General features: G+C 38.3%; 1 protein-coding gene across 3 annotated transcripts; it reads right to left on the bottom strand.

The window, feature by feature from the left end:
* Positions 1–13,849: 13,849 nt before the first annotated feature.
* On the bottom strand, positions 13,850–50,399 carry LOC131677771 (glutamate dehydrogenase, mitochondrial). Of its 3 annotated transcripts, none has more exons than XM_058957802.1 (7): positions 50,243–50,399; positions 49,411–49,845; positions 27,392–27,984; positions 27,168–27,329; positions 26,905–27,109; positions 15,975–16,016; positions 13,850–15,001 (listed from the first exon to the last, which is right to left on the bottom strand). In XM_058957802.1, the coding sequence occupies exons 2-7, from the start codon at positions 49,832–49,834 to the stop codon at positions 14,730–14,732; spliced, it is 1,698 nt and encodes a 565-aa protein (XP_058813785.1). In that variant the 5' UTR covers positions 49,835–49,845; positions 50,243–50,399; the 3' UTR covers positions 13,850–14,729. The 3 variants fall into 3 exon arrangements, with proteins under 3 accessions (XP_058813785.1, XP_058813784.1, XP_058813787.1); XM_058957801.1 differs by having other exon boundaries at positions 50,128–50,398; XM_058957804.1 differs by lacking the exon at positions 15,975–16,016 and having other exon boundaries at positions 50,128–50,397.
* Between the last annotated feature and the right edge of the window lie 256 nt (positions 50,400–50,655).

Here is a 50,655-nt window from a genome sequence, read left to right as displayed (position 1 = left end):
CATATGCGATTATGGTATCACAGACCCAGGGATACCAAGTATTTTTTGACATTGAAAATGTATTACTGCACTATCTGGGGCAGGGTGTCATTCTAAAATCTAAAATCAAGCGATGTCACGTTTTTTGCGTCACTATTTTGACCGTTATAACTTTATTTATGAACGGATTTCCGTCTTGTTATAACCAAACAATTCGGAATTAACTGAAATTATGTTTTATTGCTATAGTGCTTTTGTATTTCAATAGCAAACTATTGAAAACCAAGCAAAAATGAAATAATCTCGGAACACGTGAAAACTCTCATATATCAGAGCCGTCAATAGGGAGAACCTTAGTGACTCAAACGAACACGAAAAGTTATAAATAAATGTGCCGCGTGCCTGTTTGAATCAGTTGTTGCTCTTTTGCCAGACAAGTAACATCGTGCCTACAGCGTCTCGTACGATAGATTTGCGCACACTACGTATATATGAATGACGTCATCCTCGACTATTTAAAGAACATCATTCCTCGAGCGAACGTCGGGTCGTAAAGAACAGCAGTAGTAATCAGGCATTTTGACAATGCGCTGCGATAAGTACTGCATTTGATCACTGCGACCGCTGGGGGTGGGGACAACGACAGGTCTAGGCATCCAGTGGCTAAGCGCTCGTGATGTCTCCTTTCCATGGCTCTGATTGGTTGTATTGATTTTGCCAATGACGTCATCCTCGGATATGTAACTTTCAGCGTTGCTCGTGCGAGCTCATTCTCTGGTCGAACGTCGGAGCAGAGTCGATAGCAGTAGCCGACAGATATATGTAATGTATTTACACCGGCACACTCTCTTGCTCATTTCGATTTATTTAGGTACTCGTTCCGCATAAAAGATTGAAATTTGTGCGTATCGAATATGTTGAGCCTTAGTTAGCTCGACCTATATCGTAACCCTACCCATTGGGGTCGTACACAAATGACGTAGCTTTTTTTTCGGCAAATTCGACCCCTCCCTCCCCCTTGTAGCATTTTGTCACAATATTCGCCCCCGTCACACATCGCCACAAATTTGCTACACCCCTCTACCCCCTGAAGTGCTACGTCATTTATACATGACCCCTGGCACCGTACTGGCTGTTGTTCAAAACGGTATGCATTGATCGAAATGGTAAAGCGAAAATCGAAGCGTGACTAAAATATTCGCTAGTTTAAACAAAACTAAAGAAATATAGTGTAATTTAACTCGAACTTGAACCTTATTCACTCAACAAAAGTAGGTTTCAAAGCAATTGTTTAAATACGCAATAATTTTTTTTAAATTAATGCATATCATATGCATGGTTTCGCACTGTCTAAGTAGTTCTTTTTAGCTTTCATATATGTGCGGAAAAACTGTATATACTTTTAATATGATGACAAACGCTGTAAATTGCTTGAAGTATTCGTAAAATATGTCGCTGTTTTTTTACATTTCATTTAGATTAATCCACGTATGATTATTGTATATATCCTAACACATAAAATATGTGCACGTTTCGTTGGCATCAAATACCTCAATTGATGTCTGACAAAACGGTCAACGACTACTCGACAAAATGAATCAGTGGCGTAGCCAAGGGGGGGTTTTGGGGGTTAAAACCCCCTCCAAACCAAAATATTTGAATTGAAGAAAAAAAGTTTGATGCTGACTAGTTTATTAAATATTCAAATAATAATTTTGGAAGTTTATTATCTGTTCATTACATTGAGAAGCTAATGTTTTAAACGTTATGGGGACTTCTTGTAAATAGTGAGAATGGGATCTTGTAACTAATATTTTAGTGAGGATCCTATAGTTGATAAATCATGTAAATATCAAGCAAAATAGCTCAATGAAAACGCCTACATAGAAACTGATGCAAAATGGCGTTTTACGCTTGTCTCTAACAGGTCAGAATCGGTTTTTATATGCATTTATATAAAGTGCCACCAGCTGAGATCGGTGATAAAAAAAATTGAACGATTTTCGCTATTTATGATGTACATTTTGGTATCGAATTGAATGGCGCCAAGATTCCATAATTTGGAAACCATCAGCTTTAGTATTTAGCAGCATAATTTTGATTAGGACTGGTGGTATCCAACGGGGAAAAACGATCGGAAATGGTGAGTGAAGCTAAGCAATCATATGAAAAAAATTCCCCCCAGAGGCGAGACTCGAACTCGCAACCTTAGAGACTCCGGCCCAATGCACTAACCCTTATGCTATCCCTGGGTATGGCGACATCCCAGAAAGAACATATGATTATCCCACTGGCGACGGTGATCGTACCCTGCCTGCAAAGCGAGAATCACACACAACGGCAGCTGATCACCCCAACACATTTGATCTATTTAATTTCCCCGCTAGATACCAAGGCCCGGGTTTTTATTATCGTGTGATGTCTAATTTTAGTTCATTACCCATCGTACTTCGGTGGGTGACAGAGCTAATGAAGACTGTCGATTTCTGGTCCCTTGCCCAGTGAACAGAGGTAATCATATGTTCTTTCTGGGATGTCGCCATACCCAGGGATAGCATAAGGGTTAGTGCATTGGGCCGGAGTCTCAAAGGTTGCGAGTTCGAGTCTCGCCTCTGGGGGGAATTTTTTTCACATGATTGCTTAGCTTCACTCACCATTTCCGATCGTTTTTCCCCATTGGATACCACCAGTCCTAAATAAGGTATTGGCACTTAAGTCAAAAGACAAAAAAATTTGAATTATTAGTATAATTTTGTTGATTAATTTTTCCAGTTGGATGCATTACTAATTCCAATCAAATTTAGTATCTTCAGCAAAGTTTTTAAGAATGTTATTGCAAATAGCTTGGTTGAAGATATGAATGCAACCCGTATTTGTGCATTATAGGCCATATTGCACTACGAATTCCCTCACTAACGGCTATAGGCGGCAACAAAGAATTTGGGAGAACACCTTGTAGATGACGTTTACTATCCTAGTATGCAAAAGTGACTTCAACGCCACTTTGGTCAAATTTAACTTTTTCGTATTTTTATGTTCACTACGAAAATTCGCATCTTTCAGTGTAAACGACTTCAAATGAAAATAAAAAATTACCTGTTGAAATGCGAAACGCAAAGTGGCGAAAGCATGCTTTTACCCGCACCATGCAAGATTTGAAAATTGATTTCCTGAAAAATATGCTGGATGGCGTTTACGTCACCTTTGCATTCATGGGCAGTTCAGTAATGTGATTAATCGGTAATCAGTTGCAAAAATCCCGCTTAACACCATTTTTATAGATGGGACATACTACTCCCTACTTCCTATACTTCGGTGAAATCTCCTCCTTCCAGATCTTCAAAAGCACCCAGTGGAGTGCTCTAGCCAATTCCTCTATTCTGTGTTTGAATAGCTCACATGACAGTTGATCATTGCCAGCGGTTCAACCGTCCTATTTTTTCATGAATCTTTTAGGGGGATGCCAGAGTGAACGCGATTCGCGACGCGACGCGATGCGAAGCGATTTTTGACAGATCGCGCGACGACGCGCGACCGAGCTCCGTTCATTTGTTTCCTGCAAAATAATACAGTACATGCCAGAGTGGAAGCGACGCGATGCGATGCGCTAAGCGATTTTTTTGCGCGACGCGCGACCAACCAGTACGTGCACAGGTTTTTCGCGCGAAAAGATGATGACAAATTCAAAATTTGATGTTACTTTGGTGGCAGAGGATGTTTATGTCGATGTCGAAGCACACATTGGAGCAGTCCTCCAAAGGTGTGCACTGTGGGACCAACAACCCCGCCATTAACGGCATCGGATTCTTGTGAAGCAATGTTGGAAATATGTTTTGGATTAATGGGGAATACTTGGTAAGTAAAATCGATGGACAATTTTTAAATTGTTTTTTATTAATGGGTACTGTGAGTGACCGACATTTTCTCAAATGCTATACTTGCTCTAAAATCTATTTTTTTTTTTAAATTTCAGACGATGTTGCAAAGAAAAGGTGTAAAAAGTTGCGTGACGCTTTTGGTCGCGAACTGTGCAAGCTGCCGGTGTTCAGATCCGAGGATGCTGGCGACCAAAGCGTTTGCTCTAGCTGACCGCATTTCAAAAGTCTACTTTTTACGGCAACAAATGTAGTCCAGGCAAGCAATTGGCAATCTCAAGCCTCAATTTTCCAACAGCGAGGTATTTGAGGACGTCAAAGCATTGGAAGGATTTTTTGAAATCCTACCAAGTCAACTAGAAACAATGGAGGTAGCTGATACCTTCACTGGGCGATCATCAAGTGCTCCTGTCTCGCTTCCCACCAAACGATATAAAAAGAATAACGAAAAGAACGCTCAAGCAGAATATCTTTTAGAGCTTGAGCAAAGGAAGCTAGAACTGCTTGATATAAAACTTTCTTTGATAGCCCGCTACCCCATGTAAAGAAATCCCCTAGAGAAGCTTCGGCTTCGAATTGTGCTGCAACAGACAGGATTATGTGTGGACTTTTGAACGTTTTGTAAGAAATCTTCACTCTTTCTAATAATATCTATACATCCTTCCCTATCAATGATAACATTGTGACAAATACAGAAAGCTTTGGTAGTATCTTAGGCCGTTCCTTTCCATTGGTTTCCATAGCAGTCTCCATTTAGCATTTATTGCCCCGTCAGCACACTCGATCGATTTCCTTGCTTTTGAAAGACTAGAGATAAAATATTCTTCTGAAACAGTGATATCTCGTTGAGCATATAGTCGCAAAACATGTTTTAACAACGGGTGAGCTTCATCATGGATATGTTTGATTCCGGGGAGATTACTCTCTGATGGAATGCCTAGTTGTCCCGATTCCATCAAGTACAACCAAAAAAACTTTTTGTAGATGTAGAACATTGTCCTAGAGTGTGGCGGATATTGCACTCGAATGTGCTTTCCATCAATGCTGCCACAACAATGGGGGAAGCTCCACAAAGTCCAGTAATCTTGTGCACTTTGTATAAATAAATGTTGGGTTATAGCTGTGGCATATGAATTGGCTGAAGCTTTATCCATAATGCAAGACAGGTCTCCTTAATGATTTTAGCGGCCGTAGATCTTCCAATACGAAACGTGTAGGATGGTGCTTTGAACGACAAACCCGTTGCCAGAAGCCTAGAAATATTGCACTGTAGGGCAGCTGACCCAATAGTTGCGATAGCAGGTATAGTTGTGATGAAAATTGGTTGTTTTTGATCATTTAAATAACGTTAAGGGAAAAATATCAGTTTATAAATTTCATATTTCTAATATTACTTAGAATACTATAAGAATTTGTGCTGTAATAGTATCAAATATCTGCATAAAATGCTTTTTCTTTGCGGACTACATAACGACGGTAGCGCGCTAACCATTTCGCTAGCAGAAGTAGTTTTTTTCTATGCGTATAACTAAGAGAAAACTAAACCGATCGTGCATATTTTTACATATACTTTCTACTAAGAAGTTAAACCGTACTTTCCAATATCAAACGATATTGTTTTGACTATTCTTTCGCATAAAAATGTGTATTACAACTATTGGGCCCGGGTAACCTAACATGTCGGTATAGTTGTAATAGTAGAGCCAGTTGTTTTTCTAAGTCCATAACTAAGTGAAAACATAGCCCACCATGCATATTTTACATATGCATTATAATACTAAGTTAAACTGTACTTTTCAATATCAAAAGGTATAGTTTTGGCTATTTTTTCGCATAACACGTGTATTACAAGTATTGGGCCAATACGGTCCGCCATGTCGGTATAGTTGTAATAGTAATAGCTCTATTTTTCTAACTGCAAAGCTAAGTAAAAACAAAACGCAACATGAATATTTATACATATGCATAAATATAAGTTAAACTGCAGTTTCCAGTATCAAAAAATAGCTTTGGCTATTTTTTCCCATAAAAACATATAGCACGACTATTGGGTCAAATTAGCCTGTCATGTTGGTATAGTTGTGTTACCTGTTGCATTAGTTGTACTACCATTTTCGTTCATCCCAAACTGGTACGGATAGATGTTACTACTTTTTAATCGCCTACTTTCTCAGTCCAGCTACCACTGATATGAGAGTTGTGTTTCTTTCTATTCTCTACATACATAGTTTGGAAATATGTAACATTTTTATTCCATTCAATAGATTGGGGTCGTTTTAACGAGGTTGACAACTTCAAAGTGACAATAAATTACGAAAATTACGTTCAATGGAAAAATAGAAATAAGTACGCAAGTAACCAGTTGTTAAATTGATTATTCGTAATTGTCCTCGTTTATTATTTTTACTCTTTATGATTTTTAACCAACAACACAAAAACACCTTCAACCTTTAAAAACCAAAAATCAAATTTGTTACAATTGTTTCAGTTTGTTCTGTTATTCATCGTTACGGGACCATATGATACTTTGACATCCAAACGGCAACCCACGGCCCCACGAAAACCTGTTCAGAAATGTCCGTTTTGGGGTCAGTTATGAGCATTTCAGTTTTTGGGTACCCGGGTGCTCTTGTCGGCTGTTACGGGGTAAAAAAATCAGGAAGCCCTTGCTCAGGCCCCCGTTTTCCACATCATCATTTTTATTCCCCAAAACGCTAAGCTTGGTGATGTTTTAAGATGTCACTAAATGCCAATCCCACGGTTGGAGAAGAACACTGGAATTTCATGGATTGAAATATGAAAAGATACCCGGGTATCCTGTCGAAAACATTACTGTAAAACCAAAAAACTGAAAATACATTAATAATTGTTTATACTATTATACTATTAGAATTCGATCATGTTTAATGTTCTAATCATTATATTCGTTAAAATGGTACGAAATAACCCATGTGGATGAGCGAAAACAACTATTACAACTATAGGAACATAGACTTCCAACAATAGGAACACTATCGCAACTATTGGGTCTTACACAGCGCTTCCTTTTTTTAAACATTTTGCAAAAAGTAGAGGTTTAACTTACATGTATGGATTTTTTTTAGCTGTAGAATTGAAAAATCTTTCAAATAAATGCAAAAACATAGCATATATAAGTAAATTTGAGTTAGTTTACTTTTAAAATTGCTTAGGCGTTGGCATAGTTCATCCACTATTGGGTCATCTCCCCGATTGGTTCTTAAATAAAACTATTTAATAATTCAATCTAAAAACAGTTTATAATTTTGCTAATATGCCACGATATATCGTAGGGATTGTAGAATTAATTTGTGGTATTCTACTAATTCAACATTATTTTTAAGGGGTGATTGCTTTGCAATTCGTGAAGACATACTACGACGGGGAAGGGAGAGGTCTAGCATTACCTTAGCGTGATTATAAGTTTCTCTCGTGGTTCTATGGGAGTTTTAATAACGTTGGTCCACTCTTTAGTGAGAACAACTTCAATATGGCTTAAAATGTAATCAAATCTTGGTGCAGGTGGAGATACGTCTTCTCTTTTCCTATTGATCGGATGAATTCCAAAATCTTTATGGTTTCTGAAAAAGAAATCGCGTACGCATTCGGACATGAAATATTTTTCTTCTGAGCTCATTTTCACAGAAACTTTTCAGCTCGCAATCCGTTCGACACTTCAACGCAATTTTTGTTTACGTATAACGCATATGACCATCGCTTCCAGTCGTGTTCACTCTGGCTATCATGTCGTGTTGGAAATCGCACGCAGTTCGCATCGCATCGCGTCGCGTTACGCATCGCGCCCACTCTGGCTTCACCCTTAGGTAGATCCGGAATCTGCCGTCGACTGCGCGCGTCTCCAAGCTGATTCTTGCAATACTCTTGTCGTCTACTGTTTCGCTATTTAGGTGTTCGTCATAATATACTTATCAATCGTGAGAATTTCTGCACATTATTTATAACGTGTACAGACTATCCTGTGCGATAACGGGTTTATACAATGCCCCCGGCGGATGTTTATGTCACCGATGACAAGCTTAACATTCCGCCATAGGCAGCTATCATAGACATGCTCCAGCTGCGCATAAAATGCATCTTTCTCGGCTTCGTGAGGTCAGTGCACATTGATAATGGCCTTTGATCCACACTACACACATCCTTTCGCTGATCGTCTGCCACTTGATCACGCGTTGGCGCATTTTGCCCAGCTTTTGTGCCGTCGCTCGATCCCCGCATTTCCACACCTTCTGCCCCGTCTATCAAAGCTCCTTAAATGCTACGGTTTCGAAATTGCGAGTTTTCAGCTAATGCTTTTGTTAGTAAAGTGGTGTTTTTGGCCACTCGTTGAACTTGACCTAACCTGTCTCGTATTCCGCCACCCAACATAACTGACACCTGCCACAGGTGTTTAGTTCTGCCTACGGTATGGTTATAGCGCCCATGCCCGCTCACACCATCCCATTTCGCTATTACTGCAGATCACGGTAGTACCCAGTCGATCGCGGCCTACAGATTAAATGTCATAAATAGACCCGCCAACATTTTTGAAAAATCTAAGAATGAATATTTTGTCCGACTATATCCGTGAAGAGAGTAAACGTGCGATATTTCGATTATTGTATCGATTTAGTGGGCTGTTTTCGGCAAATTTAAGGCTAAGAGAAACGAAAGCAATGACATTGAAAGATAGGTATTTTAGGGCGAATCAGTTATAAACATAACACGGAAAACTAGAACTAGGCAGGCCATGGTCGAAAGGAAATATGAAGAATCCATTGCCGTCTGCTGGTAGGAGTTGGGCTTTCCACCCAAGTTTACCGCATGGTCGTTGATAGAACATAACTCATCATCATGGTTTACCGCCGACGCCGCGAATTATATTGCACACTACATTTTCAATGTCGCCGTGGTCGTGTCCTGCACAGAACCCTTTAATTTTTTTACTTCAAAAATAAATTGAATTAATTGAATAAATGATTAAAAACGATTTTATAATACTAATTGTTACTTACGTAGTAAAACAACCAGTATTTAAGCTCGTATTGTCACGAGTCACATTTCCACTGACAGCACGAAACCTGACGAAACGCTAACGGTAACCGTACATTGGGGTACAAATGTACCCCACGCCAACTTTGACATCTGCTTCCACGGAGGACATGAGCAACAGCAGGTTAACAGCACAAAGTTTTGAAAATCACCAGTTTTTGTCGCACATTTTATCTACTCTCCATATCATTATTTGTGTGTTAGTTTGAGTATTTCAATACTGTTAAAAGTGCACTATTGGGGTAAGACCGACAGTTTTTTTGGTGCGGTAGGGTTCATTTTTGATTCGATTTAAACGACTGGGAATGATTGTTGTGTTCAATTTTACTATAATTACGTCATGTTAATAATTGAAATGCGCGGAAACCCTGATTTTTTATTTTTTTTCTTGTCAGTATTGTCTCAAACCGACCAAAAAAAAAATTAAATAATGCGTGATTCATAGTTATATTACAAAACGAAACGAAAACTATAATCTAATATGAGATTCTGAAATGATATTGAAGAACAATTTTCATCGACCGTCGGATTGTTGATCAACTGAGTTCCAAAAAATCAAAATAGGAACCGGATAGCTTCCTTCGAAGCTTTACTTTACTTCAAAGCGAATGAGTCCTACTAACAGGGGATACATTCTGCTTGCAGAACTGATCTTACTCCTTACAATAGCTTCAGAGGTGGTAATAAAACTTGAAAAGATTACTTGAGAAAATCCATACCATAATATAAACCAGGTGTAAAACATTATTTATTTATAACACCACGTATTCGAATGCTCTTCCTCTTGCTACGCAATGAAACTCCAGGAAGCATGCATCATCACACATAGTCATATACACATAATTACACTTTATCACACATACACAAGATATTTTTAAAGAAAAAATTGAACAAAAAGAAAAAAAAGGGTGTCGCTCTTGTCCCTTTGGGGCGTCGGTGCTACCCGAAGCGTTTTAAAAATGTTATTTTCCCTTTTTTATGGCAACCAATAATTTTTAATGAACTCAATTTTTTTGAAATGGTGAAAAAATTATATCTTGTTGAGAACCATTCAATCAAGGATCATGTACAGAATATACAATTTTAGGAGCTTTGTGGAATTTTAGAAAAATATTTTTACATTCATGTACTTCATAGAAAAAATTTAGTAAAAAAAGAATTAAAAAATACTAAAATTTGAACTAATCTTGTGAATACCTTTAACTTTATGTTCATCGCAAAGACATGCCTTCAAAGGAATTTACCAGAATAATTTTCAGAATGTAGCAAATGGAGCTACATCCACTCCAAAAAAAACCGATTGATTTCACCTAACAGTGAGATTAAAGCATCCTGGTATATGTACTTTATTACATGTGTTTTTGGCATTTGCTCAATAAATTCCTTCTTAAATATAATGCATCGCATCTGCTGATATTCAGAATAATTTCTGATCAGAACTCGAACAAATAACGCTTTATTTATGAGACTTTATCAATAGACTATGGCAATTGATGATCAAATGGAAGTAACATATGTGATGAATAGTATCCAATCCTGCCATTTTTTCTCTTGCATTCTTTAACTAAAAATAATTGACAATAAATGTATTATCTGAACATAACATTTTTTTCAATTTATTAGTTTTTGAACTTTTGAAGTTTATAAAATATATGGAAAAAATATTAAATACAAAAAAGTTGCGATTTCAAAAGAGCTTGCCGAAAAAAAGATCAATTTTTTATTATATAACTTATGAGATCTGCAATTATTAGATACAAATCGAATTTTTCTAAAGTTGGACCAAATTTTTCTTACTTCAATTTTTTAAAGTAGCCCGGAATTTTTTTTGGAAACATTACGAGAATTGTGTAAGAATTTCAGAGTGGAACTTATAATATTATACAAGATATTTCAATTATAACAGGTCTATTACTGGGCATTTAGTGTAAAATTGCTTTGTTTTAAGTTTTGAAATCCACTCTCAAATTTTTTCACAATCTTTTTAACATTTAAAAAAGTAAGTAAAAAGATTGGTCCAACTTAAAAAACCAATTCGTTTCAAATAATTGCAGACTTCATAAGTTACATAACAAAAAAATATTGGAGATTTTTTTCGGCAAGCTCATTTGAAAACGCAGCTTTTGTTATTTAATATTTTTTTCCAGATATTGGATCGTTTCAGAGTTATCAGTGATTGAAAAATGTTCAATTTTATAAACTAAATAATAATAACCAATAACTTGAAAAAAATATATTCACAAAAAATACGTGTCAGTTATTTTTAGCTAAAGAATGCAAGAAAAAAATTCGGAATGAATTTGAATTTTGATTGTAGATCTGACGTTAAGAATAACTCGTTCAGGCCATAATAACTGAAAAAGCCGCATCTAGTACTTCTAAATCAACAGCACGCACCAGACACGAGGGATCATTTGTAAAATTCGACGGGTTCACACTCGTAGCTTTTAAGGGTAAGATGCAATTAACACCATCTAATCACAAGCGTCAAGGCAGCAATAACGATGACGATATGGACGTATACGACAACAGCGCAAGAAGGTCTCCAATAGCAACGGGAAGACGCGCAGTTTTAAGGACAGCCACTAATAAAGTCAAGGGTGAGTCGTTAACTGTCCATAATTGCAAGTCAGTTCCATATTCTATGAGATTCCCTACCTACATGGGACTGACTTGCGATTATAGGCAGTTAATCACTGTGGCATTTCAGATTGATTGGTGAATCGGCTATAGTTGTCGAAAGAAAACCGAAGTTCTATAGTAGTTCAGCTTGTGATTGACGCCCTGCATCAGTGCCTGTAAAGTCGTTACGGTACGTTTTTCTCAGTTTTTTCCACTTCCTCGTCATTTTTTCGTCCTTCGCCATTCCTTTGGTCATTCGAAGTTCGTGCTTAATCACGGCCAATAGGTTTCGATCGGATGGAGCTCAAGACAGTTTTGTGGTTATCCGCATACCACTCCTGTATGGTTTTGGAATAGTGACATGACGCCAAATTAGGCCAAAACAACTGTTTTGGATCGTGCTGACTTTATAACGACAAAAGCCTTTTTTGGAGATACAGTTTCATAAACCTCATACCAAGGAGTATTTTTTCTCAGGTGGTACGATCCTCGAAATCGCCGATCAGCCATGTTGGTTCTAGAAACGACAGCTAACAACATTGTTTACTACATCCCCATGCATGTTTGCTTGGATTTCAGTATGTAAACAAAGTTGTTCGCCGTCATTTTTCTACTCCGCAGGTTACTGCACGCTTACGTCATTCCTTACCTAGTTTCTGCCAAAGACGAATCACCTTATAACTCTAAGCACCTTGCCTCATACTACGTTTTCCACAAGTACATATGGCCTGCCATGCTTTGAAGCGAATTTCGCCAGCTTCTTCCATTTGAAACGGTCATTAACAGTAGTCGTTACCCGTGAAATATTCCCGTCCGGGTAACTGCTTCATATCCTTGGTTGGTCTCAGCACCGCGATTTCGTTGGTAGCGTGGTGCAGAATCTTTGGTCGCGCGCTTGGTAACACTTTGCTGGTGTTCGTTCCAATTTGGGAAGTTCTGCATCTTAAACGTTTTCAATCAGTATCTTGCCATGGGCCACTAGACGAAGCTTTGCAAAGCATCTAGTTTTCTGGCCAAGTCCCGTGTCAAATTATTCGGATTATTTTTTCTTTATTTTCGTCCATATTCTGACTGGTGGCCCACCGTTATCCATTCCAGGAACATTAGGAGAACCTTTGAGACGGTCTTTCTAATCTATCAAAAAATGTTAGGGTAAAAGTGCTTAAATTGTTTATAAATTATATTAATTATATTAACCAAAGTAATATTGATATAGATACAGAGAGCTAACATTTTATTTAGAAACGAACTGAAAAAATAATGTTTTAAACTAACAACCATATCTCAATAAAAATTAAAAAAAAAATCCTAAGACGCGATGCGACTGGTTATTTTGTATGTGAGTGAAAACAACCAGCAAAACAAACTTTTTAAGATTCTTTCTTCAATATTTGATTTTTTTCTTTATTCTAGTAGTAGCCATGCACACTAGAGTGGCATGGCTAGTACTAGAATGGAAAAAAACTTTAAAATGATTTAAACTAGCGGGCACAGCACTATTCGAGTTCCTTTTGTGATCGCGAATGGCTGTGCAAAATTTGGGAGCGGTTGATTGCTCCCCGAGTTTGTGCATTGCGTTTAAAGTTTGCATGGGATTTTAAATATTCATTATTTTTTATGTTTATATTTTATATTTTTATTGCACACCTCCAGATACTTTCATTAGAGTATGTTCCGTACCTTCGTAAATATAAATTTTCTAAATAATGTTCGTTTTATGGCCCAACAAAGTAGAAACCTTGAACTTCTTTACTTGATGCAATATTTTCTAATGACATCTTGAGAATAAGAATATGAAGCATATTTTCTGGGTTTCAGTATTTTAAGTACTTACAAGTCCATCGCAGAAACTGTTAATACCTAATGAAATTAAAAAGAAATGAGAAGAGATGGAAATAGGATGTTGGAGAACGAATTATGGACCGTTCTGCAACCGTGACCGTTCTTCATCTTTTGTATAATCATAATTGCTGTTTATTCTTAAATTCAAAAACACTATCTTTTGACTGCTTCCCCGCTAAAAGGTTACTAAATTCAATGAATTGTCAGACATGGAGGCATTATGTAGCAAATGGAACCAAAAACAAGACAATACAAAGCATAGTTTTACGGATATTCATACAAACAAGTTCAACAACTCTGTAACAATTGAGATTTAATGGCATATTCAGAACAATTTCTGCCCCAAATATCATCCTCTATTACCCTTCGAGAGTTTCACAACTATGAACCCCGTATACCGCACGCATCGTAAAAACGGGACGTTCTTTTACAGTTCTAACATTCATCTTCAGCTAGTACAATAGTTCATCGTGTTAATCCTTACTATTAAAGTGCTTTTATTTCCGATTTTACTGTATCTAGACGGTGTTCCATTTTTGTTAGCATTTCGGGAAAAATATGTTGTTGCTTTCCTATAGCTAAGTACAGTATACATGTATTTAAGTGAAATCGCTTTTCAGCAATATCAGCCTTTGATCGTTATCCTAGGCGTAGCTTCGTGCTCATAAAAAGAGTAGAAAGGCTCGTGCAACTGCGCTTTCATACACTTATCGGAAACCAAGCCGGTCTGTAATAAATTACCAAAAAAGTGGCATTTCGTAAGTACAAACATTTTTGCGTGGTACACTCCAGCAAGGTAGTTGTCTTCTACTTGAGTACGTTACGGTAAGTGAATAGCACAAAAGTACGAGTCCATCACGATCAGTTGTAATCCCCGTTAGTCGAAAAAAAACAGACAACATCAACATAAATTGAGCTTAACCTAGAAGAAGGAAAATACGCATTCTGGCGATGATTTCGCCCGACGAAACATAAATTGGGTTTAATAACTTGCATTGTCAAAGAAGACAAACTTAAAACGATTTTGGTTCTTCAAACTGTAACAATAATAGAATAACTCAATAAACACGTCACATAAAATGTGTGTTGCTTGCTTCCTAACTTTTAGCCGTAACTATCTTCGTGGTTGCACTATTTACTTGCTTAATTTGAGACGTGATACTTTAAGCTTAAGATCGAACAGTATTAAGTAACTTTGAAATATCGGATTGTGGCAGTTTCAGTTGGTTACTTTTGGATTCCAGACAGCCTGGCGAGGGCTGCGATACCACAATCATAAACAGTGTTTCGGTTGCTTTCCTTGTTGTTTTGCTTTAGCTTTTCGTGTCTTGCGCGCGCTCTTTATTAAAAGGCAAGTCCTGCATCCCTGTAGGTCTCGAAGATTTTCTCGATCGAGTTAACGTACGCAGCCGAGCGCAGATCAAGCCCGAGATTATATTTCATGGCGGTCTTCATGATGGCACGAGCCGAGCGCTCCATGGTGTAATCCAGACCGGAATGGACAATATCCTTTTCCGAGGCACCGGAGATACGTTTCTGGAAAGCCTCCGATGGGGTGACCGGGATTTTACCGCCCACATTGCCGAAGCGTCTCTCCAGCGATGCTTGCACCGATTCTGCGATGTGAGGAAAGAGTATAGGGTGAAGAAAGAAAAAAGAAAACGACCGGGAAGAATATCTTCCGTTAGTTAACCATTGATCGAACTTGAGGTGGAGGTAAGGCAATTAGTTAAGTACGATAAGCAGGGTAGAACAGAATGATTAGAAGAAAAGCGATTACATGCATAAAAATTAACACAAACATGACTCGATACTAACAACATTGTCTATCGGTTATATAAAGCATTTTGTCTAATCCCGCCAGACTTACAAGGGACACAATATTGCGGACTATACCCATGCTATACAAACCTTTTAACCAGTACCCGAATGTCCCAAGTATCCCTAACTCATGAACGCTGGCGAGACACAAATACTTATCATTCATATGTCCGCGAACATATGAATAGAAAATTTGGTGGTGGTCCAGCATACATTGATAATGTTTTACCATTATTCTAACTTATTTACCGAAATAAACAAGTCAGTTATTCGGATTAAATTAGTTGTCAATCACAAGACATTCTCTAAAGTATGTACTATTCCTAGTCTAAAGTAAACACAGTGGTTATATTCGACAACTAGAATTACCACACATTATAAGCAAACGTGTGAATTTTTCACATGTTTTTCAGCATCTCATACTGTGTTAAGTACTGACAGATAAAAGAGAAAGTGTAGCAAAGTGTGTGTTTTTCGTTCGGGTAGTGTTGCATTTTATATGTAAGAGCTAAACAATACAAAGTCGACATTCAACAAATGTTACGGTGGGGGCTATGGCAGGTAATGAAGAAAAAACAACAACGTAAAGAAACTGATCTGATCAATGGAACAGGCATAGTGTGTGGGTGTATGTATGAGTGTATTTGTGTAAGTGTTGTATGTACTACAGCAAAGTCGGAAAGGTGATGATGAACGAAGGACTTTTGTGCAGGTTGGTGTTTGCGTATTGCCCTTTTCAACTGATGATTGTCAATTGTGGTACTTTACGTTTCTCATTAATGGATCTTTCTAGTGATTCCTGGATAGAGGCTATATGGGAGGAGAAAGAGAGAAAAGAAAAGAACGTGTAAAAAGAAACAGAAATCAGAACTACCGAACGAAAACACGCGGCTCTGTACAATATGTTGGGTCTATCTATGTAAATATTGACACGCTAAATGCCAAGATTAGTTGCCAACGGCCGCTGGGAAAATAGTAAAGTGCTCGCATAGATTCAATAGTTGACATGATGTACTATACAATGCTCGATGTTAACCGCTTAAATATACGAGAAATGAATTTGGTACAGATTCACCAATCGTTGATAGACACGTCGTAAAAAAGTGACACTTTTTGTATATAACATTTTCTATTCGATAAACAATCGCCGATTGCGAAAAACAATAGCCATGAGCATATAAAATATTCCACAATGATGCTTCCAAATGACCACAACGTGGTTATATTTTGGCCGTTCTCATATAAAGAAACGATATGTAATCCCTCCAAAGTTCGACATTCCAATCGAGTGTTTTACATTATTCGACTCAGTTTGTCGAAATCGAGAAATGTCTGCGTAAGCGTGTGTGTAGAATAATGTCACACAATTTTTTCAGAGATGGCTGAATCGATTTGTACAAACCTAGTTTCAAACAAACGATATAACGTTGGCATAAGCTACTATTGATTTTTTTATTGATCGGAGTTCCGGTTCCGAAGTTACAGGTTGAAGAGTGGGCAACGCAGTAAATTCCTGCGCGGAAAAAAATTGTTCTCAAAATCGTTAATAAAATTCCATGAATTCTGGAACAATCACGTTTTTACGTTATGAAAACAGGACCATGACCAAAAATCATGGCTGCTCAATTTCCTTTCAGTAACGCCCGCATAACGCTTTCATTAGTGGAAATATTTGATTTTGTTTTCTGAACTTCAATCACAGTTTCCGCCAAGAACTAGTTCACAGCTTTATGAACATTTGGAGGTTGACTCATGTTTTTTCATAGTTATAGGAACAATAGTTCACAAAATCAAATTATTTTGGCTATTTTTTCGTGAACTTTTTTACAAAATTCGAATTTTTATTCATTAATCCATTCAATCCTCATGAACTAATTCATGATCCCTAATACAATAGTCACGATCCAATATCCGTGCTCGTGAATTGGTTCACAAAATCATCAAATATTAGTCATGTATTCGTGAACTGGTTCATGATTTACGATCTATCTAGTATCTATTTGCGTGCTTGTGATATTTAGAAGATATCCCTAATCATTTACAATTTCATGCAACATGGTAATGAAATTTTAATGTGAACTCTATCACAAAAGTTGGAGTATTATTCGTGGAATCATTTTTGTTTCATGCACTTTTTTATAAAATACCCAGCTGCTAGCGACCAGTAATAGGTACGAGCAGTAGATATAAAAAAACTATTGGAACGTCGAACATCGTTATTTATTTGATAAGGTTCATTGTGATGTCCGGACAGAAAACGAAAACTGCACTGAGAACCCAAAATAGAGTGCGTGATATAGTTCACTGAACCAGATATCGCGAATGAGTCTTATTTTAATGATCCAGTTCATATTGTAACGTTATTCCGAGTAAAAAAACCATTAGTAACATTAATAATGAACATTAGTTACATTACACTTTGAAAGTAAGCTCTAAGATAAAATATCATGATAACATGACCAGAAATTACGAAAATCGTGACTAAGATCCTGAAATCATGAACACAAATCACACAACTAATGTCAAAAATATCTAAAATCGTGACCAATATCCTGAAATCATGAACATGAATTGATCTATTCATGACTAAAACATCACCATAATATGAACAGAAGTTACCAAAATCGCGACCAAGATCTTGAAATCATGAACTTTAATCCCGCTAACGCCATGAGAATTTACAAGAATCGCGAATAAGCTATTGAAATCATGAACAACATTTGACTGTCGACTGTGTATTTCTAAATCATGAACAAGAATCACAACAAAAACTAAACATGTCCAGGGAACAACAGTCACCCAACCAAACATTCTAATGTAACGCCTCTAAATCATGTCCAAATTAAGCCATTTTTGGCGAAAGTTCTTAAATTCACACCTAGAACAAAAATTTGAGCTGACCCATGTATATTTCAAAACTTTTCAAAATGTGGAGAGGTCTAATGTATATATTAGAGGCGAATTGGTTTTTGGAAAACACAAATAGTGTCATGAATACGAGGTTATTCATAATTTCAGGAAAATGGTCACGGTTTTCGTAAATCGTTCAGTTCACGAAATCGTGACCTTTTGTTCATGAATTTATGAACGGATTTTTTTCCGTGTGTATGAAATGGTGCCACCATGATGCAAAATTGTATAAAACATATTAAAATGAATACATCATTATTTGGATTTTCATGTTTATACTACTAATGACCAATCCAAGTAGCTTTGGCGAGATTGGCCAAATAGGACAGTTTCTGAAGCGGGGGAACTTGTCAAGTTCCTAAGTTAATATCACACAAAATCTGACTTTTGGTTCTAGAATGTGGCAATAATACTGAGATATCTCGCTCTCACAAGCATCAATAGTTTTCCAATTTCTAGAGAGCTCTTCCACAGCACAACATGTCATTCATGACACAATTTGGGAGCATCAATGTATTTGCCACCGGTCAAATATGGAGCAAATGTAAAATTTTACCACATCATGTTCTACTTTCTGTATGTGACGCTAACTGCAGATTGCAATCTCCACCCAAGGCGCTTCAACACAGAGAGATTTCATGATTTTGTTTTTCTTGTCAACAGTCAAACCCCTCACTGATCAATTCCGCTATCTTTTTATCATCCCCTATCACTTAAGCATTTTAGCTGCTGGGCCGCTTGAATTCTTCTAAACAATATGGAAAACCGTACAAAACCGAGCACAATGTTATCTCCAAACACCTATCATTGCGGTGGTGGCTGAAATTTTTCGCAGTACTTCAGTAAATAATTACCCACTGGGTTTCTGTTCCCCATGTCGTAAGAGGTGACTAACAACAGCTGTGCCGTCAAATAAAATAACATCGTACTCACAAGCTTCCAATCTCATGCCTTCACGTAAGTCTATTGATGACATTTGGTCGTTAGACCGGCGTTGGTTGTGTGCTATCAGGCTTCTGCTGTAGCATCGGAATGAGAGGGTGCCAATGAATGGCGAGGGTGTGGGGTGGGTTTGGATTCTCAACATTTCGAATCCCAATCCTACGTAAAACTAGGACTGGGATCCGAACCGAAGAAACGCTATGGGTGGCTGGTGAGGAAGCGCTAGAGTTGGCAAAAATTCCAATAGGGAAGGCACCATCCAAGCGACAGCGTTAGACGGACACGGAGCCGCCGAACAATAATGGGTGCAGGAAGGAGGCCCAACATAAAAAGATCAAAGGACAGGATCCTAGACTAAACTAAATCACACCTTGGAATGCGCTTCATTGGAAGCCGTTGAAGCGTCGCAGATTCCAAAACAAGCACTACATCGGGTATTTGCCCGACAACATTGAACATCCTCCGACAATTTCGGACGGAAGAGAACTACGGTCCTTAAAACGGTAGAGCTCCTGTTGGAGGTAGACGAGGCTTCAGTGCTACTGATAACCTCCCAAAACAACGAGATGAACTACGTATTCGGAAAGGCTAGAATGTGCCAGTTGAAGGGGGACCGGTCTTCGCCGAACGTGGAAGTTCTCGACAAGCATGGACTATAAAAGCTCCTGTGGATGACCCATCACGGTGCACCTCACGACGGATTTCTGATCATAGCAAGCCTGCAGCAGCGATGACGCAGAAACTGGCCTGTCAGATTTTTACACCATCTCTAATTAAATGGGCTATCAACACCTTCGAACCCTACAAATCCCCCGGCCCTGATAACATTTATCCAATAATTCTGCAAAAATCGGCAGACATAATTCTTCCGGACTACTAAACATCTTGAGATCCAGTCTTATGCTTGGGCACACACCTATAAGCTGGAGAGAAGTTATGGTAATATTTATTCCAAAAACAGGTAAAAAAGACTTGACACTGCCCAAGGCCTTTAGACCTATTAGTTTGACATCGACACTTCTGAAATTGATGGAAAAACTGCTGGACCACCATATTCGAACGGAGCACTTATCGAAAGTTCTGCTAAACAAGTACCAGTTTGCACATCAAAAAGGCAAATCTACGAAAACAGCCCTACCTTAGTGACACTTATTGAGAAAACCCTCGATTTCAAAGAAATAGCAATTTTCGCTTTTCTTGACGTCGAGAGTGCTTTTGATAATACGTCCTATATATCAATTCACAAGGCCCTGGCAAAAGGAGGAGTGGAGCCAAGAGATCACAGCAACGTTGGGAGACACGAAAGCAACTATAACAGCCAATAGAGGCTGTCCCCAGAGAGGCGTGCTATCACCCCTGCTCTGGTCACTAGTGGTGGACGATATTCTCAATGATCTGACTGAAATAGGTTTCGAGATTGTTGGATATGCAGATGACATAGTCCTAATTGTGAGGGGAAAACATGAATCTGTACTATGCGAACGGATTCAATTAGCGCTGAAGTTCATCATGACATGGTGTTTCAAAGAGCGACTCAACGTGAACCCTGCAAAAACGGTTATTGTACCGTTTTCCAATAGGAAAAAACTAAAGTTGGTGGAACTACAATCAACTACGCAGAAGAAGCGAAACACCTAGGTGTTATCCTAGACAGAAAACTAAATTGGAACTCGCACCTGACATACGCCGTTAATAAAGCAACAACAGCACTGTGGGCGTGCGTCTTCGGGAAAACTTGGGGTCTCAAACCGAGGATGGCTCACTGGTCCTACACGACCATCGCCAGACCACAATTAACTTATTCCTCGATTGTGTGGTGGCCAGGCTTGCGAAATGTACCGGAGAACGACACGAATGAGCAGACAATCATACAACGCAACTGGCGGCAGCTGCCGACTGCCCAGTACTGCAACAGCAGCGACTGGAAATGTCATGGATCTCATAACATTTCCATTCGGGAATGTTATGTTCGTTCTGTTCTGTAAGCTGTCTTTTTCTCCCGAGTCCGAGATAGACCCGTTGTGGTAAACAGCTACTCTTTTCCCATGCTGTCACCAATGAGCCCGACAGTTTAGTTTACGCTATGCTTTGGGATTAGTTTTGCCTATCGGCGCTCACCAAATAATAACACACACATGCTACATCATCGCTTCGCTGTGCTGCGGAAATTTTCGTTTCTTTTATTTTCGCTTTCTGTCTCTGGAGCTCATGTAAGCAAAACAGTACTTTAGTAACCTGTTCACTTGGCTTATCAGTGTTACTTTGGATGTTGCTAAGACCAGATTACCGAATGTTTATGGGTGTTCAATCATGTGATTACTGATATATTAAAAGGGGGAGGGAGAGAAAATTTGATTTTAAAACTATACGATTTATTTGCAAGTGCACCTACCAAGAACCGCTTTATTGTATCTAATAGTGAGATGGGATCTTTCAATTATCTTCGAATGGATTAAAATGCCGAAAGTAACGTTAAATTTCACCACGAATTTTTCCGAAAATGTTCAATCAGTAAAATTTTCAAAATAACTTTTAAACATCAGCAAGGACTGTTACATCACACGGTAGTTAGTTTCGACTTGTAACTTGCACGACATTATATAAATAAACTAACCCAGTGGTGAAAGAGTTCGGAACTATGTTACATATCTTTTTTATATTGATTGAATTGAAAAAAAAAAATCAATTTGAAAGTACACCGAGAATATTTTTTAAAAATTTCATGGAGGTCCGACAAAAGATTTTCGCATTTCGCTTACCATGAGCAGCGATTACTTGAAACATTAAACTGGATTTTCTCGAAATGTTTTTTCTCCTAAATATTTTTTACATGATTACGATTGCCATAAAATTAGGTAACCGATCTTCATTTTTCCACAATTGTTCGTAATTAGTTATTCTCGTACTTTAGCGAATCTTTACACAGGTTTTTGAAGAAATTTTATTCTAGCCTAAGCGTCTGTTATCTGTGGCTCTACCAATTACCAATAAGTTTTATAAACCTTCCTTTGTTTTTTTACTACGAAAAATGTACTATCAAAAAACTATACCTTAGATATAATAAAATCATTGCTTTATCAATCTTTATCACCTTTGGAATTCAAATTTTTCTCACTTTTTCATCGTAAAAAAGGTTACATCCTTATTGGATTACTAAAAACATCTTGCGTTTAAAATGAACACTCCGTGATCTCTCATGATTTTATCATGTTTTGAATAATAAAAAAATAATATTCTAGTACTGAAATGAATTTCAGTCTTCTCCAGATATCGATATGCATGAAATTGGGAGATTTTATCTATTAGAAACACGTTTTTCACTGCTGGTCTCAACGCAATAATATTTTTGTATCTCTAAAGATGGGATCAACGTCTTTTGTCAATGATTTTTTATCTTTGTGGTAATGGTACCCAAATTTCCAAGAGAAGATACCAGTATTCAAATATCTGCAATTTCTCAGATAGTCAAGCAGCACTAAATGCCCTAAGGGCTCCTACATGTCGCTCAAAACTAATATGGGAGTCCATCCTTGCACTCCGACAACTGGCGGAGAAAAATCATGTCAATCTATACTGGGTTCCAGGAAATTGTGGAGTTGCAGGGAATGAAAAAGCCGAGGAGTTAGTAAGAAGAGGGTCTTCCACTAATTTTATCGGACCAGAACAATTCTGTGGATTCTCATCGAGTGCCCTCAAAATGGAGCTGAAGAAGTGGAAGATCACAGCTATAAACAACAATTGGGGTACCGTAACTGGACTGCTACAATTAAAGAAATTGATTTCACCTAACGATAAAAAAGCCTGGAGTTAATTATGATTAAGGGGTAAGGGTTTCAGCGTGAAAAAACACTTTTTGCGATTTTTTTAGAACTTTGCGTGAAGCGAATTGATCAAAACTTTTGTACATTATAATGTATCATTTCAATAGCAATAACAAGCGCCATAAAAAATCATACATAGGCATTTGTTGTGGAGCGTGTTTGTGTGCTATTGAATGGGGATTGTCTGCGCGCCAGATGACGCTTCGGAACAAATTGTGTTTTCCTCCTATTTCGTTGAAAGTTGCAGCAACGCGCGATGGGTATTAGCTAGTTTTAAATAAAAATTTCTATTTTTGACGAAAAATTCCGCCTTTTTATGATTAAACACCCCCTTAATCAAAAAATAGCTTAAAAACTCAACGTAGGGTTTAGGTATTTTTTACCTAGAATGTGTTTGAAAGAAATTGCTTAAGTAGTTTTTGAATGGAAAGTAAAAACGCAAATCATGTTTTTTCCAGAGACGTTCTACAAAAAGCTTCATCACCGCGTCGTTTGTCGATATTACAAAAGTTTTGATCAATTCGCTTCACGAAAAGTTCTAAAAAACTTTTGCAAAAAGTGTTTTTTCTTCATGCTGAACCCCTTACCCCAACATACAATGGCAATGTTTGTGGAAATTGAATAGAAATAACATAGCACGTAACATAATGCTAGCCAATCTAGTCAACTTACACGAAACAATTTTCGTATCAATTAACGATCAGGAATTCATATAGATTGGTATTCATCCCTTTACTTATTTCATAAGAAAGATATAAGTAACAAAAGTGGCTTGTTAATTATCGAATAGATGTGTTTAAGCGAAATGGTAACTTGAACGCGCACCCCATTTGAGATAATAAGTGAAACAAAGATGATAAGCAACGGTTTCAAATGGGTAAAGTTTAGATGAGAATATACTGAGAATGGGTTCACCACTCCATGTGTATAACTGATTTAACTCTCATCTCAATATAAGAAACAGAGCAATCATACGATAGAAAAATAAATAGAAACCCTTAACTGTAATTTATACAAAATAGTGCGAAAAGATTACAGCAACATTGCTCAGCTGTGAACAAAGTAGATGAAAATTTAAATCATTCCTCAAATTCACACGACTTGGAGACGATTCATAAATTACAAAAGGCAAAAATTGCCCAAAATTGACGCCCCCTCTCTCCCCCCGGAAGCATGTTCCAGTTCTGGGATACTATTTGTGAATTTCAATGGAATGCTGGCAATATGGGTATCAAAATTCATGGAATTGCTTCTGTATGCTGTATCCCGTGGATTTGGAACCATTTGGTGATTTGACCCTGGAACGGACATTCCGGAGCAGGTTCCCGTGGAGCAGTGTGTGGCGATTCTGAGGTCAAATTGCTATATGGTCCTCTAACAATAAATAACAGACTTCCGAGACAATTTGAAGAGTTTTGATACTCCTATTGCTAGGACATTATCAAAATTTACAAATCATACTCTAGCACTAGAACATTACTCCGGAAAATCCGGATTACCAAGAACCAGGTTCATTCATCCGGTTAAATTTTACTGAATAAAAAAGTGGACGAGTTCCTCAATCCAAAACATCTAAAAGTGTCCAAATCGGTTAAAGAAAGCCATAGTTATGAGCATTTCAATTTGTGGGTACCCGGGTACCCTCGTCGGCCTGTTGAAGGAGTTTTTTGTTGGACACATATCGGTTAAGAAAATAATCTTAGATTATTTTCAATCTTCTTAAACAATCAAATTGTGCATCGCCAACAAAAAATAAATAATAGCTGACCATTCTCCCACTCTATTTTGGCACACTTCCTCTTTCTATATTGCCCAATACATTCCCTCCCAGCTGTCGGGAGAAAAATGTTATGACATCACGGTTATGGATAGCAAAACAGTTCAGATATGCTGCTGTCACAACATATCGAACTCGTAACATTCCCGAAGCACCTAACTTTACCCTCTGAGCACATTACTGTACATCGCCACTCAGAAACAACCAAACCTTCGGCTTCTGTACATGAGTGCTACGAAATGACTGTACCCTAATTCGCTTGCGTGTGTCATACCTCTCACGGTAACACACAGCACTCATTCAGACACTGAACGGCTATAGCAGCGCTCGGCAGCTGGGCTCGCCGCTGGCTGTGACTGTGTTGTCTTAGGTGCCAGCCAAAATAAATGTTAGCAGTTCGCAAGCCTGGTGGTGGCCCAAAGTTAAGCAAAATACCGCCCAAGCTAAACAAACTAAAGTTCAGGGACTATACTGCATGTCTACAACAGGCTACAGCTATGGAAGCCATGCTTCATCTACCTTCATTGCACAAACATGTTATGAGAGAGGCGAGACTTGGCTCTCTGAGAGTGCTAAAGGATAAACCACTATTTGATGGGGATTTAAATGGTCACCTGAATATAATAAAGGAACTCAAACTAAACCCTGTCTTGAGTCAAGACAGGGTTTAGTTTGAGTTCCTTTATTATATTCAGGTGACCATTTAAATCCCCATCAAATAGTGGTCAAGACTCTTGATAACAGTTCAAGATAAAATGGAGACTAAACCGAACTTCGATATCTCATATGAGGTCCACATAGTGGATCGTCTGATGTGGGATGTAGGCGTCCTCTACTTACTCAAGGTACAATATCATTCAATACGGATGGTTCTACAATGGCAGAGCTGACTGGCTCGGGAGTCTACGGTCCAAGAATTAAAGAAGCGATATCAATGGGTGGCCTTCAGTTATCCATACAGAGGTATGTGCAATATACACCTGCTTGGAGGTTTGTAGGAAAAGAAACTACAGACAACCAAAAATCGCAATATTTTCGGCATTAAGGTCGACGAAATGTGAGTCCAAGCTGGTTTGGGAGTTCATCACATCTTTACAACAACTGGCAACCCGGAATAAAGTAATGATGTTCTGGGTTCATGGCCACAAAGGAATCGATGGTAACGAATTAGCCATGTTTGTTGGACTTGAACCATTTCTAGGCATATCTACCTGTGCCATCAAACTAGAACTTACGGCTTGGTCAAGAGACCCACTACTAAACGACTGGCGTAACGTATAAGGCGCTCGACAAGCTAAGAAATTAATACATCCAGATATAACGAGAGCCAAAAAACTAATGGATCTAAAAAGAAAAGATTTACGTGTAATCACAGGTTTATTTACGGGACATTATACTGTTAAGTATCATCTGAAAAATATTGGCAAAAGCCAAGATGACATTTATAGATTCTGTAACTACGAGCCTGAGAGCTCGGAACATATTCTCTGCCATTAAGCAGTACTATTTCTTCGAAGGGAGCGGTACTTCGGAAGGCATCTTATGACGCCTCACGAGTTATGGCATACCAGTCCCAAACGGATCCTCAGCTACAGTATATTATTACTACACGGTTAGGATGACACATGTGGACAAACAAACAACTCGCTTCCAACTACATTGGATTCGGGCAATTTGTAACATTTGGAGCAAACAGGGGCAACCACAAAAGATAACCTGAGTAGTGGTCGCAGTGACAAAGTTTCCCCTAACAAAAAAAGAACAATGTTTTACTTAAACGATTTTTTAGAGAAATTCTATTACTGATGATTGGTCAGAGAATGAGGAGAAGGACCGCGTCTCGAAAAGATATCCTTAGCGTAGTCGTCTTGCTCCTCATTTCCCTTACCAAACTCATTTATGATCTCTATCCTGCTTTACGGTTTATAGTTTAAGCCAATAGTTATTCCCGTTAGTCGCTGACTTCTTAATGTAAGATTTTACTGTAGTAATAAACGGCACATGTACAACACAGATGAGTAAACGAAAAATAAACCGTAGCAAGTATCATAATCTAAATGATTGGTAAGAGTGCAAAGGTTATAGGATGCTGAATAAATACATTTGAACCCATAACCCCGAAACCAAAACCTACAGCAAACCCAAATAAAAAGCGCGTAAACAAAACAACCAACGGTGCAAGCGATACTGCAAATTAATATTTTAAATAGTTTTTGATATAGGTACGGCTAGCTTTAGCAGTACTCACCGAGCAGGTGGTAGTTGGACTCGCGTTCATATTTAAACGTCAGACGACCGTACGAGACGTGGTTCAGGTTCTTGAGCCACTCGAAGAATGACACAGTTACACCACCGGCGTTGATGTACAGATCAGGGATAACTAGAATATTACGATCGATCAGGATTTTATCGGCGGCCGGAGTCGTGGGACCGTTGGCAGCCTCGGCGATAATCTATAGGCAAAATGAATATGTTTTAACTGGATTATGGCCTAAATGTGTGAAAGCAAACCTTGGCATTAATTTTTCCAGCATTTTCACTAGTGATGACTTTTTCGACAGCAGCCGGGATTAGAATATCACACTGTTCGTACATCAGGTTCTCGCCTTGGTAAGGCTTAGCCCCTGGGAAGCCCACGATGGTTCCATTTTCGTTCTTATAATCTTCCAAAGCCTTCGGAACGAGAGAAATTATGGTTATCGGATATGAATAATAATGTTTACTGTTGACACTACCTTAGGGTCAATTCCCTCTGGATTGTAGATAGATCCATCGTGCTCAATTATACCGATGCAAGTAGCTCCAGCTCGGCACAGGTAACGGCACGAGTGAAGACCGACATTACCGAAACCTTGAACGATGAAGGTCTTACCGCCCCAACCAGGAGTAGTACCGATCATAGCCATGTAGTTAGCCTCACTGATAAAGTTCGCCAATCCGTGGAACACACCACGTCCAGTAGCCGAGACACGTCCATGGATACCGCCCTGGTTGATGGGTTTGCCAGTGACACAAGCGTGAGCATTTATGTCCAGATGGCCAATCGTTTTAGCGTAGGTATCTGCAATCCATGACATTTCACGTTCACCCGTACCCATATCCGGAGCCGGTACATCAATGCCCGGTCCAATGAAGCCCTTCTTTGCCAGTTCCAGTGCGAAACGGCGGGTGATTTTTTCCAACTCATGCTCAGAATACTGCTTCGGGTCGATCTTCACACCAGCCTTAGCACCACCGAATGGCACATCAACGCAGGCACACTTAAAGGTCATCAAAGCGGACAAGGCCTTCACCTCGTCTCGTGACACATCGAGTGAGAAACGGATACCTGAAAGCAAACAAGCAAAATCGATACGTTAGATGTCAAATCGTTTGTAATATAGGTAAACCAATTACAGCAGACTTTCTTTTCGCGCAAATGATCTGGCGAGACACGATGGCAGCTGTTTGATAGTCTAAACTAGGTTCATTTTCTAATTCGGTACATAAGGTAATGAACCTACTTTGACTCTACTAGGGAGGGTACCGCATTATTTCGTTGATTCCTCGGCTTATTGTCGATGGAATGCGTGAATTGAGATGAACGTTTTGAAATGCTCCTGTTGAAGCGCTACGAACACTCGGGTAGCCCAATTTTCATCCTGTTTTTTTTTTTTAATTAACGCGTTAACCTATTCACTGCGCGAAAAAACGAGAAAAACGTGTTTTGACAGTTTAAAAATTGTAATGATTTATACACCAGAGACAGCTAAATTCATTCTTTCTTAATTAAATATAAAAACCAGTTCGATGTATGTTCAAGCAAGCTATTACGACACGATTGCACACGTCACGTCACGTCTGATAATACCGCATGACATCACGTGTAAGGAATGGGTTGATCAGAGATTCAGTTGCAGCTCAAATCGTAATATGAATAGGGTTACAATAGGCGGAACACCGTATGATATATTTCCCAGAAATACACCCCTTCTAAGACATGCTCAAAACCGGTATAATTCTCATCAAACTCGCACGGGGTGATATAATACTGATGCAGCAGACACTGCATCACGATCCCAAACGTCTAGAGAATCAGTTGACCGGCCTTCATCTAAATGTAGTTGAATCACGTTTTGGCAGCGTTTCAACTAATAACAATAGCATATAGGTAACATACTAGAGGGCAGTCTGAATGAATAGGGTTGCGCAGGGTATCAATAAGGGATGCATTCTGAAATGATCTACGAAAATGATGGCAATGGAATTATTATTATCATCATTATTGAAGGCCTTATCACAGATGAGCTCATTGAAAGCTTGATCAAATATGAGTGTACCCTAAATGGGTTACTAGTCAAGACGTTATGAATTGTCAGTAGCAGATATAAATGTTGCGTACGCGCTGTACTCGAAAAAACACGTGGCGCATTAAACCTCGTTATCACTGACACTAAAATGAATTCTGAAAGACAGTCCAATGACAATCAAACTTATCAAAAATCATCAGATGGCAGGAATTCCACTTCATTAGCACCTGTTGTGAAACGGCGTTTCACTTAAACGTGCAACTTTCAATCTACAGATAAGCTAAGGAATTATCTCTATTGTAAATGATGACCTGTTTGAAAGAAACATTTTGAAGTGTTGGGGGTGTGCACACTTGCGTCATCGTGTTCTTCAAAGTATTTTTTTGTGCTACTTTGGTCAAATCTAATGTGCGCACACACCTGGCGCGAACTAGTGGCAGCAGGACGTCGATACGGGTAACACACTAAAAATAAATATTCACTACCGCGCTGAAGTGAAGGGGGCGTAATGCGACGTTTTCCCGTTTTATTTTTCCACCATCGTGCATTGTGCCGAGTTTATCGTTTTCGGTCAAACCTTCTGATGCAGTTATATGGTCTGTTCTACATGTACGTACAATAACGTGAAGGATGAAAACGAAAGTTATGTAACGTGATTCTTCGTGGGGTGGTAAATAATCCGTAATCGCGATTTAATTGTCGTAGCTGATACGCTGATAGTAACAGTCTTACCTTCTAATATTAGCTAATTTTTTTATCTATTTTTTCCGAGTGGAACAACAACATCCGATTGTGGTAGAAATTTTCACGGGTCCTTTCAAAATTTACAGTTTTTATTTGTTTTGACGCAGGTCAAGTTTATTATATTTTTGTGTGTTTGGGACCCCAATATTGGCGAATGACCCTTAGGTTAAAATAGCTATATACCTTAACCGCTGCAATGATATTTTCGAACTACCGTTTATCAAATGAATGATCAGTTCATATATTCTTGATGCCATGCGCATCATGAAAACGCATTTTTGCGCTTTTTTCTGTGTAGGGTTACTGTGCCCTAATTCATCGAATATTCAACGAATTAGCCCAAATGGTAGGATGAATAAGGGAGCGTAGTACTCGACTTTTCGCTTCGTTCAAACGCGAGTATTTTACATTTTCCAAGCCAGATTTTTTGTGGTACTGTTCTTAAGAAAAAAGCGAAGATGTTGATACCTATTTTAGCGCAAACCATTCACTGTAATCCGAGTTATCGGCGAAATAGTGTGACATCCTGACTAGTGAGATGAATAAGGGCTCGTCTACCCTATACTATAGTTCGAGGAACAAAACAATTTTGTTTTTAAATTTACTAAATGTTATCAAAATGGCAGGATCTAGTATCCGATGTGGGTTTTTGGGATGATCAAACCGGCGGACCGATAGCGGGTATAAACTAACGATTGCTTTTAATTTTTTCTTAAATCCGGATTGTTTAACTCGGAGACGATGCAAAATATAGAGAGCATGAAGAAAATAAAAGTAAATCTTTCTTTTGCACACATTTAATTTTGACTGTCATGTTGGCAATCCGGTTTGAACATCCATTCGATTCAGACGCAACACGTATGTGCTCTCAGATTACCTAGAAATTTTCCACTGTTTTCCCCAAAAATGGTTAGATTTTTTCCTTCATCCGTATTTTTCGATACTTGTACAACGTGTGTAATTAGTGAATAAAGTGATCAGCTCAAAAGAGTATTTGAACTATTTTTTTAAATTGAATTGATTTAAGAATCGTTCAGTCGTGGAAATTACATGTTAAGTTTCTCTTATGAATATAGAGTCTAGTTTCTGTTAGGCTGGATGGAGGATTAAAGTTAGGTTTGGATCATAAACATGTGCAGCAACATCAGTTGCTGTTTGTCAATTCCTATTCATGTTTGTCAATTCCTATTCGACAGTGTTCACGACGCCATCCGCGTTACGGCTTGATAAGGCCAAATTAATGTCGACGGAGGCCAATTAAAGTGGTCGTTTCAGTTAAGAACTCGCTGACAGCCTCGGTTGAATATTATGCAGTTTTCGATATATGTGCACCAGGGTAGTTCCGTTCACTGGTTTCGCACTTTTTGCACTTTAGAGCAGAAGTGAAAAAAACTGCACTTCCATTGATATTTCTGTTCGATAGTGCAAGATTAGTTCACGACCATCAAAAATGGCATTTTTTCGTTCGAGGTAGTTAGTATACGCGCCAGTACTGCTCCTTTAACGTATCAAACGGCGTTCTAGAAACGACTCCATATCTTCATAAATACAACATTGGCAACAGGCAATTTTACTTCGTGAAACACCACTAGATCAAAAACTCAAAAAGACAGCAGCAATGAGGTCAATCCGGTGCCAGCTGGTTATTTTCTTCCATTTTTTCTTTCGCTAAATGGCAATTATAGGAGTTATGCATATGCGTTACCCTAATACACTTGTATAGGATTGAGATAAATAGGAAGGAAGCAAACTGAAAAACTAGTGAGTCTACAAATTTCAATGTATATGTAACAATCAAGGCAATGCATAAACGTGTCGATTTCTTACTTTCTGCCAGGAGTGTTATTGTAAAGCTAAAATCCGCGGGGATGGTTAATGGAACGAAGACCTTGGAACACGATTTGCTCTGTCTACAAAATGGGTTATCGCAATGTGATTTAAGCTGAAACATACCTAAACCCGTGAAGTTTTTTGCAGGTATGTGCACAAATTCATGGAAATATACATTTTATATGAACCGCGCTCTGGTAGTAAGAATTCCAAATAACGAACAATTCGAAAAAATGCGCAATAAAGCGATTCAGATAGCCTAAACGTATGTTATCTGTGGTTGGATTGAATCGGAATACACTTCCGCGCGAACGTGACAATTGTGTTTTTGCTCGGGTTTAAAACCATTCTGTTTGGATCACATGACATACAAAAGTTCACTCTGAAGAAATTCAGCATAATCTTTATTCCGGTATTCGTCGAAAAATCCTTATGTCGTCGGTGAAAGAAAGGAAAAGTTATTTTAGTTCATATTGGGGTCATTAAAATAGAAGAGAAACGTTACTGGGCTGAGAAGGCTTTCTTGCGGGATGCCGAATGTAGCGAGGAATGGGGTTTTTAGTGCTGATTTGGAATTGCCTCCAATCGAGGTAGACATGAAACCAGTGAACAAATTATCCATAAACACCGAATTTGCTTAGTTTGGCTGTGGCGATATCATGGTTGATTTCGTCGAAGACCGCGAATAGAATAATGCAAATAGCATCGGTTTGCAATCCATCGGTTAAAGCCAAATTTGCACTTTTCCGATCAGATTCAGTGAGGGTACTGGAGTATGGGTTTTTTGGTAGACGTACCCGACCCGACGTGAACCCGACCCATACCCGAATTTTATAAAAATATAAAACACGAACCGACGGGCATGAAAAAAATCTGGACCCGAATCGGTTGAAAAGAATTGCCTTACACGGTCCGAACATGAATTCCAATAAATAAATACAACCTATTGGACTCGAAAGAGTATGGGAGCCCGGGCTAAACGGCGGTGCTCTCATTTTTTACCTCTTGATTTAAGTAGGTTGTGCACTATCAAAAATATAATCATTCACGTAATAGATTCAAACACGTCATAACTCACAGTAAATAACAAAAACTCTAAAAAATTAAGAAAATTAATTATTTATGTTTGAAAACTGTCACCTATAAATTCTATAAACCAAAATGTAATACAATAAAAACACATATGACAATGTATTTTTACATTACTTAAAGTAAAAAACGAGAAATAGCGCCATCTGTCTAATACAAACGAAGAAAAAGTGACACCGCAAACCTACGTCTTTCGCGAACTAGGCTGGGCTCTCTTCTTATTAGTTTATATATCGGCATAAATCATTATTGGTGTCAACGAAAGCCAGAAATACCACAGATCAAGATTCATGTCGGCGACATCACATGTTAGTTAGTTAGTGAGCTTATAAGAGATTTCTTTTAGCGAATTTTCGATCAGATCAATTCTTCCAAAAAATCATCTAAACAAACATCAAAACCACTCAACTTCTGTCCGTCACAATTATTTTGTAATTTATTAAGTTATCCTGCAATTGAATATGGTGCAATTTATCTGCATATTATATATATATATATATATATATATATATATATATATATATATATATATATATATATATATATATATATATATATATATATATATATATATATATATATATATATATATATATATATATATATATATATATATATATATATATATATATATATATATATATATATATATATATATATATATATATATATATATATATATATATATATATATATATATATATATATATATATATATATATATATATATCGTTCTCATGCACTTTTTTTTGCTTTCCGAATGTAATAAATTGTGAAATGGCAATATTTCGATAAATGTTTCCCAAAAATACACCGAAACTTAAAAAAAGAAAATTTACAAGATTAATACTTCAAAAATCGTCGACAGACTTCACAAAAACGTTAATTTTTTCCCCGTTTCATAACAGAGCAAAATTTTTCAAAATGATATTTTTTAGATGTTGAACTCCTGTTTACTCGATACACGCTCACCTATAGGACGAAGTTTTGAATATAAAAATGGGAACATTATGCTTGTTTTAATATTTTTCTGTGAGGATGTTATCAACTTTTGATATTTTTGGAAAAGAGACATCCAAACTTACAAAAACATTTATACGGGTAAGTGCGAAATGTTTCGAAGAAAACCCGACCCGACCCGTACCCGGGAATAAATATTTTGCAATGTTCCCGACCCGACCCGTGCCTGGTGATAACAAAACCCGAGCTCGGCCCGATTCCTATGGGTACGGGTTCGGGACGGGTATCGGATAAAAATACCCGTACCCAAATGCAACATTGCATCTAATGCTTCGCATGGCACCGGTCATCGCTCCACAAGCAAGCCTTTGAAGTTTACCTATTTTTTGAGTTCATGTCTCTTTTGTTTTTGGGCACTGTTATTCTTGGCTTGACTATTGTAGAGTGAACCATATTTGGTCTGAGACCCCATTTTTTAAATTCTTCGTCTGTACACCTTGTTTATAGCTTGCTCAATATGTGAAGTCCAGTTTAATTATTTATCTTGTGTCAATCCCAGATACTTTGCCTCACAGGACATTTCAATTACTGTTGGAATATTTTCTTTTTTTGAGTAAATGGGATCATTATTGTTTTGGAGCGATTTATTTTCAGGCCCTCCTTTTTATACTCCTTCGAAATGAAGTTTTATGTAGATGGCATTATATTTGAAATACCATTTTCCTCGCACGAGGATTACAACATCATCTGCAAATCCAATCACTTCGTTCCCATTCCCGTCTACAACTAATGACCACAATAAGAGTGATAAAACTCCGCCTTGAGGGCATCTCTTATTTGTTTTCATGGTCAGTGTTCTCACATTATCCAATAGCGAGTGCAACGCTGCCACTAAGTTATGGATGCATGCTGTGTCATATACTATTGATCAATTCATACCTGCGATTATACACCGTGAAATGGTCGGTGTTAAGTCGAATGTAGCTGAAGAAATTCTTTATCCGGTGTTATCGTTATCTCATTTTTGATGTTTTGCGACTTAGTCCGGTCTGACTTAACACCGACCAAATAATCTATCCAATTGGTTCAACTCTACTTTGAAACGCTACAAATATACCAAACGCTTCGCAACCGCGAAAGCTGCTGGAGCGATGTCAACGAACGAACTGGTATACCATCCCATAGATATGTAACATGAGGGGGCTTATTTCGCCAACATCATCAATTTTTTCTGACGAAATCTTAACTGATCAACACAGTTCTGAAGCTGTAATCTTTTACGTTTACAATTACCATGGACCGGGGACCAACGGCTTTATTTCTCTTCCGAAGGAAGGCGTGACCACAATTTATTTTCACCTCAGAAAAATCTAAACAACTTCGGCTGGGATTGAACTCAGACCGTCAGGGCACAAACTAGTTATATCAAATTATCGCGTAGTGGCTGCAATATGTGCAGTGGAGTGGCGCGACATAGGGTGATGAGCCTATTTTCACCATACTAAGCAACGTGCCTCACTAATTCGGTAATTTCTTGCCTTACAATCAATGGAATGCGTGAAAATTGACATCAACCGCTTTGCTTCGTTGTTAAGAACCAATATAATAACACAAATGCGTTGAAAACAGTAAAATTCTCGTGTTTGAGCACAATGAAAACTCGAATCGAGTGCCCCTATTGTTGCGCTACCATTTGACTCAATGCGTTGAACAAAGATGGCAGACACTGCTCTAACCAACGGCTTCACATGGGTAGGGTGATAATAGAAACATGGCGCAAATAGGCTCATCACCCTATGTCATTTTTCAGCGCAGCACTTTTCTAGTTCCTTTTGTGGTCCCAAATGGCTGTGTAAAATTTGGGAGTGATTGATTGCTCCCCGGGTTTGCGCATTGCGTTCAAAGTTTGTATGTATGGGACGCAATTATTCTGCATTGACGTTAATAAAGATAGCTATTTCACTCAATATGAAAAACCAGGTTTATAAAACAATAGTTGTGACGTTTTTTGAGCCCATTTGACTAGTCCCGATGCTTGTTTTCAGTTCATTCTGATCACCTTGTGTATTATTGCTTAAATTTAGTCAGGCCCACTCAACTTTCAGAAAGGCAACACAACCCACATCCTCAACATTATTTGCCCTCTGGTTAGCTCCAACGTGTCATCCTTCGTTTGTTGAATTCTTGTTTGATTCAGTTACCTGTATGTCTAACGTTTGGAATCTCTCACTAATTTTACCATCATAATTCGGTCCTTCGAAGGTCATTGCTGAGATTGTATGCGACTACGAGAACATGAATATCCAAGTTTCTTTAACTGTTCTACAGAAAAATTATTCTCCGTGTAAAATATCACCCCATTCCTCGTGATGACGCTGAGTTGTCTTTGGTCCTTTCCGTTGGTGGTTGAGAAAAAAACCTAAAATTCGTACTTCATTTTCGTCGTACAGATACGGTCACTAATCGACCACGACCATCACCAAGTTGATACACATACTTTGCAGGTCCATTGGAAATATAACGGTTTGTGCTGACACCATTAGTGTGTATCATGCCCAAACACAGTAACTGTTAACGCTTCGGATTGGGGCGGTGGTCATCTTTTTTCGTCCGTGTCCCTTATCACCTGATTTTGTTGGGTGATTCGTCAACAATGCAGTGAGCCACTTTGGTTATGCAACTATTTTATCCCCTTTTGTTTTGTTGCAAATAATTACTAGTCTTCATTTTATTATTTCCAAAGTTTCACATATTGTGTCGCATGCAGTTTTTAATGTTCGTTGTTTTGATGGCATTGTAAGGGTGGACGTATCCGCCTGGTGATGCAAGCCGGGCTGACATTGCGTTGAACTGAGCAGACTAATTTCGATGATTATTTGGAACTTGTTTGACCAACTAGGCAATTATTCTACGGAGCATAAGGTGTGCGTAGGGAGGGCCCATGGTCTTGTATGAGTGGAGTAATTAATTCAATTCTGTGTGAGGGTTGAGAGTTCACCATTCGCGATAGGGATCGAAGGCCAGTTATCGATTTTCCTTAGTCATACCAGCACGAATAATTTTTTTCGTGTCCCTGCCGCGAAAACGATCGTCGGGTAAAGTCAGCAAAGCACGAAAAACTCGTCGCGTGATAGAAAAATGAACGTTACCGAATTATTAAAATGTAAGTAATGCTCTTCATAATCAGCTATCCGTAGTTCATGTTGCCTATCTAGCCGATCGTATTAAAATGACAAATGATAAATTTCCCAAATTCTCGGCAGCCGGCTGCCCAGAGTAATTATTACATGATAACGCTATTCGCACCCTTACTAACAACTCTCCTCCTTCCGTGATACATGTGGAGATGCAGAGGATTCCTCGGTCTCTATCAGCGACATGTATCGGACTAACATTCCTTGCTTTCCGAGAAGATCTGCATTCGTGCGTGGCCGTCGTCGGTATTGATCAGGAAACGACATAGATTGCACAATGTGACTCATCATGTTATTCCCACGCATATTGTTCCAACGAACATTTTACAATCTCAAATGATTCTGGTCAATAACGGCGTAGCAATTATTAATAGTATGTTGTTAGTTTCAATTGTAGTAATAAGTGTATAACTGCTTCACTTTAATGGTTATCTCTTGGTACAATAGAAGAGGTACCTTGCAAAAGATCAAATTTAAAGATTCTCTGCTCCAGCGGGCTCTGTCCTGTTTTCCGTCTCTCATCAAAAACAAAAATTTGCCATTAACATGGCATAAAAAATCACCACAAATTCTAAAAACGTAGAAATAATGTACAAATTCTAAAAACGTAGAAATAATGTATACCTAGTACCCTAAAAAAAATTATGAATACGTTCATTTAATTAACGAATGATTGATGAGTTATTGAATAAATATATTCAAGTCCAATAAAAAATATGCTTTCTAGTGAACTATCAATTAAAATAGCAAACAGAAATACGAATGGAGAGAATGGAATTATTGAGTATTCGATATTGTCTTTTCCAAAAGAGAAGCGACGATTATTTTTGGTCGGGATCGATCAGATGTTCGTAAAATGTTGTACCATTTAGTGTAGAAATTTAGTCGTAAACGAAGCATATGAAAAGCTACATCTTTGGAAGCACAATTTATTATCAATTTAATAAATACTTATCGTTTCCGTTGCCAATTAGTATAATATATATGAAACTTGGGTAATACACATTTTCAGGCGCTGCTTTGGATTATTCATTAATGAACGCATCAATTTAATTTGTCGCATCAAAATGCATGAAAGGTGCGTTTCCAATTCATCGCACAATAATGATCACCACAAAAAAGAACACAACTCCGGCAAAAATGTCCGAAAATAAATGCATGGTGCAAAATCGAATCGGACTGTTCATTTCAAGACTTTTATTGTATATACTACGCTTAGTGATTATTTAATGACGGACAAACTCAGCTGCCTACGTTTCACTTTTATGGAAAGATTATTTCTTTGGCCGCGTGATGTTTTTTTGGTACACAACATATACAACAAAAAAAACATACATACAACCGGCCGTATAGTGACAAGTGAGAAATAAAGGGTACAATCCACATAATTTGTTTTTCAACAAAAGTTTTTGAACGAAGCCGCCAATTAAGAATGGTTGGATAGCACGATATTCTGATGATCTCGAGCCATCCGGTCGCGTTGGTGAAATATTTCAGCAAACATAAAGATCAGTTTCAGTAATTATAAATGATCGGAATTTATTAGCTGAAACATATCATGAACAGTGAAACAAGACACGTGTTTACATTCGAATTGATAAGAACTTTTTTTTTTATTTTATCGTCTCCGTCTGCAGTTTCATATAAGGCCAGTAAAATTGACTGTACAATCGCACTACTGTTTCTTGTAGGTGTATATGTGTAGTCAACATTTATTTCTCTTATTCGCATCGGAAACAGTTCTGTGAATTCAAGCAGAAACCGGTTCATTCAGCCGGTAGATCATGTGGGTTAATTTGGAGTCAACCAAGAAGTCAATATTTTGCGGGTTCTGACGTGATTTGTTTTTCGTAATGCATTTAATATTAGCAGGATCTAAATAATTGACCTATCGTAATTTTTTTTGGACTGTTGTGTTAATAGCTGAACGCTAGATTGAATTTCGACGCAGTGAAGAAATTTCAAATCAAATCAAATTTGCTCAAGCGAGGACCGGTGTAAATTAAAAACCTGTTGTTTGACTTGTTGTTGTGGTGGGAGAGAATGGAAATATACTGATTCGCTAACCTTTTTTGACGATAGTCAAAAAAAACAAGAAAGTAATTTATGTAAATGATCATTAATTTGAAGCATTTGAAAATTAGTCCGTTAGCAATCCCCACGTGACTCTGAAAACATAACCATAAACGTCATATCGCGCAAACGAACCAGACAATCTAAATATATTTCCACGGTCATCCCGTGGTTGTCTTCTGCCCGAAAGCAGATAAGATAATCTGCACCAATCAGCAACGGTAAGGACCGAGCCAATCCCACAATGATAGCAAGGGGCATGGCAACAAAATTTCCAACTCACGACACGCTATTTTTTGCATGTTTTAAGTGTTATCGCGTTTATGGTGTTCATAAGTAATAATCACCTATCAGCGATCGTTCCACAATTTTTTGGTGCGAGACTCTCGCACCACAATACATACCCGTCAGCTGCTTCTTGTTGGTCTAATCTTAGGTGCAACATGCGACGTTTAATTGAAATGCACTATCAAAATCCCCAGTGCGAGCAAGAGTTTGTAAATATTTTAATGTCGAATGATGTCATACGAAGTCGGTAAATATGTTGTTGTTTTCGGCAACCAAAGCCTAACAGAAACTAGGGGGCACACCGACACCGTCCGCATCGGTACCAGTTTCTTCGAATGTGACCCCTATGCTTTTCCGGGTTAGTACAAGCGCTGAAACGGACGATTTGTTCGGGTGTTTACTTCATACTCTCCTTTTTTGACACCAATTAGGTGATAAGCGAGTGATAAGCTTTACTACATATGTTTGCACGTCAAATCAAATCATCCGAAACGGGTGGAAAAGTCTAGAGAGCAAATCGTTCCACCTGTTTGGGGAAGGAATTAGACGAGGATCGAAAATTGATCACCTGATGAGGTAGATAAATGTTCCTGACTCAACGATCACAGGTTGTTGTTAAATGCTAGGTTCCGTTCAGCTAATCGATCGCACAAACATCGCCGTCAATCTGCCAACTATTGCGATACGGGGACAAGCCTGCGCAACGTTTGTTTAGTTTAGGACTGCCCGGCGCCACCGCTGTCCGCCGGGAAGCACTACTAGTGGATAATAGACGTATGACCACGGTGTGTCATACAAATTGTATAAGAAAACAGCGCACCGCAGACGACCTTTGGAAGCGAGCTTAGCGACTACCTCAAAAAAGTTATATTTAGAAGTTAAGTACGTATGTATGATTCGCAATTAAATGTGTCAGGTGGTCACGTGGTGTGTAGGGGAACTATTGGGAAGAAATTAAAACTGTAGTATTAGTGTCTCTCAATGCGTGAAATTACTTTGTATAGCTATTACATATCGCAATACTTGGAAGCTAGATTCATATTCTTTTGAGATAGAGTTCTCTTTACTGTAAAGATTACTTACGAGTTTAGATAATTAATAGTTCACAGTTCTCTATTTCATTCGTCGAGATTAACAAAAAGGTCGAATTTAACCCATATTTTAAAATGCGTTGTTACGGGCATGTTTGCAAATACAGAGTAATAATTAGACATCAAAAACCATTGCAAATGTTCAATGTCTAGCATCACGTATCGCCAAGTTGCTCTTATCAGTGAATATTTCCATCTTTTAGCTGACCAACTCAAATTTATACGATTATCAATAGACGAAATATCGCGTTTTGAACAATATGCCAAAAATCATGTGCTTCGCTTCAGACAATCATCAAACAATAAAAAATGAAGCAATTATAGACTGACCTGAATGACTTGTACTGTAAGCGACGAGAAATGTGCTATAGCTTTTATGTAAGAGGTCGGCACCGTTTTGACTTCTGGTTTTGTAGATTGTAAATTGGGAAATTGATACAGATAACTGGTGCACGGTGTCTTTGTTGAAAACCTTTATTAAAAAAATTCGGCATCCGCGAAACTTCAGGATACGAAGGAACGGATTTTTCTCTTTTATTTGCAACTGACTGCAAGATAATCAGTTGGGGGTATATAACAACTTTTTATTTCAGATTTTTGTATAAAAACTTAGGTTTACATTTTTTCCGCTAGGTGGTACTATAGACATTCAAATAATACTAAAATTGAGAATCTGGCGAAAAATTTCATTTTCTACAACTTTGTAGAAAAATATAAATTCCATATTAACTTTTGAATAGGGCTAATAAGATACGTAAGCAAACTTATTGTTTTGCTGATTTCTCTTAATTTATAATTTTAACACAGAAAGCATTTGAAATTGATTCTACCAAGGGCAAAGATGTTGATTCATGTGTATCTTTCATGAAATCCAACTCGACAGCGAAATAAGTTTGTTTACAAAAATCTCATTAGCCCATTGAATTGATATAAAATCATCCGAGAAAGTTATTAACATTTTGTCAGTTTTCCGATTTAGACGGGTCTACTGGTTAAAACGTCGATTTGCAAGGACTCAGAAAAAATATTTGGTTTAAATGAACAGTGTTTTCAGATGAATTTAAGTGTTTACAAAGCCCTTTTTTAAAAGGAAAAATTATGTTTTCAGATTCCGTCGGTTCTTGGGTTCCAATGATATTTTATGAACATGGAAGTATAGAGAAATATTGACCAGACTTATTCGATACTTACTGATTAAAATAGTAAACAGATTTTATTTTTTCTATCATGTATTCCTGTCTTCTTTATAATTCCTATTTTCATTCTAAGAGATTGTAATCTAGAATTACCCCCTTCCTGTTCAGATCCTGCCTGGTAAAATACAATTGGCTTAAATTCAAAACTTTCTATTTGAATAAACTTAATCAGACAATTCGAGTCATTGTAACAAATGACGGATTTTATAGCAATTTTTGAATAAAAATCCTATTGGTCTTTTTCAATATTAGAAGAAATATGATTGAAGGAGTAAAAAACCTTGAGTTTTAGATATACTCAAATCGCATTTTATTTTCAAAAGAAACACATTTCACAATGTCTTAGGAAAAAGCATCAAAACCAAGCTTCATAATTTCTTTTAAGAATAAATTCCTGAAGCGTTACTCGCAAAACACTCATCACAACAGTGAACGAACAAGAAAGCATCGCGCTGAGCCATACATTGAGTGAAGTCTCCTAGTAATTTAAGTCTGTTTATTGAAATTTTTTCGCATAATATAGGATATGAGTGAAGACCGTATATCGAGAAAACTGGAAACTCTTTCCAAAATCTGGAGACAGCAATAGCAACTCCTCTTTCGGGTAAATGTGGTACTTTATATACCTCTATACTTTTAAATTAAGCTTCTTATTTTCGTACAAAAGACCAAACTTTTATTTCTCATTGACTATTGTAATTTCTTTTCAGCGTCTAGCGATTCTAGAATTTTTTCTCAAAGAGAATTATGATATCAGGCTTCGGCATCCTTCTCCTAGGATATGTGAAATCAGTTCCTTTTGAAACCGAACTGTGATTGGAGTACAAGAAAAGCCTTATGCAAATATCGTTCGATGAACAGAAGTCCTCCAATTTTTCTAAAAAGTTAACAAGCTTGAACCTAAATCTCGTAGAAGTATTTTTATATCCATCATTGTTATACAAATTTTAAACGGTGAACCAGGATTCTCAAATGACCAAATATCTAGTCGAGTTTACTCAAATATAGAGGTTTAAATTTAAGCCAAATGTATCTTACAAGATGTTGATGGAAAAGGAGGTTTATACAAGATTACATCAGCCACTCTCCAGCATGAAATGATTTGTTTATTTGTTCGATCTTCGGTAGATACCGTACAGATTATTAAAAAATAGAACATACTATCTAAATTAAATAAAATTTCCTAATAGCTAACTTATAACTAGATTTGGTGACATTAAAATCGAACAGATGTGAAGTTTCGTTGAATTTGTAGCAACATCAATCCACAGGATTGTTTTGACCGTAAACAGTACGATGTCTAGGAATCCACAAAAGAGGACGATTCCTTAGAGCGCGAGGAGGTACAAACACATTAATCCGTGCAAGATTATCTGGGCAGTCAATGTTATTACACAACATATCAAATATAAACATTCTTTGCAAGAATGTGCGGCGGAACTCTAACGTCGGTAACTCAAGCAGCATGCATCTATCGTTGTAAGGTGGTAGATGGGCAGGGTCATTCCACGGCAAATTTCTTAGAGCGTATCGCACGAAACATCTTTGTACGCGTTCTAATCGGATTATTTGGACGTTGTGATGTGGAGCCCACACTTGCACAGCATACTCCAAAATGCTTCGCACCAATCCGCAATATAGAGATTTTAGTGCGTAGAAATCGTTAAAGCCAGCGGTATTTCGCTTCAGAAAACCAAGTGTTGCGAATGCCTTCGCGGTGATGTGATCCGAGAAGCTCAGCTTTCTATCAAAAAGCACTCCCAAGTCACGAATGGAGTCCACTCTTTCGATGACGCGGCCTTGGAGCAAGTACTCATAATGAGATAGAGTGGATGATCGCCTGAAACTTATCATTTTACATTTGTCAACGTTTATCTGCATACCATTCAACAGGCACCATTATTCAATATTAAGTACATCATCTTGAAGTGCAGCAGAGTCAAGTCCAGAAGCAATGGAACGAAAAATCTTCAAATCGTCGGCGAAGAATAGTTTTCCAGATTTGATACGAGCACAAATCTTGAGCGTTTTTTCAAAACGTCATATCTGCAATGAGTTACTCTCTGTTTATACATTCTCTTTCGATTTTTACGGCGTCACTATAACACTTTTCACTTATTTTACAGTACAGATCGAAAGACGGTGGTTTTAACTAGCATATTATGCAAAGAGCTGAGGGATAAATGTTAAAGTGACCGAATTATTAACAGAAGAGAAAGTAAATAAAGAGAGTAACTCATTGCAGATATGACGTTTTGAAAAAACGCTCAAGAAATGTCGTTTATAAATAAAATAAAAATTAGCGGCCCTAGGTGAGGGACTCCGGTTGGCATGTCGAGCAAGCTAGAACGTGTTGAACCAATTTCAACGAAAGCACTCCGACTAGACAGATATGATTGCAACCATCCAGTTAACCACGCAGGAAATCCTAGTCTTTGCAGTTTCAGAAGAGCAACGTTGTGAGGTACTTTATCGAATGCTTTCGAGAAATCAAAATATATTGCATCGGTTTGTTGACGCTTCTCAACAGAGGGGACCAAGATGCTAGTGTACATCATCAAATTCGAAGTTGTAGAAAGTTGCTTCACAAATCCATGCTGACATTCGTCGAATATATTGTGACAAAAAAAAACTGTTCATTTTTACTATAATACCCAGCTTCTTTGAAAAGAGTACCAATTTCATACAAATTTTATCTACTCTTCTCTATATCTCCTTGGTCATAAGATACCATTGGTTCGCAAGAATGTGGAATGTTTTTTCCACCTTAAGGTGGGACTTTATCAGCACTCAGATTCCTCCGAATACACTGTTTAATTAAAGTAAACTTTGTTAAGCAAATGAAACTATTTTTTTGAAATCGACTTATTAACCAGTAGGCCCCGTGCAAATCTAAAACTTTGATAAAAAATTTACAATTTTCCCGGGAGATTTTATATCGGTTTATAGTTTTCTACTTAGTTGTAGACAATCAAATTGCCCATCAGATTCTCACTTTTAGTAGTATTTGAATGTCTATAGCAATACACTCAAGTTTTTTTTACGCGGGGGATACGAGCCGCGTAAATGAAAACCGCGTAAATGAAAACCGCGTAAATTTCAAAATCCGCGTAAATGAAAACCGCGTAAATTTCTAAATCCGCGTAAATGAAAATCGCGTAAATTTCAAAATCCGCGTAAATGAAAACCGCGTAAATTTCAAAATCCGCGTAAATGAAAACCGCGTAAATTTCAAAATCCGCGTAAATGAAGACCACTTAAATTTAAGAATCCGCGATAAAGGGAACCTCATTGATGGATATCGCGTAAATTCCAAAATCCGCGTAAATGAAAACCGCGTAAATTTCAAAAACCGCGTAAATGAAAACCGCGTAAATTTCAAAATCCGCGTAAATGAAAACCGCGTAAATTTCAAAATCCGCGTAAAAAAACCGCGTAAAAAATACCGCGGAAAAAAAACCGCGTAAAAAAAACTTGAGTGTACATAGAAGAAAAAATGTCAAACAGCTTCATTGCAAAATCTATGTTTTCAAATAAAAATCTTTAAAATAAGAAGTAAAAGCCCTCGATCGACTATTTTATTTGTGGTTGTAAATAGAAGAATCAATTCTATCACAAACTGAAGTTTTAGAGATGCCGATTTTTTCGAATAAACATACCGTGAGTGATCAAGTCGGTATGACGATACCGATGTGATGAAGTCGAAACGAAAAACTTATTCAAGTTCTAGGTGCTCAAGAGGTGCGGGCATTGCGTAGTTGGTAAATGAATTGCCTTGTACGAAGCGGTTATCCTTGATAAAAGGTTACCTTATACCAACCACTTATCAGTGACTATTGACAAGCAAATCGACTGGTAGGTTTTACGTTAAAAATTACCAGCGATTTCCGGGATCCTTTGTGTTTCAAGGCTTTATATTGCTCACTGGTGCGCCAACTGTGAAATTTGTAAACTTCGTCTGGTGCCGTTATCATGCAACGTGGAGTGAGAGGATTGAAGCTATCCAGCACAAATTTATACGACATGCTTTATGTCAATTGCCTTGGTATGATCCATTGAACCTGCCACCGTATGAGAAGTGTCACAGACTATTATGACTACATACCTTGCAAGAGCGTAGGCACGCTTCCCAGGCCATTTTCATATCAAAGCTTTTGTTGGCTGAGTATGATGTTCCCGATCTCCTCGGACAAATCAACCTCTAGGTCTTAACACGTGTTTTTCGCCCTCGAAAATTGCTACACATCGAAACACGTAACACTAACTCCGCGTCGCTCCAATGAGCTTGCCGAACACTTCGACTTCGATAATATGTCATCACAGTTATGTTCTAGAGAAATAGTCGACCAAACTGTTCCAAAAATCAACCATAGATTTTAATTTGATGTTCCACACAAATTCAGTAAACATTGCCATCGGTCATTATTTCGATACCCAGGATCAGAATAGCTCTCACTAAATGTAAACAGTTCTAGTCTATAGTGCATTATGGTTTTATAAATCAAAAGTAAAGCAAAGGTTCTGTTCTGGCAACACGGCCTAGTAATTAGACGCGCTTTCTGTGTACTCGCGAAAATCGTTCCATAAAAAGTGAAAATCGGTGTCGGTTGTCCACAGTTCTCTGTGAAGCCGTTCCGCTGCTTCAAAGCACATTTCCAAATAGATGTTCTACCGATTTTCACCTCTTTTGAAAGAGTTACCACAAACCGAACCTAACCTCAAACTATTTTGTGTTCCCGGTTGAACCTGAATGCAATCAACGTAAACCCATATAATCGTCGGCTTGTGTAGTGTTCCTATCACCATCTCAACCATGGACAATGATGACGTCTGCAACGCTAGCGGAAAATCGAACCCGCCTGCGATAAAACGAAAAGTGCCGAAGAAGTAAAGCAACGAAAACATCCGCTGGATCTGTTGCGACCAGTGTCTCAAGTGGTTTGACATGTCCTGTGTCCGGATCGGCGAATCACTGGCATCGGAGGTTGGCAACTATTGGTATCTTGTTAAGATATGTGCAGTCCGTGGTTGCCTTATTCATAGACCGACGGTAGCAGCGGCATGTTTACCTAAACAGAACGATTGTGAACTGCTGAAGAAGATCGACGATTTGTCCACTCAAGTTGGCGAACTACAGAAACAACTTGTGAGCGATCGCTGTAATAGTAAAACGCAGATCAACAGAATCCAGGCGAAGACCGATATTGTTTCAAACGCACTGAGCAGCCCAAGTAACAATTTAAGTTTTATAGCACACTAAAAGTGCAATCTAAGTTTTAAGAGGGACTTCAAGAGTACCATAAAACTACAATTGTTACTAGGGAGAGTAAGATATTGAACGACATTGAAACGAAGATCGAGATAATGTAATCCGGGTTCAAACTTGCAGCTTGCGTTCCGAACAGCTGAACGGCTATCGACTCACAATACATAAGCAAAAGAATGAAAACATCAAAAGCATCGTTTGAAGATATTCTGCGATTTCTCGGGCACAAGATGATGCATCTCATTCGGTGAAGTACTTTCGACTGCCAATAAGATCCTCGAAATGGAGTCCCGCTGGATACCGTAATATTTGATGGCCACGAGGTCAGAGAAAAAGTTCTCCAGAGGTACTTCAGTGTTCATAAAGATGCCAAGCTATGCGCTCAAAATAGCGCATTCCCACTTGAAAATCGTTTTACCATCAATGAGGTCTTATCTCTTCAAGCGTTCCGGATTAACATGCTCGCCCTACGACTGAAACAGAAAAAAGCTTGTACAGTCGGTTTTCGTCAAAAACTATCGGATAGCTGTTCGACTTCTTGAGAAACAAAAATACGTCTGAGTTGAGGACACCGAAAATATAACCCAGCTTGTGGAGACAGAAGACAAATGCAACAACTCGTCAATCATCTTCGACGCCCAATCTGCAGACAACTCTATTGTCACCCAACTTTAACCCTCAAGAACACAACTTAAGCCGACGATGAATTACCTATAATGACAAGCAATTCCACGTACCTACATCGACACATCGACGGTATTAAGCTTCTACTAGATCAACACAACTACTCTCTATTCGGCATAACCGAAACACGAAATTAAAGCAAACTGCTCCCACTGGACCGATCCGCATACCCGGCTACAATTTCATTCGACACTCTCTACCCGGGGACAGAGGTCGAGGCAGTAAAGCTTGCGGAGGTGTTGGTCTGTATGTCCAAAAAGGATTGAAAACTGCACCAATCCTCAAATTGCAATTCGAACTTAACGTACCCATTGCAATGCGCTTCGAACATTTAACTGTTCGAGTTCAAACTAACAACCTAAACATTTCCGTTGTAGTCGTTTACAACCCGTCTGGGTCGAACCAAATTTTCGCACGGTGCTACGAAAAACTGCTCCTAGGCTTGCTCGTTTTTGGATTCGACCGAACGTATTTAGTAGACGACTACAATATCAATATCAACGCAGCCCGTCAAAGTGCGAACCTGATAGCCTTAGAACGCATCCACGAAACACTATACTATACAGATACTCGCTATCGCCACACCCATCCCGAAAACCTCGAACCCGATCAAGCCTATATGACTACCAGCAGTTTCGAAAATCGACTTGATGTGATCTGCTAGCCAGGATTAAACTCATCCCTAAAAAACAGCTGCATCGCTGCTTCAAAGCAGTTATAAGACTCGTACACGAAATACGACCTAAAGATACTACTGCCGCCGTACAAAACTCTCTCCTGGGATATGACCTTCTGACGAACTACCATCGTCGAATCTGCTACTTCATCCGTGGCGCATACCAGCAGGAACTTCCGGACTACCTTCTCCAGAAACTACACTGAGGACAAATGAATCGCTCCCGTTCTTTTACCATCCCGCCACACACTAGTAGTACGCGGTAGAACGTGCTGAAATACGGCGCATTACTGTGCAATGCCCTTCCGCTCTAGACTAAAATGAAACCAACCATTTCTTCCTTTAAAGCTGCCTTAAACAGACCTCACTGAGTGTTGACTAAACAATGCAATGCACTAGATTTGTGGTTTTGGGATTTTCCCCCTATTATTAAAACATGTAACTTCTTTGTCCTAAATTAAACACATGAAACAAGTTACTGGATGTTTAATAAATTACAAATTACAGACGAGACAAGTATGAGTAGAGTCAACAGATCATTTCCACATGAAATGAGTGCATAAATCGTGTAGATATGTGCACTTATTGATGCTTTTAACTTCCATAAAAAGTTTCTAGTAACAAACGGTTTGGGATACCTGACCAAAACAAATTCATAAAACTGAATGCTCTAAGGAAACAGGAATTTGTATAGCGAAATTTTTTTGGTAGAACTTCAGGAGTTGTTTAGGTATAATCCATCCGAGAGTTGCCCGTTGATTTTTTGTCACACTGTCAATTTTCTGAATAGTCATGTTCTGTTCAGTGTTCAGGGGGATTCCTCCATCATACTATTAAATTAAATTAAGCAACGGAAAAGTCAATAAAAATGTTAAAAATAAACTTTTGGTCATATTAAGCTGAATTTTACAAATTCATTGTCTTGTTCTCCGGAAAATATTTAAGAGCATTTCCGATAACATTATGCGGGAGAAAATGCCTAAACAAACAAACTGTGTTTAGACCCATTCGTGGCCACTGAAACATATCAGCACTTGCGGAAACGAATCACGAACTACGAGGAAGAACAATAATAATTCAATGATCTATTTATACCCGAGAAGAAAAATTCCCATATTTTATTCGATTTTGTCAAACACGCGTGGAAGGAAAGAAAATTTTCCTCGTGATTGCATAACCGGTGACATTCTCTTCGGCCTACAACAGTTACCATCGCAAAACAAAAACTTCACAATGACAAACCATCGTGTACTCGCCTTCCGTTTGCAGTTTTTTTTTTAGTTTTTGTTTTACTGTCGTATTTGCTTTCTATAGCAAAAGGTGGTTGCCTGCGTATAATTTCAGAGCAGAAACTAACAAAAAAAGAGCACTTACCTCCCTTGGTCGGGGTACGATGGGTACAATGCTGGGCACGGTATCCGGTGATCAGTTCGTAATCACCGGAATCTCTGCGAAGTGGAAAAGCAATCTCGATGATGTGGTCACACGGCTGCATCAGCATCAGAATTCCCTTGACTTTCTTTTGCTTTTCTTCGATCGGGGCGCGACCCTTGATGCTGTCGACCATTTTATCCTCGCTAATCTGAGCAGCCCGGTGGAAGAAATACTCAACCATGTCGAAGAAGCGCGGGTTTACCGCTGTGGCCACATCCTTGAGCCGGTCCGGAATTTGATGTTTGGATGATGAGCAGTTACGGTGTGGCTGCTGCTGGATGCCACCGACGGTTGCGGCCTTCACCAGAGTAGACACTTCCTGCTTGAGCACGGTGCTCTTGGCGATCGTTTTCAGTTGGAACATTTTTCACTCGTCTGTTCGATATACCGGGATGGATCGAAAAATGGATTCAATTAGATGATTTTAGTATTTATCTAACCTCGTTTTGCTCTATTTTTGATGAACTAATACTACTAGTACAAGGAAAACTACATCGTAAACCTGGCATAAAAATATTCTACTGATTTCTTTATTAACTTTTCACTAGAGATGATAGAGCGAAACCGAAGAGCTAATACATTAAACACCCTAATTCACATAAAAAATAATTATGCAAAACATTTGAAAATCTTAGCCAATTCCAAGCATTCCACTACCTCTTGATTTTCAGCACACTTGCGACGGTTTCCGTATAGTATATACCGAGCACTAAATACGACGAAACAAGGAAGAACGGCAGACGTCCAAAGGACAAAAAAATGCAATAGATACCTATCTATCTAATGAGAACAAGAACTAGAAGACTGTCCGCGCACAAAACTACAACGATACTCTTCTCTCACGGTTTGCAAACTGCTTCTCGACTGGCACCAACAGTTCAACTGGATTGATCGCCACTCGGGAACGGACTTGGCAGCGAATGGATTGGCGAGAGCGATTTTATGCGAAAAGCGCCCATATTTACACCCAATTTGTATTGCACACCGGCGACACTAACACAACGGTAAACACACGAACCGTTCATCGCTGGTTAGTCAGCCGCTCGGTTGATACCGCTACGTGTCGTGAGTGTGTGCAAGCGACGGTGAGGAGCTTCTTTTGCCACCGGCTGACTGAAGAAAGCGAAACAGAAAGCGGTTGTTCTCTCGCTCACTCACATACATCTCGGATGATTTGTACGATTG

Source organism: Topomyia yanbarensis, chromosome 1, assembly GCF_030247195.1.
Source record: "Topomyia yanbarensis strain Yona2022 chromosome 1, ASM3024719v1, whole genome shotgun sequence".
In the NCBI taxonomy this organism is placed as follows: domain Eukaryota; kingdom Metazoa; phylum Arthropoda; class Insecta; order Diptera; family Culicidae; genus Topomyia; species Topomyia yanbarensis.
The sequence above is the reverse complement of the archived record's forward strand: the minus strand, read 5'-3'. Positions and strand labels throughout refer to the sequence as shown.

Coding starts and splice junctions, on each gene's coding strand:
- LOC131677771 (XM_058957802.1), bottom strand. CDS start 49,834: ATGTTCCAACTGAAAACGATCGCCAAGAGCACCGTGCTCAAGCAGGAA. Junction 27,985..49,410: donor TCGTACCCCGACCAAGGGAG/GTAAGTGCTCTT, acceptor GTTTGCTTTCAG/GTATCCGTTTCTCACTCGAT. Junction 16,017..26,904: donor GTCCAACTACCACCTGCTCG/GTGAGTACTGCT, acceptor CCTCCCATATAG/CCTCTATCCAGGAATCACTA.